This window comes from Phyllostomus discolor, chromosome 9 (genome assembly GCF_004126475.2).
Source record: "Phyllostomus discolor isolate MPI-MPIP mPhyDis1 chromosome 9, mPhyDis1.pri.v3, whole genome shotgun sequence".
NCBI classification, from domain to species: domain Eukaryota; kingdom Metazoa; phylum Chordata; class Mammalia; order Chiroptera; family Phyllostomidae; genus Phyllostomus; species Phyllostomus discolor.
Genome location: NC_040911.2, coordinates 3,922,107 through 3,994,195, shown reverse-complemented (window position 1 = coordinate 3,994,195; position 72,089 = coordinate 3,922,107). Strand labels below are relative to the sequence as shown.

At 45.8% G+C, this 72,089-nt stretch overlaps 1 non-coding gene across 1 annotated transcript; it reads left to right on the top strand.

Moving 5' to 3' along the window:
• Positions 1-26,559: 26,559 nt before the first annotated feature.
• On the top strand, positions 26,560-26,691 carry LOC114507158. Its single transcript, XR_003685429.1, has one exon. It is a non-coding gene; the product is annotated as a small nucleolar RNA SNORA36 family (small nucleolar RNA).
• Positions 26,692-72,089: the final 45,398 nt, after the last annotated feature.

Here is a 72,089-nt window from a genome sequence, read left to right as displayed (position 1 = left end):
CCACCGAGCAGATCCCAGGAGTGGTCCTTACGGCTCTCGGAACCAGATACTTGAAGACAAATGCAAAGTGCTATGTAAGGTCAGTAATTTTACAGTTTTGAAAGTCTCAGACGCAATGCACCCTATTAAGCTTGTAACGATGAGTTAAAATAGTCGGGTAGATAAAGATGGAAACTTTAAGATTCAAACTGGACGATCCAGAGGTCCCAGTTTCCTGCATCTTCTCCTGTGGGTCTCGGGTGGCAGCTGTCCACTTCACGTGCTCGTTGTCTTGATCCAGACGTCTTGCTGAGATGTTATTTCCTCCTCCAAGGCTGTTTCTGGAGGGTTCCTGCAACTTCTCGGCCACAGGTCCCCAATCTGGACAGTTTTCCCAGTCACTCAAGGGTGGCTTGTGTCGCTTTAATGGAGAGAGAGGTGTCTGAGGATCGTCTGATTAACACTGCACTCACGTCAGCAGCGCCTCTGAGGAGCCCTTTTCTTCAAGGCTTGTGATTAGTGTGCAGGGTGAACCAAAGCTGTTTTAGGGTTTACCTTATTTTTAAAACTGAAGCATGTATGACATAACCTGTAAAGGAGAGGTGTACACCATGTTCACGTGATACGTTTGTATAGTGTGATATCATCGCCATTCGAGCGATAGTTAGAACTTTTATCTCATCACAGAATTATTTGTTTTTATGGTGGGTGTAATGAAGACCTAGTCTCTTAGGAAGTTTGATGATTAAAATACATTTTTTTTGTCTCTAGTCACCAAGCTGTGCCTTAGATCTCCAGGACTTCCTCCTCTGCTGGTTGTAAGTTTGTAATGTCTCCTCCGTCCCCCCAGCCCTGGCTCTGGACACCACTGTTGTGCTCTGGCTTTAGGAGTGTGGCTGCTTTAGACTCTACAGATAAGGGGTATTACACAGTGTTTGTTTTCCTCTGTCTGATTTCTCAGCGGCCAAAGTTTTGGAAGCGAGTACTGGTCAACAAGTTGCTAGTCTTGATAAGTGAGCTGTTTTCATTGGCTCACTTATTTATTTATTTTTTCTAGAAGTATTTCCTGGAACAGATAACCTAACGATTTCTGCTTGTTCGGCACTCACACGTGTAAGGGACAGATTTCCTGCTGTCAGTTCTGTTCACTTCAGCCCTAAAAAAGAAACGTTTTACAGGCAGGTACGCTCCTTCGGGTGTGAGAGGAAGCGGAATCGGTGGGCCATCCAAGTAGCGACTTAACACGGACCGAAACCGGGCACAGGAGTTTGAGAATCCTGTGATTTGTACGTAAACACATGTTTATGTGTACTTCATGCTAATGAATGAAACCTGCGGTTTTTAAGTAGCCCGCCTATCGGAGGGTACAGTCCCATCCATCCTTTGCACGTAGTGTCAGGTGAGACCCGTTTAATTAATTCACCGCAGGCTGGTTTTGCACCGTTAGAGCTTGGCATGGTTCAGTGGCCCTGACCCTGAGTTCAACTTACCACCGTGTGTGTAGCTGACACAGTGGCCAGGGAGCTGGTTGTCCCATGAATCAATTTCAGGAGTATGAGAGTCCATGTACGTGTTCATTCTCTCAACTGATGTCCCTGAAACGGAGTCCCTTTGCTGCCGGTGGTGGTAAGTTCTCCGCCCGGCACTTTGCAGTTGCTCTTCGCCCCGTCATGCCCAAAGAAAGCTGTTGCCACCACATTCTGACTCGACCCAGGGTGCCTGACCCTCGAGATGCCGAGAAAATGGGAGCGGAGACTGTGGCTCTCAATGTGGAGGAAAGTGAGTTTCATGAGTGGCATTAGTACTTTACAGGTTAGTCCTAAGAAATTCTTATTTTCAACAGAATTTTATAAGCACCTACCAGAGCTATTTAGTACTAGATCAAAATGGAAAAAAATTTTGATAATCAGTTGCCATGTAATATTTGACATTTAGCTCAGAAGGAAGCCAAAGCATTGTCTATTTTTTTCTTATAAGAAAGACCTTTAAGTTTTTATCTAATTTCCATAAAAAGGTTTCTTAATACTTATAAACGTAGGAATTAGTGTAGATTGATGCTTAAATGTGTCTCATTTTAGCTATAAATAGTGTTCACTAATGGAGTCCTGAACTCTGCAGAAATATACTAAACAAAACAAATTTTAAAAGCCTCAGCCATCAATTGAGATATTCCAATAAAACTTTAATTTTTGCTTAATATTTTTCATAAAATTTTTGATAAGTTACATAAAATTGAAGTGATTAGTAATTATACATGTTGTATAATCATTACAATAATATCATATTAATTATTATAGAACATTATACTTTCTTTTTTTTACTTGAGACACCAATAGCATTTGTAGGTGGTGGGGAAGCTGTGGCATGAAAGACCCCAAATCCACAGTTTTGCTAGAGATGCTGTATGCTAAAAATGTGGGTAGGAGACGAAGAACAGAGTGGATGGACTTCTGGTGAGGATGGTGTGAAGAAGCAGGTGAATCTTCACCTGCCCCAAATAAGCATTAAAGTGGGTGAAGTTGTGACAACAACCATTTCCACCCTTAAGTCAACCAGTGGCAAGCTCTGCATTGAGATGTGTTTCTTCGATAAAAGGTCAGAGAGTCTGCCTCCCTCCCGCCCCAGCCCCGCCCTGCATCTTGCTCACGTTTCAGTCTTTTCCCCAGTGGATTCTGGGAATGTTAGTCTTGCTGACCCGAAGGTGGGATACAGGAGAAATTCCTGTGCCTTAACTCTCCAAAATTTTGAGGTCTTGATGCTTACTCAAGGTACAGAATGTTTTTTTGGGGGGAATATTATCTCCCTCTCTGCTTATTTTTATTCATACAGTGTAGCCTGCAGTGTTAGACACTAAAAATAAAGGGGGGTGATTTGCTTAAGCAAAAATAGCAGTACTTACAACAGTAGGATGTTCTGCAAGTTTTAAGAAGCATCCTGGGAATGCATCCATCTGAGAGATAAATACCTCAGTCTCCAGGCGGACACAGAAATGAGGGAATACAGTACTCGATCATGTGAATTACAGTGCCTGAAGCAGTCTGATGTGGAGTAGATCTCCAATAAATATTAGCTTTTTTTCTCCCTTTTTCTATTTTGACATGAAGGCAATACCACTCTCCCTTTAAAGCAAAAGTCACTAATGTCTAACGAGGTCTTTTTTTTAAATTACGAACTCGGTCCTCTACTTTTGTCTAGCCACTGTGCACTTCACGTCCACTATTGATGGGAATACCCTTGATTGAGACCTCGGGAGCCAGGCCCGTCTCTGCCCGCAGAGCCTCACCTTTCAACACCCGATCTCCCTTCTGCGTTTTAAATATCTTTTCTGAATCCCAGTAGTCTCAGCCCCATATCCACATATATGTATACAACTTATTATAAAGCCAAATATATCACACACAAGATACATATCCTACAGATAAATTCAGCAGCTTTTCAATCTTGTGCCCTAATTTCACCTCTGTTTTTGTCAGGTGATGAATGTTCTCATTTTTTAAATGACACAGAGAAAGGCTTAGTGAATGAACTGCGCAAGGTTATTTACATTTTCTTATTAGTATATCTCTACTTCAGTTTGACTTGCAAAAAGCTTTGAAGTAGGCAATCTGAGGTAAACCACTAAAGGAAAAAAAAGATGATATCATTGCTTAATTATTTCTAACTTCAGAATATTTGATATTCAAGCTCCAAATGTCAAAGACCGTACACTTCATCTTGACTTTTGCTCTAGCACTCTTCAGACATTTTCAACAAAGAAGTAAGTTACAATTTTAATAAGGAAACATACAACAGAGAGCCAGACGTCACAATACTGCTCACGCCAAACTTGCACGGGACGGTTCTATTTTAGTTTCAATTAAGTTAGCTCTCAGTATTCAACAGAACATCATGTCACGTGATTTTAGCAGCCTCAATTTCTGGGAAGCTTCTTCTCTTATGAAACCCAGAGAAAGTTTTTAATGATAAAATATTTTGGGTTCTAGAAATGCAAAACCAGTCATTACAGATAGTTGGAAGGGAGAAAATTGTTAGAAAAATACTATGTTCAGGATCCTTCAGGCTTTATGTAAGATTATTTGAAAAGGTAAAATTGCCCCTGGCTGTATTCCCTTAGAAGAATATAAAGTAGCTGGAAATTGCTTTATAGTCATGGATTCATAGGCAGTAACTCTTCTAAATAATTCTGTGTGATATTGTTCTCGTCGGGCAGACAGAAGATAGTCCCCAGGAGAGCAGGAATGCTGCCTGGACCATCCGACGGCAGGTCAGGGGGGTCACAGTGGGGTTCTTGCACGGGTTACTTGGGCAGCCCTTCCAGACCCGGAAAGGATAAGCTGGAAGAATGATTTGTAATCGTGTTACTTTGTGGCTGAGCTTGATTTACCATTACGTCCTTTTAACAGTTACTCTGGGGGACTGAAGTTACAGCATCTGTACCCGACTGTTTGTTTTGGTGGCAAAGCCACTGAGGATGGTCACCGTTGCCTTAACATCAGAGAACGGAACTAAGTAGCTCCTTATGTCACTTAAAATTCTTAAAAACTGTTCAAAATACAGACTAACGTTGTAATTTCTTATCCTTCTAAACCTTTTATATTTTAATTTTTTCACTTTTTTCCTCTAACAGTTGCAACTTCATAGACTTCTTGTAGCTTATTCGATGAACTAAAATTCCTAGCAATAGTTGTACCACAAAAGGTCTGTGGCGGTTTAAACAAAAAGGTTCACGTTGAATATGGACGGATCAAATATATTGAGTAAATGTTACTGCATTTACTTTCAGTTAAACAAAATATGAAGAATTGATTATTCTCAGAAGCACTGTCTCATTTCTGATTAATATGTTGTGGTATGGCAGTATCGTTGAGGCTGTGTGCCGGGTGGTCACAATGGCACCGTGGCCGGGTAGTTGCTTCAAATGTACAGTTGAAGGTATATGGGAAGCGTTGGGAGAAAGTCCCGGACTGGACTGCATAATATGTAACCTGAAGTATCACTCATTAGCATCGCTTTAGGGGAAATAGGTTTGGCGGCAACTGATTACAAATAATAAACTGATTCCCATTTTAACTTATTAGAAAGATATATTTGCATTTTGGCATTTTAGGGAAAGTATAATATACTCTAGCCTTTTTCCTTTTATTTATATTGTCATTAACAGCCCAATGAAATAGAGCCTTTTAACATCATGCGCTGAAATTTATACATATTTGTATGTTTTATGTTCATAGATTTAAGCGGATATTAATGTTTGCTAAATTGAAACCGAAGGATGCATTGTTTGAAATCCATGAATATGCATAGACTGTCTTGATTTATTCTTTGGGATTTAATGTAATATTTGAGAAAACAATCAACTTTCATTCTTCTACATATTTATATTTGAATTATGGTGAAATATGGAAGATTGCCTACATTGCTTATACTGAAATGTGGGCTTATGAAAAAGAAAATGCAAACTCCCGATCGAAGGGTATCATAGCGTGAGGGAAACATGCAGGTTCCCATCAGTCCTTCCACGGCTTTTCTGCTCTAAAACGAGGGTGGTGCGCGCTTCGGTCCAGGTTCTGGGATATTGCTGCTGATCGAGGGCTAGAATGAAATCAGCGCAAGCAGGAACGTCCGCCTTTATTAGATGGAGAGCTGCCTGCTCTTCTAAAGCACGTGTGTTTATGCCTCCTTCCATCAGGGCGTGGGTCAAGCTGCAAAAATACTTCTCTCTTCAAGATGATCTTAATGAATACTAATGCAGGGACAAGAAGTTAGGCCATGTTCAATCAACACTGTAATGCCCACCAGAAGCCAGAAACCGAACAGAAGTGTATTATTCTCCGGGCTCCATAAACGTGGTGCAGCGGGGCTCACAGCTCGCTCCCCTGGGACTCCAGACGGAGGGCGGGTCTCCTATGTCTCTCCCTGCCTCCCCTAAGTGTGCCAGTGGCGGCAAGAAAGCTTTCTGTCGCACGGTTAACTGTCAGGAGATGTCATTCAAGATGTCAGTCAATAATTTAGCAGTGAGTGACCTAGCTATGTATTTTTTCTATAGGGAGAGTTTTGCGGAAATCTGTTTCATTGCCTTGAAGTTGCATTTTAAATGTAATCCATTTGTTTTAGTGTTTGCTGGAAATCGTAAAGCAGCGTTTTTACTCCTGGTGAATTTGCACACCTGGGGGAGAAAATGTGATGCATGAACACAAAGTGGAAGAAAAAAAATGACTTCCTGAAACTCTGTAGTTTGGGAGCAATTCAGATGAGTGACCTTTGATAGCGGTGGATTCGGCAGCTTCCACAGGGGTCAGCCCAGCAGCAGCACGGACTCGCTCTGTTGCCCAGGCGCGCTCCCCGGACAACCCCACTGGGCTCTCTGGGTGAGGAGCCCGGAGCCCAGGCTGCTCCGGCAGCTACCTGAGGTCACGCAGGCGGGGCAGTGAGGCAGGGACTGGGTCTGGTCCCTGACGCTCAGGCCTGCCTTCCTCAACCAGAGGCACATTTGTTTTGAGTGAAAATCATGTTTTACTTCATTGTTCTAATAATATAGCAAAAAGCCAGGCATCATCTCCATTTAATATACTGACTACGTGATCAAATTGAGTTCGCAGGGTGTTGATAGTTTCTGGACACTGCTCATCCCTTGAACCGAACTCCTCTTGGGGCAGAAGGCAGAATCGGATGTTGGCGTCATCCTTAATAGCTGCTATAATAGAGCTTGACATTTTCATATGACAGGGAGGAAATTAAACACACAGTCCTTTCTCTGATGGATCTCTGATCATTTGAATAACAGACACCACCTAAACTATTATCCTGAAGTCTTTGGCATTTCGAGTCTGGCGTCATTTAAAATCCTCCAAGGAATTGCAGAAGGTGGGCATTTGTTTATCTGCGGAAGGTGGTGTAGCACTTCGTTTAGCTCCGTGTCAGCTGTGACTCTAAAAACCAGAGAAATATGGAGAACCTCTGAAAATGTTCTAGCGTTATCCACGAACACTGAATAGCCTATTAAATAAGATTTCATTGATGAATTAAGAATGCCTCATCTTACAAAGAACTTTTTGCATTGGAAGTTCAAATGTATTCTGTGAGCCCACAAAGACGTGTAAAGTGACAAATCACTTTTGAGTTACTTGAACCTGTCCCCTCCGGAATGCGAGGGGTCAGCTGAGTGAAGGACATGTACACTGAGAGAGAAAACTGATATGCTTTAATGTTTAAGCTTGACCTTCCGTTTTCTGTTATTTTCGACACACATACATGAATCTGCTTAGCCTCCAGCAAATGCATTTTCTTGGGACCACTAGGTGTCATCCTATCTGTGTTTAAGGTTTTCAGCATGCCAGCGGCTCTTAACACATCTTCATTTTTTAAAAGACTTTATCAATGATATCAAGAGTTCAGCCTAGATGAGGAGTATAAGGGAGGGCGGGCCTCTGATACAATGAGAAAGAGCAAGCAGATTCTGGGGAAGAAAGCATCTGGACGATGTTTTTAGGATAAATAAGACGATAAAATAAAAGTTTTGGCATTTTATGTCTGTTCTTGTAGTAAGACACTGATGTTACACAACATTATGCTAGTTCAGGTGTACAGCCCGGCGGCCAGGCGTTATATAACCTGCCAAGTGACCGCTCCGCTGAATCTGGTGCCCGCCTGGCCCCACACACATTATTACAACATTACCGACTATGTCCCCTGTGTTGCGCTTGACATCCCCGTGGCTGTGCTATGACCATCCAATCTGCACTTCTAATCCCTGCACCCCTTTCCCCCTTCCTCCCACAAAAACCGCCTCCCACCTGGGTACCATTAGAATGTTCTCTGTATCCATGAGTCTGCTTCTCTTCCGCTTGTTTATTTTGTTTTTGGATTCCACATACAAGTGAAATCATAGGGCATTTGTCTTACTCTGTCTGGCTTACTTCACTCAGCAGAGCGCCCTCTAGGGCCATCCGTGGTGTTGCAGATGGCAAGATTTTCTGTATGTTTTTCTGTGGCTGAGGCATATTCCATTGTATACCTCTACCACTTTTCCTTCATCCATTCATGTCGTGGCGGACACTAACGGTGCTTCCACAGCCGGGCTATTTTAAAGAATGCTTCAGTGAACATGTAGATGTACATGACTTTTCGATTTCGTGTTTTCGGTTTGTTTGGATAAATACTCAGACGTGGAGTCGTGGGGCCTTTCTTTGCTTTAGTTTCAAAGTCTGTTTTGTCTGGTATAAATATTGCTACCCCAGCTTTTGGTTTGTTTCCATTTCCATGGAATATTGTTTCCTATCCCTCGACTGTCAGTCTGTGTGTGCCTCTCAGTCTGAACCAGTCTCTTGTAGGCGGCATATGTAAGGGTCTTGTTTTCTCGTCCATTCCACCTTCCTATGTCTTTTGATTAGAGCAATTAGCCATTTGCATTTAAAGTCACTGTTGACAGGCATTTACTTACTGCCATTTTATCATTCATACTTTTGATCTTTTTCTTCCTTCTTAAAGAAGACCCTTTAACATTTCCTGTAATACTGGTGTGGTAGTGATGGACTTCTTCAGCTTGTTCTTGTCTGGGAAGCGCTCTATCTGCCCTTCGATACTGAATGGGAGCTTTGCTGGGTGATATAATCTTGGCTGTGGGTCCTTGATCGTTATCGCCGTGACTGTTTCCTTCCAATCCCTCTGGTCTGCGGAGCTTCTGTCGGGGAGTCAGCTGACAGTGCAATGGGAGCTCCGTGCTTCCTTTTCTGATGCAGAACATGCTCAGGGGCCAGAGGCTGGCATTCGGCGGGGAGATGAGAGAAAAGGCCTGGTGGACCGATTTCCCAAACCGAGACGCCTGCTAAAAGTGAGACAGGAGATTAGAGTTTGCAAAATCGGACACATAATTCGAAAATCGTTTCAGAACATCTATCTCAGGATGCGAGGATGCCGTGGAGCTCCCGAAGTTCATAAGCCTCTGGGGGCAGAGAGCGGTGACGGGTTCCGGAGAAACCCGCAGCCGGCACTGAGAGCGCATTGATTCACACCGTCCGGAGCAGTGCGGCACTCAGCCTCCCTGGGGACGGAGACCGGGGGCTGCGGGTGCTAGTAAACCCACGGCCCTCCCCCTCGTCGGTGGAGTAGCTAAGAATCCCTGCAAACTAGTTACACACTAAATGCTTCAACCCGGTATTTAATGATTATACATTTCTATTACATCTTAACACTAGGTCTCTTTGATGGAAAGAATATATAAATATACCTATGAATGTGCATACTCGCATATATACTTAAAATAATTAGAACTCAAATAACTTGCAGTTGTAGTTCAAAGACAAAATAAGTGTGGGAACATGAGAATCAGCTAATGCGTTGGTATAATTTGAAGAGCTAACATTGGCCACTTAAGCCCAAACTGTGCTCTTGTTATCAATAGTAGAGATCATTATATCTATCTATCTATCTATATCTATCTATATAGATAGATATAGATATGTATCAATAATGCAATCCATTCGTTTTCCCAAAATTTTGCATCCATATCTAATTAGCATTTTATAAAAGTTGGTGTCCATATTTATTTGGCATAACCCTCCAGATGGCAGAAAAGGTATGGGACTGGCCTATGGAAAAGATGACTTGGTGAAATTACAGGAGATTCTTGAAACTCCGCATACATTTCGATACATGCCAGGCATTGTCCACAGTGTCTGTGAGGGGCCGAAGAAAGCGCCCCCTCCACACTGGCTCTGTCCTAACCCTGTGATCAGTGAGGAGGCTCCTCAACAAGGCAAAGGGGCTTTCACAGATGCGGTGGAGGAGCCTGAGATGGGACATTATTCTGGGTTCTGGACTGGCCCAGTGTGATCCAAGGCCCCCTCTAAACGGAAGGCCGGCGGATGCGATTCAGAGAGGATGTCAGGAAGGAAGCAGAGGCCGCAGAGGAGAGGAGTCACCCCCCGCTGGCTTTTGGGGAGGGAAGCGGACCGTGAAGCCAGGGGGGTGGCCGCTGGACTCTAAAAGGGGCAGGGGGACAGAGGCCTCCCTGTGGCTTCCGCAAAGAGGTGGCCACATGACACTTTGATTTAGCCCCGGGAAACTGGCTTCAGATTTATGGCCTCCAGACTGCAAGAGAGTAAATTCACGTTGCGTTAAAACTCACATGGAAACAAGTCGATGGTGGATTGATGATAAGTACAAGAACACTATGGCTCTCATGACCACTTTTTGTTTGCGGCGTTGCTAGTCACACAGTCGTAAAGAACAATGTAATGCTCGGCTGTTGTTCTTATTGTTGTTTTAAAGAGTAAAATCTTGCTGTCCTCGGGGTGGGAAGAACTCGGAAGGTGACATTCACTAATGACTCCTCGAAGAAATTGACAAAGATGGATACAGTGCCTTTGCTGATGGCCCCCGGGACATACAGTGCTTTCGAAATGACATTCCAGCTCGGGGGAAAAAAGCTGTTTGCTTTTGTTTAGAGAGAAGAATGTTACGTACCTTAATTGCATAATGCATATTTTATCTTAGTTTATAAAGCCTCACAAGTCTCCTATTTAAATGTAGATAGCTAATTATGCTATTTGCCAAGATCTAATAACTTGGACATTTTGACTTAATATTATGCAGCGCCTTACCTGAGAGAGCATCAGTAAAACTTACACATACTGCACGAGTGAAATTCAGCCTCACTGGTGGGTGGAGTCTGTATAGAAGTCCCTGTGTTGAAATACTTTGCAAAGAAAGACATGTGACTGAAATCTGGATTCAAGTGAGGGTTGCTGGTGCCAAGAGGAGAAATCCCAAATTTCTAATATAATTTGATGGCTTTGGCTAGTCTGTGGACACTTTCTGATTGTGGAATTGTTTCCTCGCAGGAAACGGTTATGATATCATGGCTTCTCTATTCCCCAGAGAGGGTCGTCGGAGACCTGAAGGGACCGCTCTGTCCCCCGGATTGGTTTGGCGTGTCCTCCTTTCCCTGTCTCTAGCTTGGTCACCCCCTTGCCCTTGCCCGATGTTCACTCTGCAGGCACGGGTCACTTCAGGCTCTCCGGCTCCCTCAGAGGTTCATCCTGGGCCACGTGTCTGGGGACCGGGGCAGGATCGGCCGCTCTGTGCTCACTCTTAGTCCCGGAGCAGGAAATGTGCCATGAGGACAGGTCTCAAGGGCCAGTCCCAGCCACGAGGCCCACTGAGGTCCTGACACTCAGGGCTTTGAACTCCAGTATGAAGCGCTTCGCAGCCTAAGTAAATAAACAGGCTAATAGGTGATGGGTTGAGATGGCTGCCCTCCCTTCAGGACTGGGCTAATCATCCCAGGGACGCGCCAAGTATTAGTGATGTGAACTTCATCACAAGAAGCTACAGGTATTTTAAGACAGAATTTGGTATGATCGATGCATTTCCCAAATGATTATGGATGATGCAGCCTATCCATATATATGCATAGCAATGATATTGATTTGATTTTCTTTCTGAACTAAAAGATTCCATAGGAACATACCCTTGGGTTTTCCCTACTGTTAATAGTGCTTTTTTATTCCACCTTTAGTTTTCCAATCTAATGTCTTTTTATATATAATAATAAAATTATTTAAGAAATAATAAGCATTCCAAATGCATGTAAAATAGGTGCTTATTTTTCTACATGCAATAAAAAAATTACACAACACGTCATTATTTAAAGATAACGTTTACTGCATACTCCTTCATCCTCACTCACTAAAATCGTATTAGACGGTCTGTACGCACAGCTAGCTGGCCTCAAGTGTGTCCCCTCCCGTGTCCGCGTAGCTCTGTGATGTGAGAAATCAATTCTCGTGCGGCTGCTCCTCGACTCTCACTCTAGAAAACTGCTTCTCGTATTAGGTTCTGATACCATTTGACAAGGAAGCTTGTGGACCTCAAGACTTGCTCATGCGAGCTGTATTAAATGGGGCATTAGTCCCTACGGCCGGTAGATGGCCGTTTGGTATTCCGCAGCACGGGAGAATTAAGCCCGACCACTCTATCACTACTCCCAAAGACATTCTCTGCAAGTGAAAAAGTGGAAAAGGGGACATTCTGTTCTCACATGAAACAGAAATGGCTTTCAATACCATTTTCCTTGTCTACTTTTCTTTCTTTTTTTTTTCCTTAAGGAAACTTGGACCATTTATGGTAACTGATGTCTATAACTCAATGATAAATTCCAGTATTCTTAACCTGTTTTTGAAAAAAAATTAAAGCCCACGATGCAGTGCGTCAGCGGTAGGGTCTACCTGTGCTGTACGTGGCGGTTAGATTGGTTGTACACATTCCACTGCTCGTGGACCTTTCTCGTTTGTTCGCTTTTGCACACGTGTGTGAAAGCGGCAAGCTGACACAGGGCACACAGTTCATCACGGCTCCCCCCAGCGAGCTTTTCCACCTTGGCCTCGTCAAACAAGATAGGGGAGGAAAGCGACCCAACAAGACACAGTATCCCCCTCACGGTGGAGTATCAGTGAACTTATCTCGTCTGGAGGAGAAGGATTGCTCGTTGGGCGGATCAATAAGACATTTTCCCACATGTCCCTGTGGGCCACAAAGCCTCCAGTTTCCACTTTTGCTATTAATTGAGTCAAATGATATGAAATGGCACTGTTTACAAGGGGATCAGACCGCGGCTCCTTGCAATCCTTTCTAACTCTGAACCGGTCTTGGTGAGTTCTGTTCTGTAGAACCAATTTGGGATTATGTTCACATTTTCTTTCTTCTCTGTCTCTCTTGAGATTGCACCAACCACTTCACAGTTATTTGCAGTATTTGTTACTGAGTCTGCAGCACATCAGGAAATTTTTTAATCTTTTAGTAGAAATTATATTCGAGACATCCGATCATTTTTCCTGATATGTTTTTAGATTCCTGAATGTGTACTTTCTATCACACTGTTTTGCTTATACCCAATAGAATAAGCCTCTGTAAGCTAACAGAATATAGAATAAGCCCCTATAACCCAGCCCTTAGTTGAAATGAACTTTATTTTTCACCCACAACCTTTCGCTGCTTCTTCACACTTACTTTCTAGGACCCGTAGCAGACCTGACCTGGGGCCCGAGCCTATCAAGTGCTTGGAAATGGGAGACGGAGAACTCTGGTCCTGCAGCCGCACCCAGCCGTGCGTGCTCTCACGTCCCCGTGCTGTGGACGGGTGTGTTCACCTGTCTGTGGGGTTGGGGACCCCTCCGAGGGCTGTGCTCATCTTCGCCTGCACCCTGGCCGGCCCGCCCCTGGGTGGGGGACCTCATGCACCATGAGTATGTTCTTCAGGTGGATTGAAATAGCCACGTCCGTGTCTGTGTGTGTGTGGTTTTTCTGTCTCCAACACTTACAGGTTATCGTATGGAATCACACCTTGCCGACCGCTTGGAGACATCAATTTTGAAGTGTGAGCTGGAAAACTGTGTCCTTTAATACTTTATTTTGCATTTCTCAGTTATATGTTTAATTTAAAAGGACATTCAACCCAGTGTGAGTTTATGAAGAATGTACAGTATAAAAATAGACTCCCCAGAAGAAAGGGTGGTAGTTTCACTGCTTTCATGTAGGCTCTAAGTCCCACAGGAGGCCGGGGGCCCACTCTTCCCGCTGAAATCTGGGTGTCTAGACATCCGTGGGCCTCGGATCCAGATGAACCTGTGCAGTCGATGATGGGAAGTGACCTCTGAACTCTCACCTTCACCCTGTCGGTGTATGATGTCTACGTGGCTTTGCGGTGGCGTGGCTGTCATTTTACATTTGTCGCTCACATTCCCCTGTCATTTTGACTTTATGATGACATATCCACAATCCATAGTCGCCACGCCTCGTTGATTTCACGTGGGCGCCTCTGGGCTCTCCCTGGGAGCGCACGGGCGGGTTTCTCAACGCCGCAGCTCTTCTTTGGCCCCGAATAAATCACCATCGGGGTGTGTGTTTGGCAGAGACAAAATCACTTGCAGCAAACGCTCCCCCTACCACGACACATTTGACACATTTTGGATAAATGTGATTTTTTAAAAGGTTTGTAGAATGTACCATTGGCAGGTCACACGTTTTATAGAATTTACTTTTCTATCCAGTATAATGTGCTCTTTTTAGTGTGTAGTTTTATGGGTATTGATAAACACATAAACTAGGACACCTAGTTATAATTAGAGTATTGCTATTCAGGCCCTTTTTTAAAGCAAATAAACAATAATTTCTTGAAACTAAAATTTCAAAGAAGTGTTTTTGTTTCACAAGAAAATATAGTTATTTGCAAAGCAAAGTACTGTCACTGAGTAGATTTCTACACACAGTTGCAATGGCTGATTATTATTGTTTTGAATAAGAATTTCTCAAAACATGTTCATTATTTCAAGATTTCTGAATTAGGAAACTTATTCTTATAGCAATGGAAATGATTATTTGAATTATCATTTTAGTAAAAAATTTTTTAAAGAAGCCAGTCTTCTTTTTTTTAAGATTTTATTTATTTATTTTTAGAGAGGGAAGGAAGAGAGAGAGACAGACAGACAGACATCAATGTGCGGTTGCTGGGGGCAGTGGCCTGCAACCCAGGCATGTGCCCTGACTGGGAATCGAACCTGAGATGCTTTGGTTCGCAGCCCGCGCTCAATCCACTGAGCTATGCCAGCCAGGGCCATTTTAGTAAATTTTATAAAAATTATTGATTTTTACTTATTCTCTATATTCTTCAAAAGTTGATGGAGTAACTACCTGACAATATTACTTGGAAGTTCTTATTGAATAAAGTATTAGCAACTATGGGCATTTTCAGCATTGTATATTTAAGCAATATCTTTAAGAGACACTGTTAGAAAGTTTGGCTACTGAATTCTTTACATAGTAAGCCATTTTCTATGAAATGTGATCTCATGGAAATTTAAAGTTTTCATTCTTAAATCAAAATATCTTTTGCAGTGGCTTGTCACATGCCTGAAAAATTTCACTAGAATTCAGCTGTAATGTGTTTTTGCTGCCTTAATTAAGAATCCCCAATTATGCTATAAATGAAGAAAAACTGCATAGATGAATGAAACTGCTAAAATCTCATTATTTATGTTAAGCAGGGACAATGCATCATTTATACACATAGTTGAAACTCATAAGCCGTGTCAGGTATATGTACTAAATATGTAAATAGCCTACGAGAGATAAACAGAATTCATAAAATGAACTACGTTGATAAACAAATTACTTACCTGTGAGACCTGCCAGATAAGACATAAAATAAGAGTCTATATGCTGAACACAGACAGGAGGCGATGGAAGGGGCCAGCGGTAGCTAGTGACATTCAAGATCTACAAATACACACGATGCACCCGGAACATTCAGCACTCATGAGATTTTAACGTGGCCGCCCATTGGGAACAACCATTAGGATCCCGGACTCCAACCGTCTTCTGCCCAAGAAACTCATGAAATCCGCAGCTCCTCTTCCCATCCCAGCTGGGACTGCAGCTCTCCATTAGAGCGGCCACGCGTTGGTTCCAGGCCTTCCGGTCCACTGTGCCCCCTCGTTCACGCATCAGCTCTGGGTTTCATAGCTGCCGCAGCATCAGCAGCGAAGGCCGATGGGCCCAAGGAGCAGAACACCTGCACTTCCGAGTGCCGGGGGGACCTGGGGTTCAGGTGGTGAGCCCTGCTTCCCTGCCTGCACTCCGTGCTGGCTGTGTTAGCATGGCCCGTAGTTTTCCTCTTCTTTTCACTGTGTGCGATTTAAACAACTTAACGCTGTCAGTGCGCCTTTCTGTTCTGTGACCCCTGGGAAGCAGCTTGCCAGCTGGCACACTCAGAGGCCGGCACGGAAAGACGGCAACTTCCAACCCAACAGCAGTCATCTCTTCTGGTCAGCGGATGGAATGCTCCCTTTAAAAAAAAAAAGAACATGTGTATGTAAACCATTATCGAAGAATACCTTAACTTTAACTGGATTGTCAGGGAAGTTAGCCAATACATGAGCAGAAAACCGTGGGAAGAGCATGAAAATGGTGACGCTGGAAGTTTTCTTTGCTGGAGAAAATGTGTCCCCGAAGCAGGAGGGTGGACGATAGCTGGGTTCCAGAGAAGACTCGGTGCAGGGTAGGTCGGCCTAAATCTTGAAGATGGGCAGAGTAATGTTGGAGCTCATCAAAGTGATGTAAAAGGATGATGTGAAACATCCTAACGTCAGGATTGTACAGCACATTACTGTGTATCTGTCCATCCATCCATCCATCCGTTCATCCGTATAGTACCTAACATTCTGGGTAAGGAGGTAAACTATGAGAACTGAGTCAGATTAGTGCTACAAAATTAATTATCCTCTGAGACTTTTTAAAATAACATTAGGGCTTGATGTAGATTTCTCTATACCTTGTCATGTTGTTCTACCTCTACCCCCTAAGGAACGTATCCTTTATTACGGCTTATGTGTGTGCATCCCACTCCCAATGTTGCCCTCGGGGTATGGAACCTGTGTGTAGCTCCTTCGTGTGTATCTGTGTCTCCATGCCCACAGGAATCTGTACCCGAGATGCCCACACCCAGCACCTTATTTGGTTATTCCTCAGCCTCCAATATTTTTCCTTCCGCATGCTCCAGAGTCACTTCTGTCCCATGTTGCTTTTGTCTGATGAAGATGCCAAAGTTGAGACCCAAAGGGACATCCCAGGTTTCTCTTTTCTTTTATCAATACACCAAATTACATACCATATCCTGCAAACTTCATCAATGTTTCTCAAGTTTCACCCTTTGTGCTGCGTGCCCGTTTGCCTTAACTCAGTATTTTGATAGGATTCCAAACAAATCTTAAACATTTTCCTGGAAGTGGACTCACTGCCTATATTTTCACCAGCTGGGCTTTGGCAGGGGTGGCGCCATTCAGGCAGGGCTGGGGGACACTTTGTGACCTGTGTTTCATCAGGTGAAATGACTAAGGGGGCTTCTCTCCCCTCTGGGAAGCTTTGCTAAAGCCCAACTCGCTGCAGAGCCTGGAGGAAGCGGGCAGCAGTAGACATGAGATTTTGTTACTTTAAAAAAACTTATGATGTGTGGAGGTGGGAGAGAAGAGGACTTACAGTGCAAATTTAAGATGCAGGCACCAGACACGGAGGAGCCGCACAAGAGCGAGGCACCCAAGGGTGGGGAGAGTGGGGGAGAAGATGCTGCAGGTCCTCATGGGTGATGATTTTCCCATCCTGTCAAGATGACTGGGTGGTTTCAAACTGAAACTACTTTCACTCTGAGTTTTGTAAAATCATCTGATTTCCTTAACTGAGCTAACTCCCCTGTTTTGCTCTTGCCTCTTTTCTCTTTTCTTTTCTCCCTTTTCTTTTCTTTTTGCTTTTCTTTGCTTTTCGTCCTTTCCTTTCCTTTCCTTTCCTTTCCTTTCCTTTCCTTTCCTTTCCTTTCCTTTCCTTTCCTTTCCTTTCCTTTCCTTTCCTTTCCTTTCCTTTCCTTTCCTTTCCTTTCCTTTCCTTTCCTCTTTCCCTTTTTTCTCTTCCCTTCTTTTGTCTGCATGGTCCTTCATGATGTTCTGGCTGAGCCCCTCCCTGCCCTGCCTCCTCTTAGACGTCCTGTCCTGGCTCTGTTAAGCCACGCCCTACGTCCAGTCTCCTGTTGACTCCTCACCCAGGTCTGCCCTCCTATCTCACTCTCCGCAAGTGCGTCATCAGACTCAGAATGGGATGTATCTTCCCCAATGCACGGTTCCTCCCCATGCATTGCTGAGCGTGTGGTTTCTGCAGAGAGAGGGTGCCTGAAAGGGCCAGCCCTCCCCTGTCATCTCCTCACTCACTGGGGACTCCCACCTGTGACAGGCCGCAGCCAGGTGAACACAGCCCCTGCACGTGCTCCAGGGGCGAAGGGCCTTGTAGGGGAATGGGGGCTCGCACGCATGCAGGAGGAACTGGAAGAGGGAGGGTCAGGGAAGCCGACACTGAGGGGCCCAGGCCTCGGCCCCGAGCTCTGAAGCAGGCGCCCCTGAGACACGGTGAGCACCCCGAAGAACTGCAGGGACGCCCGTGAGACAGCTCAGGCTGCAGCAGGGAAGCATGTTTCTCCAGAGCCCCCCGGGGACCCACGGGGACACCTCCCATCTGCCACACATCTGGCTGCAGCTCCCTCTAGAGAACGATGGCTCGTCTTCCCGCACTCCGTTCTCATACGGGTGCTGCCTGGCGGCAAACTCGAGCCAAGGTTCATAGGGCCAGTGAGACCTGGAAGGTGCATCTGCTCTTCTTGTCACAAAGAGGAGAGCTTAGGAGGGCCAGGGAGTGCGGCTGCACTGTCCACGCCATCTGGGCTGCCATTCCCCCCCCACCCCCCCCGCCAGCTCTGCAGCTCCCGGGCACCTTGGACCCACGCTGTGACAGTGCATGTGTGTTCGTCTGGACCACGGTGTATATGGGCAGACAAATGAGCCACGGAAGGAAATGAGAAAAAGCCCAAAGCAGAGGCTTTGCTGTCTTTAACCCTTCTGGGTGCCGTCCATGAAGCGAGGGCCATGGTTGAGGGACACAGGGTTGGTGTGAGGGACAGAGGCCTGTATCAGGAGCAGTGTCCCCCACTGAGTGACGAAGGACACTGACATGTAACAAAGGTGCTGAGAGCGTCCTTAGGCAGCTTTGCATGTTTGTATCCATTTCACCTTGAAACATCCCCGCCGCCCCTTCATGAGAACGTGGTGGCGTGTATCGCGTGCTCCCTAGCGATTCCGTCCCCATGGGGTGTGCGGGACGCCAGGGACCATGTGTTGCCCTCTCTAGGTCGTTGTTGGCCGGCAGAGAACTTGCCCCTAGGAGACACTCAGTGAGTGCTGGCTGCTTGATGGATGACCCGTGTTTCTGTAGTGTTTCGACTTCCCTGGTGAGCGTGTGCTGTCAGGATCCACGGACGCCGCAGACGGAGAAGAATGGACGTCATAAAACAGTCTGCAGCAGCCGGGCCGCTGGATTGACGGCGGACACCCTGAAAAATGGGCTGTAAATTTCTCCTCGGAGAACACGCATCAAGTGGGCCGCGTTCTTCTGTGAGACGTGAAAGCAAGGGGTGGTCGTCTTAAAATGCTCCTGCATGTATGCATTCCCAAGCACCCATGGGCGGCAACACCATATCACATGGGTTGAACCAAACACACTGAGATGACGTTTTAAAAGTTCTGACTTTATACTCCTCATAATAATAGAAAACTGAACAGGAGTCACCAAAGGAAAAAATAAATGAGGGGAGTTGAGAACCCAGGACACTCCGTGGTTAGGAGGGGCTAGGGCACACGGTCGCTAAAATAAGGTAACCGCCCAGAAGTGTGTGGTCCAGCCAGAAACAGGGGTTTCTGCCTCTTGAAGTGACTCAGGAAGCCAGACCCCTCCCGTCTTGTGGCTCCGCCATCCTTAGGGTGGGGTGGGGTGGGGTTGGTTTTCTGCCCCACCTGGGTTCCGGGCCGAAGGACCCGTGTGTGACACAGGTGAGCGCTCTCTCCTGAAGCCGGTGGTCGGCAGCCGCACACCGCAGGGCCAGTGGCCATTTCCCCGAGTGTGCGTAGGTCTTGTCCAGTGGACGCAGCCACCGTCTGTAGTTCCTTGAACACTTCGGGGTTGTTTTTCAGAGTGGCGGCTGCTTTATCCATTAGAGGGAGACGCTGGATTCCACAGCTAGGGTGCTGTGGCGTGAATTCTCAGATGTCCTCCGTCTGAGGGGGGAGCCCACAGAGGTACCTTTCACCATATGCTGCCACTTCTTTATTCTCCCCTGGAAGAGAAATAATTTTGCCACTTTTGTAGCCTGTTCTTGTCTTCTTCATCTTTAAGACATTTTGGGCTTTTGACTATGCATTTTAAAGTTAAAGAAATTCTTATTGATATATGTATTGATTTCAGATTTGCTATCCCTAGGACTTCATGCTGGTCAGAAGTGCTGATTGATTGTTGATATGTAATTGCGTTATGTGTGAAGGGGGTAACGATAAATATTTAATAGTTCAGTGACATCTCTGTGAACATGCCTTTGGCTCTGGTATCTGACATGTTTTATAAAATTGTGTCTGGGCTTTTTTTCCTGCTAATGAAATCTGTATTTAAAACTAGAAATGAATTATATAGGTAACGCATCCAAGTTGTATTGCTTCTGTATCTTGAAATATATTTGGTGGGGTAAGTTATCCTACCACGTAAGACTATCGTTAAAATTCTGAGCATTTCGAAGGAGGTGTTTGAAAAGGCAGAGAACACTTAGTGGAACCTGAGAAGTTTGGTGATGGGTCCGCAGAGATCCCAGGGTAAATGTCACATGGCGGCTGATTTAAGGAACTGAAGCAGAAGTCAAGGACAGCCTTGGCCTTCCAGTATATAATGGTTCTTAATTAGACTCTTTCTGTTGCTTCCAGTTAAACAGAAAGACTAACGGAAAAAGTGGGAGAGAGAGACACGTTGGCTCGCAATAAGAAAGTTTCCCCACTGCTTACGTCACTGTCCAGTGAGGTCGTGCGCAGTAGGGCAGGGGCTGACCAGCACTTGGCCAAGAAAACCGTAGAGAGACAGTGGCATGGGAAGTGCCATTAGACCCTGGCACCCCCTCCAACTGTCAGATTCTAGGACAACCAGGCACTGTTGGGTAGTTGTAGAGAGTTTCTCTGTTGTGTTAGGTGGCCACGAAGCAAGCTCAAGGAGTTTGTGAAGAAGAATAATAAGAGGAAAAAGTAAACTTGGGGAAAGATGTGCCCCTTCAGTGGGAGGTCTCCTCCTAGAGTTATTTTTGTGAAAGGTGGGCTGAAGTGAGGCCAAAGGGCAGGAGCCAGGATTTAGTAACATGTCTACAGCATCTCAAACAAAAATCAACGGCAGCCTGATGTAGCCAACGATTCGATCACTGTCTGAACTGAAAGGAACTCTCTAATGCGCGAAGCTCCGCATCCGTTTGGCAGAAGCGTGTTCAGAAACAGACTCTCACACGCCAGAAAAATAAGGTCATCCTCGAACAGCTTCCTGTCTTCTTCATCAGAGGTAGTTTTGTTGCCGATGGAAACAGGATTCTTTCGTGATATCACAGGAAACACATTTCAAGGATACATGCATAGGAGGATGGGGGGGTGTTGAGGCAAGATTTATTGGCGTGAAAACAAAGGACTGCCCCAATGCCCCACCCAGGACCAGGTGGCTTAGCTCCAGCTGTCTGTGGAAGTCCAGCCTCTGGGGTCTCAGACTTGCCTTGGCCCTCACCGCGCCCAGAAGATGGGCCAGGGCCCAGAGATGCTGTGCCGTTAGCCCGGCATGGGCACAGCAGCTGACGCTTCGGCAGTTCGGTCCACGCCAAAGCTTCAGCAGTCCAGCTCAGTCTCGGTCCCTCTCTGGCTAACTTACTCTCTGTCCCCGCTGTGCTCCGGCTGGCACCGCATGGCAGCGCTCAGGCCCACGTTTGGGTGCGCGCAGCGCCTATGGCAAGAGAACGTGCACAAAGGAGCGGACGAGTGAACCAACCCTGCGCCTTTGTTCAGCTTTGAGCGTTTTATTTCAGCCTGGGGAAAGAGCACATTTTTCTTTCAAACGAACCAATCTCTTTCCTGGCTCCTTGTGGGCTTGTGCTGGGCCCTTCCCCTAACCGATCTCTTTCCTGGATCTTCCAGGGTTTCATGCCCTTATCCAATCCCATCTTGTCCCGGGGTTTTGCCAGGCTAGACTCCTCCCCTTTATAGTGGCCGCTTTGGCTGCACTGCGCGGTGCCCCAAAGTTCTGCTCCACCGTCTGAACTCTCCTGCGCAGGCGCTTACCTGCCCCCCCCCCCCCCCCCCCCCCGGCTTCTACCGCGCATGTGCCCAACAGAGGCCCCCTTTCGGATTCTCCCCCTGCCCACCTGAACGAACTGGTCGTCCCCTGGAGGGATTGAAAACCCAGCCGGAGGGGTTTTAGTCCCCTTGTGGGGCGGTGAGGCTATCCCCTGGAGCGCCTGGAGCCGTGGCTTCCAGTTCACTCGGCTTAATGAGAGGTTTGGCTCCCCGTGTTCCCTTTCGTTGTCTGCAGCTAACGAGCTGCCCGGCTCACGAGCCCATCCCCGCGGAAGCCCCAGAGCCCCATCGGCGCAAAGACACACATCTGAGAATGTAACTCTTTTATTTGGAATGCATAATTGCATTCAAAAGTGTCGTTTCTTTAAGCCGAGTTTATGGTCAACTGTGTCTTTTCTCAGAAAGCATTTAGATAATGAGATGAAAGGCTTTAGGGTCCCACGCGCCGGCGCTGGTGAATGGAGGCAGCCTCACCTCCAGCGTGCCTCCCTGGGCGCCCGTCCTCATTTCTACCTCGAAGATGAACAGGTCCTTGAGAGAAGAGCCCGTGTTCACTGGTATCTGTCGAACCGATGGGCAGGGCCGTTTTTCCCTCCTGGGCCCCAGAATTAAATATTTCAGTTACATCTAATTCCCTAAGACATTCGATATGGCATACTTGTTAAGTACATTTTTTCAAAGATTTCACATTTGTTTTCACCTCCTTTTATGAAGACCTATTTGAAATCGCTTCTTCCATTCAATTGGAAAAAAAGATTGTTGAGCATCAACAATACAGTCAATTAAAAAATGACATGGTTTCTGATCTTGTAGCAGATACTGACCGTGCCTTACCCATATCGCTCTAGTGGCCCTACCATTTGGGGGCCCAAAGCGTTGTGGCCCTATGTCCTTTGGCCAGAGGGTTTTTTTTTCTTTTTCATATCCCGATGTTACTCTTCCCTGGAAGACAGCAAGCAGAGCCACCAGAGACAGTATCACACCCCAGGACTCCCACACAGCGGCTGCAGATGGTGGGCGTAGAAATACTTCAGTACGCCCTCTGTGAGGAGGGCAATTCAGGGGTTAAGTTAGTCAGAGGAAACAGTATTTCCCAGGGTCCCCCTGTGTTCCCAGAATTTGCTAGCTTAGGTGCGTGGCTTCCTTTTGCTCTTCTCACTTTCTTACCCCTTTACTGGTGTTTTCTGGCTCCTCCTCCAAACTATTTCCACTTGAATCCCCACGCCAGGGTCCTTCCCAGGGGAGCAGAGGCTGGGACTGTCCTGAGAACAGAGAAAAGGAGACAATCGCAGTTGAGAAGAACTCTGTGTGTCCCTGCCACGATTTGGCAGGTCCTGGGGGGGTAGGAGCCCTGGCCGTCTTTGGTCTGGGCTGTGATGTCAGCTTGTGTGTGTGGCAGACATCTGGGAAGGTGGGGGTCGTGTCTCCCTCTGGAGCAGACGGAGGATTTACTTCCGTCTGCTGTTGTAAAGATGACCTTTCTTGGGGGCGAAGGTCAGGCGTGCTCACTGCGCACTGGGAGAGATTCGGTCCCTGAACGCAGGGTCCCTCCCTGTCAATCAGCCTTCAGGGGGCGCGGGTACCCACTGCCTTGTTCTCCTCTCGTTTCCCGAGGAAGCTGGGCTTGCAGGTCTCGCAGGTGCGGTCCCTCTGGGTCCTCCTGTCGCTGTAATAGAGCCCTCTCCCCCTGCCACAGGTGTCGGTGTCTCCTCTCAGCCCCCCTTGAAAGGGGCAGGTTAACTCGTTACCTAGTAAGCCGGTAAAAGTCTCACAATTCACAGTCCTGACAATACCCGTCGAGGTGAAATCATCACAAATGTGATCGATACTTTTCAGGAATTGAAGAAAATGCTTTCCAGCTCTGACGCGAGAGAGAGAAATTGGGTGAGGTGAGGAAGGAGCCAGGGTTAATAAGATTCATGACAAGATGCGTGAAGTAGTCTTTGGAGGGCACCGGGCGGCCGAGCGTGAGGCTGGTGCTCTTTATTGGAAACCGCTAGAGGAAACACAAGGGGATGGGGCCTTGATGTGACAGGGCGGGAACGAGGAACCATCTGAGGCACTGTCCCAGTCCAGATGATCACGAAGGATGCCTGTGTCCTACCAGAAAAATTGGGCTCTTCCCTGTTCACGCCAATCGATGTGGCATCATTTCTCCTTGAACCCTGAGCACATTTCAGTCCTAACTTTCTCATACGTGGTATCAAAGAGGCAGATAATCTCTCTTATTATTAGAATTGCAGTGTTCTAAAACATGCCATGTTTATAGTCGTATGTCCAAATATTAAGCAAAATTATAAGCCAAACATGAATAAGAAAACACCCAAACAACAACAACAAAACCATAGTCTGAGGCTAAAAGAATCAAGGTGAAAAAAGGATTTCATTTGAAAACATTTTACATTAAGGCTAATCCAGATTTTATTGTTTGTAATAGATTTTGTTTTTAAATCTAGAAGAATTTCCCCCCAATATTCTTATATTTTTAAATCCTTTTTTTATATGATTCAATTTTCTATGAACAAGACTATAGCAAGGTGTGCAAAGTGTTTGTAAGGATCTAGTTGTGCAAACCGTCTTTAAAGTGATGTGAGTGAAATCTTGCACCATGTAGTGCAAGGTAATTTTTAAGGGATTGTTTCAGGGAGAACATTTTGATATTTACTCACATTATAAAGGAAAATAAAAAGTGGTTAGGAAGCTATTTTTTTCTAATAAGACTTTGCAGAAATTTATTAACATTTACTAGTAACTTTGTTTTAAAAGTCATTCATTGAGCCATCCAACCTACAACAAATTTTGAGTGGCACCCATGTGTGGGACAATATAGCAGCTGGAGAGCAGGAAAAAAAAACACATAAGACATTATATCGAAAAGAGAAGGGTCGAAAAACTCCAGCTTGTGGGCCGAATCCAGCTTTCCATCCTGCAGATGCTGCAGTTATTTCTCGTTCGTCCCTCCACTCGCTGCTCCCCATCAACTTCGAGGCTGCAGCCCACACGGGCGCCTTTCTGCCGAGTGGCCGGTAACAGCGGGCCAATTCCCCAGAGGACGCCGATATGGTGGCAGTCACATCCTCTCTGTCCACCCTGAGAGGCAGCAGGAGACAGGAAGCATCTACTTTTCCCTGCAAATCCTTAACCGTACTTTCGGTTGTCATGAAATCTAAAACAAGCCCTTTCTTTGCATGAGCATTTTTACATATAATTTATGTTTCAGTTGCTTTCACCTGGCCTCTTGCCAGCATCAAAGTGTCAATGACTTGCTCAGTCTCATCAAGACGTTCAGCAGCCTCAGGGTTTATGGCTCCTTCTCTGCCAAATTTGCGGTTGAAGACACCAGCCGAGTGTCGGCACAAGGATGTGCTGTCAGCCCGAGGATGCCGCTCAATCAGGTGTAGCTCTGACACTGTCCGGTCCTCGGCTGTTTGTGAACTCACACGGGCGGGCGAGGCTGTTACAGGCTCAGTGTGTGTTCAGCGGACACGAGAGCTCAGCCGCTGCCCTCCTTGCCTTCCCTGTGTGTGTCCTGCAGTCCGCGACAGTCCCGTGTTGCTCGCTCACTGGGTCCGGCCAGTGCCCCGCCAGTGAACGTGAACTCGGTAACTGGCGGTGATGAGCAGCTGATCTTAAACAAACCACGAACGCTGTGGTTCAGCTAAGGAATCCGGCGAGCCAGCAGAGTCCTGAGGTGAAGGACCCATACTGATGGTGCAGGCGATGAGAAAACATGTGGGCGGTGGCAACATGGGACGACTCGGTCTGTCTGGCGTGAGCCGGGAGCCGTGAGAGCGGACTGCCCTCCCAGGGCATCAGACACACGGACGCGAGTCTAGAGGCGCTAGCAATGTGAAGGGAACAAGGGTGTGGGGACAGGGAGCCCCGTTTCACTGCTGTGCCCTCCCGTGAAGGAGCACCCTCCAGTGACCCAGGGTACTCCTAGGGTTACAAGGTTCATGGATGATGCAATTAGTTCTCTCCATTTATGATTCCAGCAATGACACAGGTTAGGGGCTGGAGGAAGAACAGCCCTCGAGTCAGGCTCTGACTCAGGCAGGGCAGCCAGCCGCTGCAGGAGGCGGGAGGAGGGAGGAGGACCGTCCGGCTCTCTTCCCTGAGTCTGGACGCCGAGACGCTTGCAGTTGTGGGAGCAGCGACGTCTCTAGTGGAGTCAAGGCTGAAGGATGAGTGAGAGTCCATGCAGGACTCCTGCCGAGAGTGACTTCAGCAGCGGTCCAGATGTTTGCAAGCGGGCTGGTGGGAACAGGTGCTTTGAGAATGGGTCGTCGGGATCCAGCGTGGTCACATCATCTCACAATGCTCTGAAGTTTCAACCGCCTGCGTCTACGCATCTGTGGGCTTTGGGCTGCTTCTGGCGTTAGTTCCTCCTGCTCGTATGCTGTGTATCCTGTGTAAAGAAATGACTTAGCTCTTTATATTCAATGCATCCAACAACCTTTTACTGTGAGGTGGCCACTCTCCAGGGTTTATTGAGCTTAACATCTACCTTGGCGTTAGGGCTTCCAGCTGGAGCATCCACCTATATCAGGATGACGGATCTGACCGTGCCTGTGTCGTCACGTGACACAGACAGGCGGTTCTCTGTGGCTCACCACGGTGCTGAGGGAAGACTCAGCAATTCTGACACGGAACGATGCACACCGTCAATCTGCAGAATCTGTAGATCTAATTAAAGTGTTAGCTCAGCCATTGTTCTCGAGAGTCAACCGTCTGAAGTATTCTAGGTAAATGCTGCCTTCCACTGTTACCACGATGATGCTCTGTGGCTTTCCGTGTGAAAGTTTCCATTTATTATTTCCATTTCTTATTTGCTCATTAAAAGTTTTTCTTCCAGTGTTGGGTTCAGTTCAGGAGAGCTTCCCTGTTGTGTTAATTAAAACTTGGAGCATGGAAACACAGGCTGGGGGAGATGCTTGGGTAGACAGCAGCACTCTGTTCGCTTACCTTCCAGACTGCAAACATGAAAGAAAAAAATCCAAACGTGCCTCTACTTTTCCCCCTTGGGGCATTTTCTTTTTGAAATATAGCCTTCCCTGAAATTCAGGTTCTTCTGCTAGAAGGTCCTTGGTTCTTGCAGGAGATGAAAGGAAAATCTATCCCTATGTGCAGCTGTCTGTCCTGTATTCATCATTTGCCTTCCTTTTATGCAAATCCTCTTTAGCTTTGAGGATACAATGAAAAATTTTACAACTGTAGACAAATGTGACACTGTGGTTAGCACTGACAAATCTAGAGAAAAATGATGAGATATATATATCAGATGAATAAATCTGAATAATTGCTGTAGGGTCTAGCCAGGGTTATTTAGAGTCACTATTCTTTGTCAATGAAATGGTCTTGGGGGCAGGTTGAGCCTGATGGATCATTTGTCTAATGTGTTGACTCTTCCCTAGCCTCGATTCAGGAAAACCTGGAGTAACCTTAGTGCCACGAACTAGGGCAGATTATGATTGCAGAATGAAATGATGGTCTAGAAACCCACAGGGAACTGCACTGCACAGATGTCAAGAAGCAACTAGCTTCTGTGACTCTTTGTTAAGTAACTTGAGAAACCTCGTCTTTCTTTCTGTCTCTGATGCATCAGGAGAACTCTCTTTGTGTGAATAAAAAAAATCGGTCACTTTACCACCTACATCTCCTAGTGCTAAGTCCTGTGTGAAATGTGAAGGAGCACCCTCCCATGACCAGGGTACTCCTGGGGTTACAAGGTCCATGGATGATGCAATTAGTTCTCTCCATTTACGATTCCAGCAATGACACAGGTTAGGGGCTGGAGGAAGAACGGCCCTCGAGTCAGGCTCTGACTCAGGCAGGGCAGCCAGCCGCTGCGGGGGGCGGGAGGAGGGAGGAGGACCGTCCGGCTCTCTTCCCTGAGTCTGGACGCCGAGACGCTTGCAGTTGTGGGAGCAGCGACGTCTCTAGTGGAGTCAAGGCCGAAGGGCGAGTGAGAGCGTGGAATGGGGTCTAAAACCTCCGGGAGTAAGTCGTGTTTGGATTTATGTTACTCTTGACCTTTATTGCCACAGTAAAGTCTTGTTTAAGGATGTTTGAGTTCTTCCATCTAACACGATGTGGAACATCAAGGGAAGGCCCCTGGGCCGTGGTTTTACAGGCGGGAAGTGCATGGTTTTGTGAGCAATGAGAAGCAAGCTCTCGGGGGGACGGCGAAATTCAGGAGAAAACGTCATGGTTTTGAGGTATGGCTTCACTCCTCCCGTAGAGATTCACTCTTTGTTGCCAGTCTCAGTAAATCTTGCTCTCTTTTATTGCAGCAGAAGTGTTTTTTTCTTTTCAACTCTTAACCTCAGTTGTTTGTAAAGGCGATATACTCTGTTGAGCTGCGGAAACATGCTTTCACTCAATATAGCTTTAAGAAACCCAGCGCATCAGGAATTGGGACTATCAAATCCAAACCACCTGGCTGGGGCCCTGAGGCGCTGTGGTAGACTGGAAAGAAGTTTTTGCAGCTTCTCACGGACTTGTGGGTTCCATGTCCTGATCCCTACACTCAGCCTTGAGACCTGCTTTGACCGACAGAAGCTAGCAAAAATGACGGGGCTGGGGCTTGGGAGGCCTCTGCTTCCGTTCTCGCTTCTGTTCTCGGTGGAATTGGGGACAGCCACGTGAAGGTGGTGGCAGCTGCCTTTTGAAGATGTGTGGCTGAGACCATAACCAGCCTCAAGTGCCAGCAGTGTTAGGAAAGCTACCCGGGTCCTGACAGCCCCACCGACCCCCGGCATCACCAGAGTGTGTGCACTGATACAGGGAATCGTGTTCAGCCTACAGAGGAAGCTGTCTGCAACACCGTGGGTGGGCCTGCAGGATGTCAGGCTAAGGGCAATAAGCCGGAGGGAGGAAGACACATGTTGCGTGACCTCATTCATATGTGGAATCTAAGACGAACTCATAGAACCAGAGAGAGAACGGTGGCAGCCGCCAGGGGCTGGAGGGCGCGGGGCGATGATGGTCAAAGGGCATGGGGGCTTCGCTTGTGCTGACACCCGATGGACAACAGCGTGAAGACAGCTAACAAGGCTCCCGCATACTTGAAACTTGCTGAGAGGGCGCATCTGGGTCACAGGCACACACACAGGTGTGCACACTGAGCACTTACAGGAAAGAGCAGCTTCAAACGAGGCACACAGCTGCACACGGGGGCAATTGTCTTTTGTTGTTTTGTTCTTTGTTACTAAGTTTGGGGATGATTTGTTATAATCAATAAATAACTGACACAGATGATGATCACTTTTCCAAGGGGAAGACGGGCTTGTGAAGCAAGCACATACTTTACAAATTAATGGCATTTTCCTGGGAGCACACAGGATGCCCGGTGCCGGCTGAAGCAGGTGGGCTGGCTGCCTCTCGGAGCCCCTCAGGGCTGGGCCTGTGTCCTCAGGGCGGGTCCGCCCAGTCCGCCTTGTGCTGCCCGCTGCCTGCACCCAGTCTGGGCCCAGCACCCCAGCCACTCCCATCCTCTCTGTGGCTCTTCCTTGCTCTGTCCACCCCTTGAAAACTGTTACCCCCTCCCAAAACTGCATGCTCGCCTGTCGTCTCTTCATTCTGGAAACTTCTAGATTTGTCTATCTGCTTCATCTATTGCTGAAGATGATAAATTCTCTACAGCCAGTTATTTATCCAGTAATAGACATTTCAATTGGATTACTTCCAAGTCATGATAAATTCAAGATGTCTGTAAAATAATATAACCTAATATTTATTTAGTGCTTGCTCTGAGCCTGGGGGTTTCATTAATTTGTAAATCCTCACTCGTTTAGTTCTCATGGCGCCCTGATGAAGCAGGTCAGAATGGTCTCCATTTAGAAGTGAGTTTTAAGGAGTCAGGTGACGTGCGCAAGGTGGGGCTGTCAGTAGGTGACAGAGTGTCCTTTTGAGTCTCTGTGTCATAGGTCTCCCCTGTCAGGGTGCTCTCCCAAGTCAGAAGACGAGGACTAAACAAGTGACACTTAACCAGTGCCCCAGCACTTTCAGAGTCTCCCTCCCAGATGCCTCTCACGTGGTTTGCAACTTCCACTTTCCCACGGCCACCGTCCAACGCCAGGTTCTCCTCTCCTGCTCTGGGCTCTCTCAGCGGTCACCTCGCTGGTCTCTGCCTCTGGTACCAGCCCCGGTAGTACAGCCGTGTGACTGCTAGCGACACAATCTCCCCAGTGCCCGTCTGGTCACACAGCTCCACGGGCGTCTCCCCGTCATCCAACCTGTAGGGTCAAGCCTCGAGTGCCGGTTTGGGCATCTGTCCCAAGGCTTTTGCAAGTTCATCGCTGCCTTAGAGGAGGAGCCGTGCATGTTCGACTCCTTCACCACCTGTGTCCGAGTTCACCTTCCTTCACTGCTTTTCCCACCTGTGAGCCCGACCGCACCCAGTTCATTCTGGTTGGGAACACCCGCCCCTGAGCTCCACCTTTCCCCATCCTTGGAACCCCCTCTCCCTACCACTGTCACCCCACCACGGACACTCTCACCCCCACACCCTGCTCTGCCCGGAGACCCGCCAAAGCTGAGGCAAGGGTTTGCTTTCCCTGGAGTCTCCTCCCCGCGTCTTCAAGCGGCTGCAGGCCTTCCTTCGCTGCTTCCACCGAGTGTCGGTGCACAGCCGCCTGGGTAACACAGCTGGTGGTGCCAGTACACTTTGCTCACCTGAAGGCAGGGATAGCTCCCGGGGCTTGTCATATTTGTATCCGAGACACCAATGACAGCGCCCATCGGAGTGGGCCCTTACGTGTGCGTACAATGACGGAGACGTGAAGACACCCGCTACGGTTCTGCGGCAACAAAGACTTCCTCCATCTTTTCTGCCCTGGCTCGTTGCCGACTCATTCTCCTTCCTGGGTTTCTGTGCCTCCGTAGGAAGTGTGCGTGCGTGTGTGTGTGCGCATGCACACAAGTGCACATGTGCGTGAGGACTGGAACTCACCGAGGACACGGCTGTAACACTTCCATGAGACGGGAGTGTAGCAGTTTGATTCAGGGCCAAGGCAATTTGAGGTCTCCCGGTGATACATTTCCAGCCAAGGCACTGGGATCATTTCCACAGGATGACGAGACGATCTCCTGTGACCCAAGGGTCCGCCACGCGTGATACAATGCAATAAAAGGGCCGACTCTGAAATGATCTCAACTCCGAGATGTGAGGAGATGAATAGCGGGCCGTGGCCGGAACAGGAGGTTAATTGCCGAAACACACAGCGTCCTGCGGGAAAATGCTGCCCGAGATGTGACCTATGACCCCGGGGCGCGAAAATCCCAGCGCTTGTCATCCGATAGTCTAATTACGTGCTCTGCACAAGTACTTCTTTATCACAAAGAATTTGAAATCCTCTAATTAGCCGGGATTTAAAAAGCAAACAGAAAATTGAAATGTCAAAGGTCAACACAAACAAAAAGCAAGGCGACCCGAAGCCTGGGTGGAGAGGACGCAGGGAATCAGAGCATTCCGGAAGAGCTAATTAGCCAAGTCCAGTCTCTGAAAGAACCAGGCAGCAATTATAAATAATTATAGTGACCAGCGCTCCGTGACCGCGAGGGGTTAAAAAAGCATGCCTTTGGTATTTCCGCGAGTAATTTCAACACGCTTGACATTCGTGCTGCAGAAAGAGATCATAAAGCTGAATTGTGGCTTTTTTTTTTTAATCTAGAAGCATGGTTTTTATATTAAAGTTTGATTTGTTTAGATAGTTTTAACTTTTGTGGGTTCGACACTATGGGACAGTGCACACATATATATACATTTTTAATGATCCAAAGCCCCACAGACTCAGGAGTCCCCTCACCCTTTATCAGCTCCTCAGACGGAGCGGCCAGGTTCTTGTGCCATTTCCCCCCCGCAGATGCGTCTGCTTACTCTCCGTCGTGAATACGAATGAATGTTCACTGTCCTTTAGAGGGTTCCTTAAAGGAGAAAACATAGAAAATTTCCAAATCTACGTCCTAAGTTCCTAGCTGGACTCCTGATCAAGCTTAGGTACGCGCTCTCACAACCAGAGTTTTTGTGAAAATCTTCACATAAAATCCTTCAGAAATTTCTTGTCCCTGGGAGCATAGTGTACCACCCTCTGCCCAGGCTGGTCCAGCCCCCAGCACCCACTGCCTGTGCTATTCGGTGAGGCTCCCGACTGGTCTTCCAGCTTCTTCTCACGCCCTGCGACGCCCTGCTGCACCCAGCATCCCGAGGGATGCTCTGGGCAAAGCCCTCCATGGTCCCCATCTCGCTATGACCTGTGACCTCATCTCCCGTTACCCTATTTTTGCTCCAGCTGCTAAGTCCTCTTTGCGTGCCTAGAAATGCCCTGCACCTTGGGGAGTAGGTCGTTCGCACTGACTGTTCGTCTGCCTTGGGGTAGTCGTCACAAGCATCCCTGCGGCTTGTTCCTGTACTTTCTTTCCTGCTTATGCTCCCCTCCTGAGCGACGGCCTCACCTGCCCACCCACACCCTACGTGAAATTATGACGCTGCCTGTCTCCAACTGGCTTTTCCTGCATCCTGGCCGGCTTTAAGGTTCTCTTGTGAATTTATTCCTACCTAATAAACAAAACTACATGTCTATTAACATTTTTCTGCCCCTTCTGTAACAGCAAGAACACCTTGTTCCTGGAAAACAGGTGGGCAGGTGCTCAAGAAAAACTTGTTGAAATCTTTACCCAATGAAAACACCATGCATTCGGTTCCTCCTTTGACTGTTGGCTGTCTTACTCTCAATGATTATCTTCACTCTCCAAGAGCTAGATTTTTCTTTGTTTCCTTTTCTCAGCACTAGGGGAATGCACAGCTCTCTTGCACCTAGAACGAGCATGATGTCCACTCCTCTGCCTTACGGTCCTGGCAGAGCCTGAGCAGGGACCAGAGCAGCCCCGCCCCCTGCCCTATCACCGTGCAGAACACCAAGGCTGGCACGCTGTAGGTCCTCAGTATTTCTTAAGTAAATGACCGGGTTTTACTGAAATACTGTGGAATGATTTATGATGTATTGTTATATAAAGTAAGAAAGTTACAGAATGCTCTGCATGATAGGATAAAACATTTGCAGAGTGAAATTAGAAACCAGAAAACATTCTGAGTATTTACATTTGTTGTATATGTTTGTATAGGGAAAGTAACAATTTATGACTTATTAATTTTCAGTGTTTAACACAAGAAATTTAATTGGATGTGGCAGTGGGGAGAGCATTAATTATATTTTAGACACTTCTGATTTTTCAATTATAAAAAGCAGCCATCTGTAATTTAAATGGCTGTGAACAATCTTAGGTGTAACACTAACAAATAGAGAGCTTGAAAGAACTTATGAAAGCTTATTTATTATCTCATTACTTTCTACAAAGTGTTTAAAAGACACAAACAATAAAATTATGATATCAGTAATATAGATAGTAACAAGAAATGCCAGATGCAAGACTATATTTGCATCTACAGAAAATCAGTAAAAATAAAATTATTTTCTTCATTTCAAATATTAAGTATTTCTTTCCCCCTATAAGTCTAACATGAGAAACTTGCTTAGTTATATAATTCTCACTGCCTTTCTATGACTTTATGTTCTGGCAGACTTTTAATGCTTTCAAGTTGGAGCTTAAGTAATTCTTTTTGGAGAGGTGCTTCTCTTGTTTTATTAGGGATAATTAATTATCTCCAGTCTGTGTGTTTCCATTTAGTCTGTAAATGGCCATTATAATTTTTCCTATATACAGGCATACCTCAGTGAAAACAGTGGCATTTTATATTTGTGTTAATGCCTATTACCGCTGGATTTCCTTCTTGAGGTCAATAGCAATGCCATTTTATTCCTCCATGCCCAACTCTAATACCATGCCCTGCAGCAGCAAACGTTTAGTGTATACTAAATTACCATATGCAGTATGTGGTCTCTCGCCATGGAGGTGAAAAATCGAATAATATTGAGCACATTTAGTTTTTACTTAAGCTACTCGAAGAAACCTAGAACTTTCTACATACAGGATAGGGCAAAAGTAGGTTTACAGTTGTGAGTATGCAGAACAGGGGAGTTTATTCTTGTAGTATTACTTATTGATTATTATTCTCCATGTGAACAACCGTGAGCCTGCCTTGGCCGCATCCTGCATCTTAGTTACAGCGGAAAGTCAGGGCTGAGGAATAGAGTCAGAGGTGGTGGTCCTGCATCCCGGAGCACGTCCTCCTGGCAGTCACACTAAGAGCCCATGGTACGTCCTCATCTTGGGCACCGTGGCTTCTGTCTTGCACGTTCATCCCATTTCTTCCAATTCAGGGCCAAAATCTGCTCTTCAAAAGGCACAGAACTCATCAGTGGTGATTTGACAATGTGCTATCTCATTGACATGAATTTTCTTTGTAAGGATTTCTCACATTATAAAAAGATTTTCTTTCCCACTAAAGAAGTTCAGGCACAAAAAGGGAAGTGATTTTGTGGGTGTGGGAGGTGTGTCCTACATCCTCTCGAGCCTTGGACACATATTCAGTAGGTATCCAAACCTGATGGTGATTTTTTATAAGTCCCCTGCAGCATAATTGTGTAATATATTCACAGGTAAAACATTGGCCTTTGTATGGCATAAAAAGAAAAACACACTATACACACGCATATCCCAAAACAGTGCATAACACTCATGATTCATTCATTCAATCATTTCTGAGTGCTTTTTATATTCCAGACACTATTTTAGTCTCAGATACCATGATAAATAAAACAGAGCAAATCCCTATTCCCATGAAGCTTAAATTCTACTTCGGTAGGAAAGTAAAAATACAGCAATAGCAACGGGTCACATGTAGTAAGTCTAATCAAAGATGAATAAATCAGGATTAGGGGGTAGAGAATGATGAAGTGAGAGAAGATGTTATTGAACGTAAACCCACAACAAACCGTGTCCAGGTTGGGAGGTGCTGTTTTGATAGAACAAGGAGTAAGGTTATTTAGAAAAGATGGAGAGACTGCCCTTTTTTGGTTCAAGAGCCCGAAGAGTTGATGTATATATAACTTGTTTATACCACTAACATCAGTAATTATATTACTGTAATTTACTGTATATTACTGTAACAAATGTAATTATAGCAGACTTTTAGGTGTTAATGTGTTATGCCAACATTCCCAGATATTGGGGCCCAATTTTTGACTTTGATTATTAGGAAAACTTAGAAATCTGTAATTTTAGGTCACAAAGAATCATTCTATCATTTTTTTTTGGCCACATTTATTTTGATGCTCTGTTGTTAGGTCCATATGTGTTTCAGATTCTTATGTCATCTTGGAGAATCAGCACCTTTTTCCTTATGTAGTTTTTATGGGATGAATTGTGTACCCCCAAAATTCAGGTGCTGAAACTCTCACTGTAGTACTTCAGTGGAAGATAGGGCCTTTAAAGAGACAGTTAGCTTAAAAGGAGGCTGTTAGGGTAGACCCTCACCCCATCTGACCAGTGTCCTTATACAAAGAGGACATTCGGACATGCAGAAATCAGGCACACAAACACTCAGGGGAAAGACCACATGAGAACACGTGGAGAACGCAGCCTCTGCAGGCCAGTCACAGAAGCGGCTCAGGAGAGACCAAACCTGTCAACACCTTGATCTTAGGCTCTGGCCACCAGTGTTGTGAGGAAATGAAGTTCTGTGGTTTAAGCGGCCCCTTCGGCGGCATTTTGTTATGGCTCTCTGCTGTGCAGAAAACCATGCTCCCCCAAATTTGTATATTGACACTCTAACCCTCCAGGTGACCGCATGTGGAGACAGAGCTGTAGGGAGATAATTAAGCTTAACCTAAGGCATGAGGGTGGGGCCCTCAATCAGCAGACCCCGTATTCTTTCTAGAGGAGACACCAGCAAGTAAGCCCCCCAGCCCCTCTCCTCCCACCCTGAGAACACAACAGGGAGGTGGCCACCTGTGAACAAGGGGATGCTCTCACCAGAAACCAAACCTGCCGGCACTGTCATTTCGGACTTCCCAGCCTCCAGGATTACTAGAAAACAAATCCCTGTTGTTTAAACCACCTGTCTCTGTTGTTTGGTTATGATGGCCTGAGCAGACAGAAACAGACCTTGCAAACTCATACAACAATGCCCTCTTTCCTTCTGATTGTGTTCCTTGTTCTCAAGATTACTTTGTCTAACCCTGAGGTAGACACTCCAGCTTCTTTTGCTTCGTATTAGAATAGTATATATTTTCCCATCCCTTCACTTCCAATGTGCTGGTATCTTTTTATAAAGGAGGGTTCTTGTAGACAGCATCCAGGTGGGTGTTTTGGTCCATTTTGAATCTTTATTTTTTAATTGGTATGTTTAGACCATTAACATGCAAAGCGATTATTGATATACTTGGTTTAATATCTACCATAGTTGTGATTTTTAAATTCGTTCACTTGTTCTTTGTCTCCTACTTTCCTTCACCCCCATTTTGTGACCTGGTTTTAACTGAATATTTATATCATTCCATTTTATCTCCTCTCTTTCTGTATCAACTATATCTGCTTTTTTTTTAAATTAGTGATTGCCTGAGATTTCATGATAGCATTTATTTTTATTTTTTTCACGATATACACTTTAAACCAATATAAATCTACCTTCAAACACGCTGCTCCATGTGCAGTGCAGCAGCCTTGCAAGAGCACATCCCCACTGCCCCCCTTTCATGCCTGTGACGTCTCTGGTTTTCCTCGGCCACATCGTGCCCACTAAGCTGCCTGCCAAAGCCATTCTCTTGCTGCTGTTACCGTGTTTTGACTGCAGACATTTCCTTGTGATTCTTTTATACGCTTTCTGTCTCTCTGTCTGTGCTGCCTGCCTGTTCTTGCTCACCGTTCACTTTTTCCATTGACCTTTTTCACTCATGATCACCGGTGATTTTAACCCATGTGTCTCATCTGGTTCTGCTTCTGATGATTCTTTGTCTTTTTAGGTTGTGTTTTTACTGGTCGTTAGGTATGGCCTGTCATGTTTTGTTGAAAGCTGGGTATCTTGTATTGGGTAACATGATCTCAGATAAATGTTTTTTTCAATGGCGGAATGATGGATTCTGTGCCACCAATCCCACTAACTTTTATAGCTTCTGGGCCCATAACTAGAGTGCTATCCCAACATATGAATCATAGGCAGTACAAGGCCTGTTCCAAGCCGAGAACACTTGTATAACCAGGAATGATATTGCCAATATGTGTTTCCGGATGATTCTGCCCTGTCTAGTGCAAAGGTTCTGAGAAGTTGATAGAAACCCACGTTGGTTCTCTGACCTCTGGCATATAAGGTGTTACGATAGAAATGGACAAGAAATTGCCCTTGGATATGTTTTCGTGTTCAGGGACAATAGGCCAAAAGTAATAAATACCACATCCCCGAGGAAAAGGTGGAGACCGGTGCCATTGTGGAAGCCTGCAAAGATGCAGGGTGGCACTTCCGACCACATCCTAATTTTAAATCTGTTGTCACAGCAAAAGCCAGATGGACCAGCGAGAATGACAGGCAATTATTGCAAACTTGATCAGATGGTACTGTCAGTTGCAGCTGGGCGTCTGGGGCTCCTGTCTGTATTCTAGCAAATGCACACGGCCTCCGGCACCTGGGATTCAGCTCCTGGTCCAGCGAGTGCTTTTGTTCCACTGTTTACTGGAAAGAAAGCGGCAGCAGTTTGCTTTTGAAAGGGTGAGGGTGTAGCTCCACCACACAGCCTCAGAGCTGTGTCCACCCTTCAGCTCCCAGCCACAATCAAGTCCAGAGATACTTTGAGTATTTTGAAATCCCGCTGTTCATTACATTGTTTTGTATAATGACACTAAGCTAATTGGACCCAGTGAGCAGGAAGTAGAAAGTACCGTGGATGCCTCAAAAAGATAAACGCATCCCAGAAAGTGCAAAATAAAGCCTGAGAAGCTTCAGGGTTCTTGCCTCATTTTGGGGGTTTTTAAGGGTTTGGGGCATGTCTATCTACCCCTCTAGGGCAAGCGACAAATTGCCACCCACTGACGCCCGGCCTGACCTGTTTATGTCCCAGATAGGCCAGTGGGCTAGGCAGGCAGGACTGCAGAGCCTCAAGTGCGTGCTGCCCTCACACCTGGGGCAGTGATACAACATACCTGAAGCTGCAGCATGTGACTGTGATGCAGAAGCAACCCAGAACACGTGGAAAACCCCAGTTTTCTCATAGATGGGTAATAGGTAGAGACCCTGAGGGTTTTGTCTCGAAGGTCATGCCCTCCTGTCTATGTGAGGTGTCTCTCGGCCTTTCACTGAGCACTGGTGGTGACTGAGTGGTGACGATGGGGTACCAGGTACCTACGCTACTTCCATCAGGTAAGGAGGTCCTGTGAGCAGCAGATGCCAAGGCAATTAGGAATGAGGGGTTCCCTGGGGCAGACACATGCAAAGGGCAGAGGCCGGAGGGAGCAGGGTCAGCGCCTTTCAGACCACAGTGGGGGCAGGGCAAGTACAGATGGGTGCTGTCTCCTGCACCTGAGACTCCCAGCAGGGTGTCCAACCTTTTGGCATCTCTGAGCCCCACTGCAAGAACAATTGTCTCGGGCGACACATTAAGTATATTGTGACACATAATCACAACAAATCTCATGTTTGAAGTAAATTTACAATTTCTTGTTGGGCCACATTCACAGCCCTCCCGGACTGCACGCAGCCTGTGGGCCACAGGTTGGACCCCCTGCCCCCCCCGTTACAGTAAAATGAGAAACAGAAAGCCGTGTGTGTCTCCCAGTCTCCCGTTAGAATGGATACCTGCAAAGAAAAATGATGTTTGCAGTTTATATTATAGTCCACTTAATAATAACTTGATATATGAATGATTTTTTTCTGAAGTGCACATCTGTTTCATTTTAAAGAGGTATTGCATTCTTTTACTGTTAACACGATGTCAAACTAAACAAAACTAAAATTTAAGAAGTTCACAATTTTAACATGTTTCTGAACATCCACTTCCTTAACCCTTTGCAAGCACAGTAGTTAAACAGCTGCTGGTGGTTCTGTTCTCTGGAGGCGCTGACACTATATGGCGAATCAGCTTATTTGTCCCTGAGAAATTATGAAAACAGTAGCCTTGGAATAAAGCATCAGGAGAATCATATTTAATAAATGACATTGACTTATAAAAATGTAGTTACAGAGATATAAATCATTAATTAAATGTGTCATAATTCATTTTATCTCTTTTAAAATGCAAGTACTTGTTCCAAAGATATCCTATACCCTACACACTCATTTGGACAGAAAGCTTTATAGATCAGTTGACTACGGAGTGGCTTTATTTAAAGTCAGGGAAACATGAATTATTTTAGAAAATAACTTTAAATGTAAATAATTAAGTCTATGTTAAATAACCTTTGAAATTACAGTATTAGGTTTCCTACATGAGAGAGGTCTTTATTTTTTCATTAGCAATTGCTTATCTCAAATGAGGTTTAAAAGTATGGTAAACCAGAAAATTATGATGATATAGTAATTAGCTTTATATATGCTAGTACAGTTCTTGGGCTGTAGATAGCATTCAATGGAAGATAATTTTCTGACGATACATAATTCCAGTGTGATATAACACAGTAGGTGTATAAATCTCAGAAGATCTTATGCATGATAATGGTTTGGCATTGCTTAGCATATTTCCAGTGAGAAACATTCAGACAAGCTTATGGATGTATTTTCAATGTATTTACATATAGTCAATAGGATCTGACTCTATTCCAGATTATGGGCCCTAATCTTCTTATACAGAATATTATTCTATTTACAGGAATATTATTCTAAAACATGTACTTCTAAGATATCTGAATTTATCTTTATTTGTTCCCTCTAGACACAACTTTTAAAATTATACAGCTGCACCTAAAATGTAAAAGTTATGCTTATTCCGGTATTCTTACATTCAGAAAACTCAAAGTTTTAAGAGTGCTAGATATTGGCAGGACCATGTTACCATAGTAACCCACATCCGTGGCCAACCTCTCTGAATATTTAACTCAGACACTTAACAATTAGGCTGCTGCAATGAGATGCAAAAATTAAGTGAAAAATATTTGTACAGAATGTTGAATGCAAGTGCATTTATTGTTCCTCTTATTTAGAACTCGAATTGTTTGATATTCACTTAAATTAAACTTAATTAAACTAATGCTTAAAAAGCATTTACCTTGCATTAAGTTATGTTAAATGATTGGAGAAAAAAATGAAACACAATCCTCAAACACTCCCAGTCCAGTTAGAGAACTGGCTACACATTCCAGCCACTGTAACCTCAGACAAGATGGGGCAGCTGTCAGCTCTTTTGTGCTGTGGCATCGCATGCCTTTGGAGGCAAGAGAAAAGGCTCCATGTGGAAGGGGCCAGGGGCTTCTGGGAGAAAGAACAAGACAAACACGGGCATGTTTGTCGTGAACAAGCACCAGGTGTATTGGGAGTGAGGGGAAGGTACGGAGTAGGAGGAACCGGGGATGCGATGAGAACCCATTCTGGGATGATGCTCTGCACTAGTATTTGTTACGTTCCATGTAAACTGGTTTTGCTCTTACGGCATGGAGCATCTGGAAGTGGGAAGGGAACACTGTAAGAACCTGGAAAATGCCAGATAATAAGATCGTCATTAGTGAATTTCAAATTAAAGAAATCCCCTTTGCTGGCAACCGTGCAGCACTGTTCGTCAGTGGAGTTCATATGGTACATGTTATCCTCGCTCTGTCAGACTGCTAAGATTAAAAACGTGGGAAAGGGCTCCATCCTTATGACCTCTTTTAACCTTGGTGACCTCCTAAAAGTCCCATCTCCAAGTACAGTCACATTGGGGGACAGGGGTTCGACACCTGACCTTGGGCAGACACATTTCAGACGACGGCAGTGGGGAAGATACTGCCCTTAGAGACGGAGGTTCTGGAACGGCGAGTTTGATGCATAAAGTGCCCACTGTCACAGGCCTAAGTGACCACTGAATATGATAACAGAGGGAATAAGGTCTCATATTTTAGTGCTCATAGATATGACTTGTCGACGTGCACAATGGAAATATACCCTTAAGTGATTTCTATTTTAATATTGTCAGTAGGAAGTGTCAACATTTTTTTTAAACGTGTACTTTTGAATAAGCACAAGATGTGGGCTTAAGTGCAACTAAATAGGGTGGCTTGGGACTTGCAAATGTAAAAATAAACATCATAGATAATTTCATTCAGACAGCATCCAGGGTCTTATTTATCAAGTTTAATGTTAGTGCAGCCTATTACAAATAGGAGATGTATGGAAGGTAAAAGGCAAGTCAAGGTGGTTTATCCTGGATTTTTAACCAATACATTTTTTATGACATAGAGAGAAAGCTCTTTAGCATCTTATATGCAGGAATCCAAAAATTCTCATGCACTCATGGCGACATAGTTTAGAATACTGTGTCCAAATCAAGTGATGTAGAATGAAGTCTGGATGAGGCAAAGTAGTATATTTTTTGAAGTTGGCCTTATATTCTTGCAATCTGTTCTTTATCAAATAAGGTTTTTCCCCTTTTTATTGAATTTATTGGGATGCCATTGATAAAATAATATAGGTTTCGGGTGTACAATTCTATAGAGCATCATCTGTATATTGTATGTTCACCACTCTGAGTCAAATCCCCTTCCATCACCATTTATCCCCCTTTCCATTCTGTAGTCACTATACCATTGTTTGAATCTGTGAGTTTTGTTCTTTGCTTAATCCCTTCACCTTTTTCACCCAGCCCACAACCCCCCTCCCTCTGACAGGTGTTAGTCTGTTCTCTAGACAAATCTTGAGCTGTATTATAAATTCTTTCCTAGGCTTACTAGGAGGAGGCCAGGCATATGTGATATTCAAAGTATGACTCAGGCATGAATCCACTAGCACTGATTTTATTCAAATAGTAAATGGCAAGTTGTCATTGCTGATGCCTTAAGTGTTTCTTTCTCTTCGTGTTGACTCAGGAGAGGAAAATATACTGTAAATCAGGAGGCTGATGTAGGCTGTCTTCTGAGTCACATTCTATTAGCCACCATTTACATCCACCAGAAAGGGTGCTGGTGCTCAAAAGCAGGAATTGCATTTTGAATTCTTCAAAGAACAATGAAAACATAAATTTAAAATGTAGAGTCATAAATGTAGAGTCATCATTATGACCATAATGATGGTCATAATGTAGTGGTCATCATTATGGTCATAATGATGACCATAAATGTAGTGGTCATCATTAGCTGTCATGGAGAACATTGCTTATAAAAATAGAATATCAATACTATTGATATATCTATCTCTGTCAGCATTTGATGGAGAACAGAGAGAAAGGCAAATAATGATAGATGTCATGTGAACCAAAGTTAAAGTTCAAGGAAAGAACAAAACCGAATCAACTGTCATCTCTCTCCATCCTTTCAGGTATCTAATAAGAATATCTCCCCTAATGGTTATTTAATACATTGCTTCCAAAGCACTGAAGTGACCTTGCTTATTCTGTGGGGAGTCTTAGATTGTGACTCAGTCAATTCACAATTACTGAGAAGCTGATACTTTCCAGATGTAATTACCACATATTGCTGATACTCGCTTGTTTCTCTTTGGCCTGCATTTGGTTCGTTAGTTCTCCTTTCCCCCAACTACTCAGTAGAAAAGGAGAAGCAAAGGAAACAGCTCCTAGCATGGGGTAGAGAATATTCTCTAGAATAACACTTAGTATGTTTGCTTAGGTGTGAGCGAATCTCTGACTGGTGTCTCGGGGGGGGAGATGTTTTATACTTCAGACAAATATGAGGTTCTTAAATTACATATATAAATAAAATGATCATTTTTTTTCTACCATATGCTAGACCTGTGTTATCGATCGCGGTAGCCAATAACTACATGGGGATATTGGAATTCAAATTTGTTGAATAAGATAAACATTTTCTTCCTTAGCTTCATTCATCCCATGTCAAGTGCTGGAGAGCTTTTTCAGCACCACGGACAGCTCCAAGGGCAGTAAGGAGGACAAAAGGTGATTTGCATACAAGAAGGCCTTGTGCGTCTGTGTGATGTGAAGTGTCTGTACCCACAGGTGACAAGCAAACCGACACAGCACAGACAGTTCTGCAGTTTCACCATTTACTACAAACATTCGTTCTGTGACTTTACCTTTATTGCATCGGTTAAGCCTTGGAGCCAGTCTAGACCGGCTGACCCTCCGGGTCCCGCCATTAGTTAGGAATAGACGTGATGAGGTGGCTAGCGCCCCAAGTCAGGGAAGGTGCAACAGGACAACTCAATCTCTGCGTCACTCCTTCAGAGAACTGAGAACACTTTGTGACACGCTTGTTTGGAGATAAATGGGGTAGGAGCTCCCATGAGAATGTCATTCCAGTTCCAGATAACGACAGCGGACAGTGACACCGGGCACACTTCCGTCGCTCAGCGGCGAGGCAGGCAAGCCCTGGTTCCGCAGTCCCGTCGCTGGCAGGTGCTGCGCGTTGCCGGGGGGCAGGCAGGTGGGGGTCCGCTCTCTGTGCAGGCCGCAGGGTGACTGCTGATGGAGCCGGAACTCTGGTGTGTCTTGTAGCGGGGGTGTGACAGTCTAGTTGGGCATCGGCACTGGGGCGCTGCGTTCTGCTTTGTCAAAGTCACCAGGAAACACTGTGTTTCTGGGGCCCCAGGGTGTTCCTGCACCTCCAGAACTAACGCGCGTTCTACCTTCTGTCTGGGCCCGCCGCTTCCCACAGTGTGGGGGCAGGAGACTGCAAGATGGAGTGGGGGGCGAGCTCCTCTCAACCCCAGGGCCTGGTCCACGGCTGTCTTCCCCCACCAGCCCTGAGCCCCTTGCTGTATTTCTTCTTCTTTTTTTTTTTTGGTATCAGGCTTTATTTCTTATCTTATATTCCTCCTCTGGATTTCCCCAGGATCATCTGGAAATCCAAATTACTGTTCTGACTCTAAAGAAGGTTCCTTCAGTCTCTGCCTCCCGCCCTCACATCCAGGGGGCTGAGCAGACATGAATAATCAGCAAGCTAGGGGTGTTCGTCTGTGCCCAAGTAACTATCCCAGTGGAGAGCCCCACTTTTTAAAAAATTCCAACTTTCACTATCGTGGGGGCAGACTTGCCTCAATCCTGCTCAGTCCTCTCTCTGGGGCCACATGATTTTTTTCCAGGATTTCCAGTTTTGGAAACACTATTTTTGTATAAATGGCACTCTTTCCATCTCAGTCTTCCATAATCAGCCAGCTTTTGTTAACTGTTCCAAGTGACCCCTGAACAATCTGACAACAAATGATCAAATTACACTTTTATTTCCAGTGTGGAAAGAAGCATTGCGAATACTTGCAAGTTAGAGAATTTCCTTTCATGTTGGGACTTAAATGTAATTGAACCCAGCCGCTGGACTTCAAGTCTTAGGAAATGGATTAAACCGAAAGTTAAAGGATAGTTGATACAAACCTGGGACTTTAATACAATATTTGCCATTAGCAGAATATAAATAAGACAAAAGGCTTCACAGAGCCATTCGGAGCAGTTCTGAGTGTTTGGATGTCTCTCACAAACAAATGTCACGTAAGCCAGGTAACAGACATGGTTCTTTTTAGCTTCTTTGACCCAAACATACAACTGATACCGAAAGTTAAATATTTTGCGTTTTTATTTTTAGCTCTTATCACTTAAATTACATGTATAGCTAACACAGACCAAGATGCTTTTCGGTACTTTTCAGCAACCGTGACCACCTGAAGTCTGAACTTGCCTTAGGAAGGGGCCCTTGGGGGCCGATTTGAGCAGACCCTTAGGAGCAGACAAGGACCATTTAAATGGTCGTGTCTCTGTTGGCAGGTGTTTCCCACTATTTCCCTAATCTCTAAAAAAATAATCTAGAGAAGTTACGAGAACGAGAACCAAGGGACTAGGAAAATGACTTAACAAACTGTATAGCTCTTTCAGCTGCACGATGTCTCCTTGGGAACTGTTTCCTTCCTTTCTGTTAGCAGCAGGACGAAAACACACGTTTCAAGTAGTTCCTTCGAGTTCCACGACTGCACTGCATCTACTCCTGTCACCGTATGCATTTTTTTCATGGACATCAAAGGGCCTGTATATTTTCTTTTAGTTTTTAAAACTTTTAAATTTCAGAGAAAAGCCAGGAAGGTAGTGCAGAGGGTTCCCCTGTCCTCTGCACCCAGGTCCCCCCGTTAGTAACGTCTCACGTTAACACGGCGTGTTTCTCACTCAGTCACGAGCTGGTGTTGCTGTGTTATTCACTGCATTCTGTAGTTCATTCCGATTGTCTTAGTTTCTTGCCTCACATTCCTTTTCTGTCCCCGGATCCCATCCTTGCCACCACATGACAATTTTCCATGACTCTGGCACGGGCAGAGTACGGTGAGAAAGCCTGATCTTCCATTGAATGTCTACATTATAATCCACTCAATATTTTCCATTTGGCCAGTTAGATTTTTTTCCATTTTTGGGAGAAAAAGAAAAGCCAGCTTACCATGTGGCCCCTCCTGTTAGCCTCCAGCCATAGCTTCACCAGGCCGGCTCTCAAAGGCTAGCCCCGTAATCAAAGTGCTCTGGGAGGGACACCAGAGACCAGTCCCCTTCCACGTCATGGCTCGCCTCCTCCGCCGTTCGTGGCTCCTGTTCTCTGTGGGAGCCGGGCCCTGCTCCCGGCAGGCCCGCCATCGTCGGAGGTCAGAGATGCTCTCTCACGTCTACGCAGCTGGTGCCTCCCTGTGGCATTGCAAAGTGCTTTCCGCAGCGTCAGCGCTCAGGGGTGTCATTAAGGGGAGTGTTAGAGCGAGCCGGAGCCATGTCCTTGTTTGAACAATGTCTGGAAAAGCCTGGGTCAGTCTTTTCTCCTTTAAGAAGCTTCCGCCGAATCCTCCAGGCCGCACGGCCCTCCCCCTGTCAAGGTTACATGCTCTGGAACTTCAGTGATACCTAGCAGCTTCATGGGTGGTGGACTGCAGGCCCCTCTAGGCACGGTCTCTGCCATGCTGCCCTCCCCGCCTCAGAAGAGTGCTTTTCTCGAAGTGGCACATCAGCAGAGCTCACACATTGACTATCGCCCTGGAATTCAGCAGGTTTTTACTGAGTCAAAATAACATCAGATTTTTCACATGGAATAACAACAACAACAACAACAACAAAAAACCCAAAACAAAAAAATACTAATAGATGAGAAGAATAAGAAGAAGTGTATTCCAGTTGGTTTTTGCTCATTATACTGGCCATCAACTTTGAAACCTTTGGGAAAAAATCATTTATAATTTCAGCAAAGTAAGGAGTATTAATTTTGTTTCAATAATAAAGCATAATATATATTATATATATCAGAGAATATATCAGAATATGTATCAACATATATATATACATACACACACACACACACACACACACATATATATATATATCCTCACCTGAAGACATTTTTTCATTGCTTTTGGAGAGAGAGGAAGGGAGGGAGGGAGACGGAGACAGACGGACAGGCAGACGTTGATATGAAAGAGAAACATCGATTGGTTCCCTTCTCGCATGCACCCTGGCCTGGGATCAAACCTGAGTACGTGCCCCAACGGGGAACTGAACCCACAACCATTCAGTCTGCAGGACAACACTCCAGCCAATGGAGCCGCACCCACCAGGGCCAGAACGAATACTGTTAATGAAGAGAAAATCATTTGGACTGACACAGAAAGCTCTCTGATTCTACAGAGCACTGGAACAATGCACTAGAAGCCTTCGGCTAGGGCAGGCAACAGTTCTGAGGTGCCGTTTCTTTCCTTTACTCGACAGACCACCCCCAGAGAGAGCTGGTTCTTCGTCAGCCGGGACGGAGGGCGGTTACGAGTACGGCAGGCACCCTGATTGCTTTAACATTATTTTTATACAGACTTTAGGTCGGCATTATTATCTGTTTTACTGCTTGAGGAAATAATTGACTTACACTGAGTGATTTATTGTCATTGGTGCCTTAATCCTTTTTGAAGAAGATTAAAATTAAATTACTGGGCAGCTAGGTTTAGGGGCCTAGCCAAGTGGCAGACTTTCTGCTCGGACCGGGCCGAGCGAGGGCTGCGAAGACTGAAAAAGTGGGGTCTGGAGTTTGCAGCCAAGTTTATGATTAAGTTTCTTTCAACAGGCGTGTTTGGTTGAAAGAAGCATGAACTCAATCAAGCGGATTCACATAATTCACATGAAGTTAATGACAGGGGAGTGGTGAAACCCAGCAGGACTCCCAGAACCCAGACAGGGGACCCAGGGGTATCAGGGCTTTTGGCTGCTTCCAGTGAGAATGTCTCATCGAACCCAAACTTGGGTGGTTGCAAACAGCAAAATCCTTTGAAGTCAGGTTGAAAAGAAGAACATGAAACATTGTTCTTCACCTATGTACACCTATATCCTTGGGTTCTCCCATGCAGTCCCCTAAATATCTCTGCTAATGACTTCTTTTTTTTATTTTATTTATTTTTAGGTTTTTTTTTTTTTTTTTTTTTTTTTTTTTTTTTTTTTTTAGAGAGAGAGAGAGGGGAAGGGAAGGAGAGAGGGGGAGAAACATCAATGTGTGGCTGTGTCTCACACATCCCCTACTGGGGACCTGGCCCACAACTCGGGCATGTGCCCTGACTAGGAATCAAACCAGCAACCTTTTGGTTCGCAGGCCCGTGCTCAATCCACTGAGCTACACCAGCCAGGGCTGCCAATGACTTCTTAATTCCTCCCTTTAGCAGTGAGCCTTTCTCTGATCACTCTTTATGAAACGCCAGTCAGATCCAATGCCGAGCTTTCTCTGTTCCTGTTGGCCCACTTGACGTCCTGGCATTTAATACATCTACTTTGTTGTTGACTCATTTATGCATCTCCCCGCTCTTTCCCATTTGAATGTAAGTCCCGAGTGCACAGATTTGGTTTGTCATTGCTTTGCTTCTGGCAGACAGAATGGTGTATGACAGGACATCAGAGCTCAGTGTTTGTTTGTAAAATGAATACGTTGAAAGCATCAAGAGGTCTATCATAATAGTGTTTAAATAATTAAAAAGAGTCTGTTAGCATCCAATGGCTCTAATGCCAACAGCTTACGCAGCCGACCAAAATCGAAGCCTGTGACTGTCTCAAGGTCACGGAGTTAAAGCTCAGGACTGCCAGTCACACCTGGGTGCTCCGCTGCAGCCAGCCAGCGGTCCCTTTGCTCTGTTCCTGCCCTCTCTCTGGGACAGTCCCCCCTGAGCCCCGAGGGTTGCACTGGAGTTGGAAAGTTGGAGAGGACAGGGACCTCCCTTCACTGCCTGTCCTGGCCGGGTGCCCTGCTCTGGTCCGGACCATCATTTCTTGTGCCTAATCGCTGTCTGTGTGGGGAAGCGCCAGCACTGAATCTAAATGAACTTTTGGGTGAGGGTCTCCACCCCTCCCCTCCACCTCCACTATCCAGCGGTAGGCTCTGGGGCCTGTGCGTCAAGCTGATCTGGAAACAGAAACAGGTCAATCCCTTCTGGACAATGCAATGACGTCTTTCCGGTCAGAAGTCCAAACCGCAGCTGTCCATCATATCCAGAGCCGCGTGACATACGTCTGACGTTAGCCCCAGGGCTGGCTTTGGCAGGTGTGACCTGCGGGACGCTGGCCACAGGAGGCGGCTGGGGCTGGGCTGCCTTTCTTGACTGGTTCCAAAGTGTGTTTCCAAAACACTGGCACTCTCTGCCTTCCAGGGAATCCTCTGTCACTCACTCATTTAGGGTGTTGCTCCAGCATCTGCTGTGCTTGGCGGCCGCTCTGCACGCTGGAGACACAGCAGAAACGGGACGAGGGCGGGCGTTCATGCCTCTGTGGCGTCCCTCCAGGGAACGTGCCACCGCACCCAAGCCCCCTTGCCCCTCTCAGCAGGCTTCCTGAGCACGGGCCCTCGTTTTAGACTTTTCTGTACCAATTACTTGCCTCCATGTCTTTTTGTCTTTCTCATCAGAGGATGTGAAGTGTCAGGCACCCGTCCAGTTTTCTGCAACGATGCAAGTCTTCTAACTTAATTAGTGCGTGTGGGTGACACCTCAGCGTGGTGCGTGAATGGGTTGCTCCCAGATAGGGAGAAGTGTAATAAATTCCAGGGGGTACCTGCCTGCCTGCCCATCTGACATAAAAAAACACGTGCAGGCTGTTACAGGCGGCACGTGGGGCTGGGCGTTCTCATTCAGATCACCGTCTGCATCTCCCGGCGACAGGCTTTGTTTACCTGTTCTATTTCGGTGCTTTGTAAGGGCCCCGGTGCCTAATGATCGCTCATTATTCAGAGACCACTTTTATTTTACTTTTTAAAATTCCCCACTCATCCCTCACTGCTGTTAATTAATGCCAGGGGACCATGAACTGCGGTTGCTGGAGGACAGGGATGCTCCGCGATATTCACCCTCTCTGTTGGGAGTTTTCTAAACAAAGCCTCAGTTATTGCGCATGTTGATACTAGACGCGGTGTGTGTGGGTTTGGCATGCATACAGCGCTCACAGCTCTCAAGGGGGAGTCACAAGTGAAATTGGGATGACTTCTGGACGAATGAAGGGATAAATTCCTAGAAATTTTCTCCAGGTTAAGAATTTCCAGAGCTTTACTGGGTTTGGCAATTATTTATTATTTGTGTACCTGGCACCAATTTACGTTAAAATATTTCAAACGTATGTAAAGAGATGAACTGAAGCATGTCAGGAATGTTGAGTTTATTTCAGCCAAAATCCATTCCGCTCGGTCAGTGACGGCTGCAAGGGCCTGGGGGCTGCAGTCACTGATGGGGCCCGGGGACAGACCTCTACAGAGGAGAGGTGGAAGCCAGGAAGGATGCTATTGATTACCTCCACTTCTCATCGGTGATCCGTCAGTTGCTTCTCCACTGTGGATGTGCAGAAATGGACGCTCTGGAAGAGCAGATGGGTTTCACCGATGCTGGGTTTGCCTCCTGCATCCCAGTCGCTGAAGACTCTGCACCAGCTCGGCCTTACATCACGGAAATCACAGCCCGTAAGACCCCTGTGAGATGCGGCTTTTACAAGAGGCTTCTACACGGCCAAGCGTGACAACAGAGTGCCACCAGGAGATCAATACATTATGCACGTTTTCCTGTGGAGGGAAGGTAGGGCTGCTTTTTAGTAATTTTTTCAGACGTCCGATTGGAGCCCCTGGCAACCTTGAGGACATCGGATGACTTAGCAGCCTGTGATGCCTACTCCAGCCATTAGACTCTCTCCCCCTAAAAGCATCCTGGCTCCCCAGCAGCCCCCCTTCCGATGCTGGCCCTGAAAAATATCCAGCGTTAATGATGAGGAAGTTTCTACAAAGAAGACCTTGATGGTTACAAGCCTGAGCTTCATCGCCGTATGCTTCTTAGCTGCTAATTAGCAGGAGGAAGATTATAGCATGTATTTTGAGTGAAAAAATGACAAATTTAGGACAGTTTAAATGGCGGTTTTCCAGTTACACAAAAACCATAACATGGACAGACTGGCAACATCAGAGGAGCCCCTGCAGTGGCCGAGGGAGGAGCAGCAGAGCAAAAAGTGCCCTCGCAGCGACGGCTCGCCTCCTCGGCGCACTCACGTCGTTAGGTGCCGGGTCCACGCTCAGCTCCGTGAGAGGGGCCGCTTGACATGACCATCGCAGAATCCACAGACTGTACTTGACCTTCACTAGTAGCATTGTGTTATTCTCATGGCTGATCACGGTGTAACTTTGATTTAATTAGCAGGGAGGTAGGGACGATAGCATCAAGATGAGACATTGAAACAGAAATTACATCCTGAAAATATCTCAGGTTTGTAAGTTCAGAGTGGATAACTGACAACTTAAGGCACATTGGGAAGCTAGGAGCCTCTCTGGGGCAACTTTAATGGATACTCTTATTTCTTGTGCTGAAAACCAAATCCAGGTCGTATTTCATTGGTGGTCCAGTTACAGAGGGCTCCGCTGCAAACTTTCCATGTTCCCTGTGTCAGACTCAGGGTTCATGAAGGGAGAACGGTGCCCCAAGACTTAGGTTGGAATATTGGAAACCCCTAAATATTCACCTTCCCTCAAATAGGTTCAAGGTCTTCTTGATGGCAGAGTAGCTCCCCGCCAACACCCCCCCTCCCCCCGAGCTGGGTGATGATCCCAGGAAGCAGTGTCATGCGGGTCCCTGGTCCTCATTGTCCCAGGCCTTAGAGCTAAGTCCCAGCCGCACCCAGGAAAGGCCTGTGGGTCTGGCTGGCACTTTCCGGCAGGAGCTGGGGGACACAGCGGGGAGTGGCCCTGGAGGATTTGGGCGGAGGGAGGGGAAAGAGAGCTGTGAGGCTAAATAAGTATGTTGGCTTAAATCTGGCTGCTTTGACCCCTCACCACGACAGAGCACCTCAGACAACGCAAACTCGTCATCTCACTGCCCTGTCGGCCAGAGGTCGACGGTGGCTCACCCAGGCAGCTCCGGGAGGAGCCCACTCCCTTGCCTTGCCTTGCCTTGCCTTGCCTTGCCGGCTTCTAGAAGCTGTCCCCTCTCCTGGGCTGGTGGTTCCTTCCTGGGGTGACACCAGCCTCCGCTGCTCTGAATCTGACTCTCCTGTCCCCTTCTTAAAGGACCGTCTGATACCGTCGGGGCCCCTGCCTAAGCTCCCCGTTGCCCACTCCTGTGACTTAGTCACATCTGCAAAGTCCCTTTTCCAGGTGGGGTGACCTGTTCTCAGGCTTCAGGGGTTAGGACGCGGGCATCTTGGGGGAAGGCCTTCCTCTGGCCACAACAGGAGAGGGTTACTGACCCGGGAATACTGACCCGTGATTCAGACCTGTGGTCTTGTGAGGGCCCTCGGGACCCCTCCTGATGGTGTTCTGGGACAGCCCCCCAAACCTGGACGTGGCTGTGCCTTTAGTGAGCAAAGTGAAAATGCCAGAATGTCCTTCTTGTGGCGTTAAAGGAAGAGGAGACCCGAGCTGTATTTAAATGTCACTGGCGATATTAACAGCAGCCAAAGGAAGCGCCACCTGACTTCCCTCCATGTGGCCGTGACTCCACGTCACAGTCGGACACTCAGAGGCGGAGGGACACAGTGTCCGGAGGGAGACGGTGCCTGGTGGCTAAGTCACTCTTTACACTGTTCTAAAAACAGAGGGAAAAATCTGGAACGGCCTAAGCCCTAAGGATTTTTAACCTTGTATTAAACTTCAAAGTTTCCAGTATCTTAAGGGTTTTCCTTGGAATAGAAATGAAAATCAATGTTTACTTAAACAATTGTCGATAATAGCCATAGTTCATGGTAAATACACTGGCACGCCTGTGCATTTTTATTGCTATCAGACTTACTCAGAAACCCATGTGTTTTGCCACATTTATTATAGATCGTAGTTGCATAATTCATGTCGAGTGAAGAAACATTGTCTTTTATCCCAAATGCCTATCTGTCCCGCTGCTGGGGGCTGTTGAAATGCGAGTCGAGGCAAGTCACCTCTCTGTGCAACACCCTCACGTGGCATCGCACCTCGTTTTAAGTTAACACCAAAGTCCCGGCAATTACCCGCGCCGGGAAAGGTCATTCAAACCAGGATGTCCCGAGCATCCCCTGTGAATGCCTGACATCCCAGCACAGTTGTCGGTAGGACTCCTTGCATCCTCTACCGCGTCCGTTCACACAGTGAGCAATGGCCCCCCCGTCTCTCGAATCTTGTATCCCCTACTCCACCCTTGCTGCTGCTGCTCCAGAAACGCAGGCTTTCTCGCTCTTCCTCAAGTCCCAGGGCCAAGCCCGCCCCAGGGCCTTTGCACGTGCCGCTCACTCTGTCCAGGCGCCCTTCCCTCTACCTTGGCTGGCTCACCCCTCCCTTCCCTCAGGCCTTCACTCACTGTGAAGCCTTCGCTGCCCATTGCACCAGCACACTGTTCGGGAGGGGAAACTCACACCAGGTTTTCAAAGGGAAAATTTAATGGACACACGGTTAAGCAGGAAGGTTGGTTGACTAGGTCCCTGAGAGGGGCGCATGGGCACTACGGTGTCACCGAGGTGGCAGGTGTAGGCAGTGTCGCCATCCCTGGGGTTGGAGAATACAGGGGTGGGGTTATCAAAGTGTAGCAGCTTGGAGGGTGAGCCTTGCGAGGCTGGTCCCACGCGGCTAAGGGGAGGGTGCAATTTCACTGGCTGTGTCTCTGAGCTGGAGGGAGGGATCCATGGAGCAAGGGCTAGGGCACCTCTGGGGAGCAGCCACCTGCCCCTTGGTGCAGGTGCATCTCCGGGGTTGTGGTAAGACTGGCTCCCCAAGCGCTGGGGGGAAAATAAAAGCCAAGCTCAGCTGGAATGCTGTACTTCCATCGGAGTAAAGTGAGGCTGGAGGATCCTGGGGGAACCAGGAAGCAGGCAGCAGGTGAACAGGAGGTAGAAATCCCTTCGCCCTCCTCCTACCTGAGTTTCCTGCTAGCACCCCCTAGTGGCAGGGTCTTGCAAGGAGACCGCTAACCAGAGATATGGTTTGCCAAGTTCAGCCCCAAGATTTTTACCAAGTACCTTGCTTGAGGGCGACGTTGAAATGGAGAAATAATGCTTAGCACTTGACACAGCTCTCCTTTCTAAAATTTCAGCCTTTCCTGTTTCCCGTCCTGCTTCGTCTTCCCCCGTCTTGGTTCTCACTACACACTACCTTACGTTGTGTGTTTATTGTTTACTTTGCCCCATTAAAAAAAGAAACTCCACAGGGATAGGAATTTATGTATATTCTATTTAATGACTTATACAACCAGGAAAAAATCCTGGTAGAAAGGAGGTCCTCAATAGATATTAGGAATATTAATACCATTAACATAGTAGTTATTATGTACTGGGTTCTGTTCTGTGCTCTTAACATATATTTAGCCTCAGAATAGACTTATGCACTAATCTATTATCAGCCTAGTCTTATAGGTAAGGAAATGAATGTATACAAGTGATAAGCATCTTGTCCTAGGTCACATAACTAGTAGGCTGGGGAGCCAGAGACTGAATCAAGGCAGCCGGCTCTAGTTAAAGTGAACATACGAATGAGAACAATAAATGTACCCTTTCAATTATCCACACTTTACAAAGTCTCACTGTAACATGCAAAAGCACTGCCTTCTGTCAACTATCTGAACAGGCCTAATGATTCAGAAGAAACATTGCTATTATGCTTATTCTTAACACTCGAGCCTTAAAGGCTAAGTATAATTGGCAATAATAGCATGCCCTCTGAAAGGCATTGCTAACATTCATGGAAACAAATTTCTCTGGGCTTCAGTAGGCCTGCCGGAGTCCCAATTTCTTTGGACCTACGCCCTCGCTCCGTGCCGGAAAACAAGGATTCAGCTCACCACAGTCGTGCATTTGTTAGCGTGATGTCGGATTGTTTGCATTATCAGCCCGGCCTGCTCGGCATGGTGCACGGACACTTCTGACCCGGACCTCGATTTTCCCTGTGATTAATATTTCATTAAGCATTCATAAATGCAAAAAGAGCGCCTAAAAGGAATACAATACCATTCATCTGCACAGTCACAGAGGGTGATAATCTTCCTTGATAGAACAGCACCTACACACTACTGTAATATTTATCTGAGTTTTTCCCTCAGACCGTAGCTCTGTCTCAGGACAATGGATTCATTTCAAAAGGGAAGATATCTTATTAAGGAAGTGGAGAAAATAAGTCAGTTTCAAATGGCCTGGAATACTTTATTTTTTATATTTTTATTTTTTATTGTTCTATTACAATGGTCCCAATTTTTCCCCTGTTGCTCTCCCCTGCCCCTGCCCCCACCCCACCCCAGTCAATGCCCACACTGTTGTCCATGTCCGAGGGTCATTTGGACCTGTTCCTTGATCAGTCCCTCCCCCCTCTTTTCCCCCTTATCCCCCTCCCCCCACCCCTCTGGTCCCCATCAGTCTGTTCCATATTTCCGTGCCTCTGGCTCTATTTTGATCATTTGCTTTGTTCATTAGGTTCCTTTTACAGGCGAGACCATATGCTTTTTAAAACTCAGTGAGGACATGGTTGTCCCCAGGGCCCCATCTGCACTCACAGGAACTAACGCAAGGTGACCGGAAGCCCCTGGGATGCATCAGGGCCGAGGAGCAGAGCTCAGAGTTCCCCCACTGTGGCTTCGGGTGTCTTCCTGGGGGCACACAATCGCTGTGTTTTTCCAGAACCTTTATTCACATGTGTCCATCTTCCTGGAATTTTTTCAGACCATGGAAATTTGTGTGATTCTTCAATTTGAAGAATTACAGATTCACAGGTTACTCTGGCCATTTGAGGAATAACAGCCCCCCTTTACTGAGAAAAGGGCATGTGCTTCGTGTGCGTATTTTACACTGAAACTTCCCGACACATCTGTGAGGTGATGGAGGAAAACTAAGGTATAGGTTGATGGGGTTGAAATAAAGGACCGAGGCCACCTGGGTAGTCATTGGTGGAGGGTGTGAAGAGGGTGTGGCTGGCCTCATGGCCTTGCTCCTCACTTCTGTGCTTCAGTCTGAAGGCCAAGGGCATCTGGCCAGAGAAGTGGAACGAAGGTTTCTCATTTAGAATTCAGTGGCATTGATGGTATCTCCCTCTCTTTCTACAAAGATGCTCAGTATCACTAATGTAAAAACTTCTGTCTGTGGATTGGGAATATTCTCTAGTATACTCCAAGATTATCAAACTCAAGGGCAGAGGAAGCAGATGGGGCAGTTCTGTGGCCTCTGCTGTGCTACTTCTGAGTGGGGGGCCACACAAGTGTCCCCTGCTAGTGCTCCCAAAATGTGGGGTGAACCTTACCACCCACTTTCAAGAAGGTACCACCCCCCAAAATTCCTCTACTCTGGCTTTACTAATAGGACTCCTGGAGTAGCAGTACACCCCTGGCAGTGTGGCAGCCAGAAGATGTAAGTCCCATGGAGGAAGCCCTTATGACCTTTGGACATTCTGACCAACAAAATCTGGGCTGAAATCATTGGTATGTGGTCTTGGATACAACAGGTGGAAGGGAGAAACAGAGGGAGAAAGGCATTAAAACTCAAGTTCTAAGGGTGAAATGATTTCCTCTGCAGAACTGAACTCACTGAAATGCATATTTTTTCAAAATTTAGTTTGCAGTTGACTGGGCTTAAACGTCATCAGTCATTGGCTTTCTGTGCCCACAGCTGGCTCTGGCCCACCCTCCCCGAGCAGCTGGGGCCAGCCCATCGTCGTCCATGACCGGTCTGTCTGTGTCGTAGGGTCAGCCAGCGGCCGTCCGCTCTGAGAACTAGCCCCATGGTTGTGTCAGTCCTCCAGTGTTCACTCTGGGGCGCTCGAGGCTGGGATGGAATGATTTTTTATCTGTGTCCGAATGCTCTGTTGGGTTCTCAGTCACTGGAACTGCTCCAGGCTCCCTTTGCACTGGACTTGATTCTGTCTGAAACGCTGAGTGACAGGCTGGGGGCTTGTTTAACTTCTTCCGTGGGGAACAGTGTGCCTCTACTCCCAGCTTGCGCTCTGTCCCCATTCTTCCTTCTGTGGGGGTGTGTGATGTGCTCTCCACCCAGGTGGAGATGGTCTATTTTGCCTCCCTCCTTTGTTAGGGTGACTTGTGAGTATTGAGCCTGGGCTGAAAAGCGTCTCCCTATTGTGCAAAGTCATGACTGTCCTGTAAAAGCTCATGACCACCCTTCACCATCGGTGTTTGGGTAAGAAAACCCAAAAACATTTAATAAAAATTTTCAATGACTGCATTTCATTCCATTTCCATTATTTGTAGAGTAGTCCCTGATATCTGTGAAATCATTGTAAGTGCTGTGAACTTCTTTTTTGCCCACAGAAAGTTCGTGTTTGGGAATAGTGACTTTGCGACTTCTCTATTGGACTCGACAGCCCTCGGCGGGCGGGGCTTGGCCCTCTGCCTGGGGCGCCACCCCTGAGCAGCGAGGGGGTAAGTCAGAAAACGTCTGTGACTCAATTCTCATCTGCTACACGTGCTCTTTAAGAACAGAACTGGGGGAGGGTGCAGAAGTCACAATGCCTTCCTGAGTTTTCATCCGCGTGAGTTTGCTGGGACGTACTTGTTTTATAACTTGCTCCGAGGGGACTGAAAGAAGAACAGGTAGGTAGGTGTCCTTCACGACTCTGGTTTTTGTATCCAGTGGCTGTTTTCTTAGTGGCCTTCCCTTGGCTGTGTCATGTCTCAAGTCTGGCAGTGGACCACCCTCATGGCATCTCTCGTGGTTTTGAAGTTGGGAGGGTCCAACCTCCCCCGTAAAATAGCGGGTCCGTTTTCATCACCAGGATGTACGTGAAAGCAGTAAGAATGTGAAGTAGTCTCGCAAGTGTGTGTGCCTAGCTTTTTGTAGAAAGGTGAACCTCGGCTTTCAAGAAGGGTCATCTCCAACTCTGTTTACAAACCTCGTTCGCGTTGTCTGGTGGCAAACGTCTAAAGCAAAAACGAAAGAGCCCAAATTTCTGACTGTGTTCATTCGAATGTCTATCCTGATGTATTTAGTGTGTTGGAGCCTCAGATACAATCTTTTGCCACACGAACTGCAGAGTCTCCTTGGTGCATATACTGGCATCCCCTGGAAGGCTGCATTTATGGGCCTTTCATGCACATCACAGAACAGACTCCAGTTTTATGTTAAAAGTGTAAAGCTAAAGTCTCCATTTATCCATAATTGATGCCCCCTTAGCCGAACATTTTGTTAACATTTTACAAATCCGATGAGCTTGAACATTCCAATGAATATTTCAGTGAATTTCGATCTCGGATTTTAAATTCTGTTTTGTACATTTCATATTCACTGAGACTGACAACGCATCTCTACTGTGTTTAAGTGAGGAGCTGCAAAAAAAAATTGGGGGGGGGCTCCATACCATGTCCAATTAGATTGAAGACTTCCTCCTTAATTGGATATCTTTTGGTAGACAAACATGTACTTTCAAACAGCGTGATGCCTATTATTTATTTTCATAATTCTTGGGGTAATTTCCATGTGTAAACACATATTTGGACAAGTCCATAAAAGAAAAAAAATAAACATCTGTTGAGAGACTGCTAATGCCGTGTAACCCTTGTAAACATTCCCGCAAGTCTTTCTGATGTTTTGGAAATAATCTCGCCCATTGTAAGTTTATGATGAAAGGTATCAGTAAAAATCTCTGTCATGATGAAATACAGCCTGTTTTTCAGTAGCTTATTGGCTTCTTTATGTTGCCAGGGCTGATTCACGAACTCCCTTCTGACGCTCTTTGGATAGACAGTTTCTTCAATGAACCAGGAAGTGCAAATTGGAAATATATTGAGCAAATTGTTCAAGGTGTCTTGTTCCAAAGAAAGAATAATTCCTCTGTTAATATTTTATAGCTTCATGCTAATGAGGAAACTCTTCAGCTGGCAGGAGAGCAATTGAGACCACAAAGTAAGAAGTAACTTTGTAACGAGCAGAAAAAATGAACAGGGAAATCTTTGCCGGGGTGTTGTGGGCTTTTTTTTTTTTTTTCATGTCTCCAGCCTGTGCTAATAAGGCGTCCCGCTTGGTTATCCACCTACTTGGCCCTCACTAGCTCAAGGCTTGGTTTTCAAACCTGGGAATCTTCCTTAGTTAAAGGGGAGACGGATGAGGCCGAGGAACTTTAAAGGAAACAGTACAAATGAGGCATGCTAGCCATGATCAAAAGCGAAGTGAGGAGGGATGTGAGCAGGAGGAGGAGGGCTCTCCTTTTCCAACTCAAGCTAATGATTTTTTTCCTTTGTATTCAGCTAAGGATCTCACCTCAAAGCCCCTGTGTGGGAGGTTTTTGTTCTTGTTTTGGTGTTACATTTTATCCTCAAAATCAAGTTTCTAACATATATTAGCCATGTGGAAAGAAGAACGAATCCAAATTTGAAAGGCCGAGCATCTTTTCTGAGCTGCGCCCCTAACCAGCTGTGCGACTTTGGGAAGGGACCTGGTATCACCTACACACATCCATAGAACAAGGGTGTGGCCCCCAGGTTTCTTCTCTAGAACATGACTTCAGGTTTCTTTGGGATCCTGTCTCTCTATTGACTGTTACAGTGTTGTCTTTGCTGTCTGCAGGGTTTCCTTACTCATGCTTGCCTGGCTTAGCAATGTGATAGGGGATCATGGTGCATTCCTTTTCAGTGAGTCTTCCTCCCTCCCTCCCTCCCTCTCCCTCTCCCTCTCTCTCCCTCTCCCTCTCTCTCTCTCTCTCGTCCAATGGGTTGTACCTCTTTATCAGTCCTTACTAGTCTTACGAGCCATGTAACAGACGCACCTGCCATCGGTCACACTCCACATGCAATGCTAGTGTTGCTATTTTTCAAAGGACTTTTATGTTCTAATCATGATCTCGAGGAGAACTAATGTCATATTTTCACATGCTGGATTTTGGCCTTGAGAGAAACAAACATGCAAAGGATGTATGTTACCTTTCTCCAGGCTGCTTTGCATATTCCCCCCCAAGTCATGTTGGGAGATCTGTTACTCATTAGGTTGCACAGGGATTCATACAAACACAGTTGAATGTTTGAGGAAGGCGTGCTAATCTTAACATCTGTCATGGGATGGGAAGATACGGGAACGGCTAGCACAGTGTAATGTGTGAAACAGAATAGGGATACTATGTTATCGATGAATTAAATTTGTTCAGACTTGGAAATTCTAGTATATTGGATATTGTTATTTTAGGATACTGACAAATGTACATAAAAGGGATTTTTAAACACTGAGCTCCCTGTGGCTCTGAAGACAGATCTAGATTTTTCAAAGAACACGTGAATGAGGGTGTTTTAAGGGAACGCTTTCTTAGATCAGCTTGACAGTTGATGTCGAACCTGCACACACATCCCTCAGTCCAATTTCTTATGAATAGTGAGTCTTTTATGTCATCTCTGCTCCCAGGAACTGAAGGCAGTGGCAGCTCCTTCATTGCTATTGCTCTCGAAGATACCATTAAGGGCAAGGCATATGAAAATAGACAGGGAAGGTATAAGACAGCCAGCAAGGGTGCATAATTACTATTAATTTATTATCTAGCTCTTTCTTGGCAATCAGGTCATTTCAATCGCTGTGCCTGCTATTTTAGGGCAGTCATGCTCAGGAGACTTGTTCAGCTTTGTATGTGGCTGGAAGCAATGTTGACCGCATCATTGCCAAGGCTGGAATCTTTGGCTTCCCTTTCTCCCCACTGCTATTATCCTGAGTGAAAGATACATGAGGACAGAGAGAAGTTTTGGTACCGCCTTGGTTTGCTGCTCCAGGGGAAGCGTCATCTTAACAGTGAGCATCATCGGGTCCCTTTCTTGGTGGGGGAGGCCAGGCAGGTATGTCCTTTGGCTGGAGCAGGTGACAGGTTGGCCACGCTGGCTCACGGAGCCAGAGGAGTGTATGAAGGTGCCGATGTCAGCATGCGGGCACCTGCAGACAGACCCGGGCAGGAGATCTGGCCGGAACCGGGGCCAGAGACGGAAGACCCGAGGGGCTGACAAGGAGCAGGAGAAGCCACGGCCGCAGGAGCTGCTCGCTGCTTGCAGTGGACAAGAAGGACAGAGTTCTGGGTGAATGTCCCACGTAGCTGCTCACCTCCTGGTACTGCAGGCACTAAGGGACCTGTGGGATCAGGGACCTGCATCCACTGGCTGGGTCCTGAGTGGGATAAGCCTTTGTCCTTGGGAAATTATCTTTCAAGGACCCCAAAGCCCAGAGCTTAGTCTGGTGCTTCTTTGTGATGGAGGGGCTCGTCAGTGGGGGTGGCGTGCCTTCGAGAGGCTGTGGGGTCTTTGGGTGTTCGTGATGGAAAGCTGAAACTAAGGTTCACGGTGCTTACGTTCTGTGCGAACGATAGCACGGAAATAATGTTCATTGTTGTTTGCATTGAATGTGAGCTAGTCTCTCACCTGGAACACCGTCTCACCGAAACTAGGTCGACGGTTAGTGCAGGCGCCTGAGAGTGGTGCGCTGATGCTGCCCGAGCGTCCATCCAGCATCGCGACAGCCACTCCTGCTGAGGCGTTGGTCATGCCTCTCAACAGTGTCCCCGAACCTCCCCCTCTCCCCCAAGGGGGCTTGGAAATCGTTCCTGAATTCAGCTTGGCTGTGTCCTCGGAAGACCGAGATCTCCCACAAACGTCCAGTCCCGTTTCCTTCTTGTTAAACAGCGGAACTATCAATTGTTTAGCCGGTCTCTTTCCCTTTCCACTGTGTCACAAGCAGCAAGGAAAAAGCCAGTGTGGCACCTTCCGTACCGGCTGAGTCATGACTGCTATTAAAGGAAGTGAAGGTTCGACCTTTGTCATGTAAGAATGTGTGGGTGTGCATGTCTTCCAAAATCAATCATGCTGAATTACTGTAAGTGGTGATCAGTTATAAATTAATACAGAATCATGTTGCCATTATATGGTTAAATTAACATGTTATTCACATAGTAAATAATCAGTGTTTTCATGGGGTGGTACCCTCCCTCCCTCCAGTGGAACGGCTGCTTTTCCCCTTGTTAGCAGGTCTGCTTCATGACACGGCCTCCCTCTTGGCTGTCACAGGAACATGGGTAACGTGCTGACCTTGCCTTTTGGATAGGACCGTGGGGCGATGAGCGTTAAGGACTCTGGCTCTCGACACGGTTTAGTGACTTGCTCCTGCTTTGTTTACAGCTCGATGATAAAATCATTGCCACCAGGAGTTTATTTATTTGTTTTTATGATTTGGCTTTCCCGCTCCTTACCGTTGTATCATTTCTTTCCCAGCCTTCTGGCTCTGGCATTTGAAAACAACACCTTTATTAAACAGTATTTAGCTTTGGGTGATGATTGGTTCTTCGTATATTCTTCAGAACCTCTGAAAAAGTTTTCTTTGTTTGCATAGAATCTAATTACCTTACTCATACACCCCCATTAAATCAAAATTCTTTTCTTTATGTATTCATTTAATTGTCAAGGATGTCAGTAATATTTTGTAAAAAGTTCACTGCATGTAACAAATGAATTTTTCTTTATTTTTCACTGCCGTGTGCTTATTTCAATGACTGCAACTCACAACTGAAATGATTTAAAAATATTAGCACATGCTGTGTGTTTATTTATAAATAGTTAAACAAAATTAGTCCAGGATGCCATAAAAATGGAATATTTTAATGAATGTTTTTTTCTCATCCTCATGTGTTCAATTACATTTCATAGTAGAAAGTCCTTATGTGCCATCCTGGGAAAACAGAATCTATAAAACTTATAAGAAGTGATGGATAATAGAAAGTAAACATTATCTGAAAGATATAAAGGAACTAGCAAAAAACCACGGGAAGTCCCCCCGGGCCAGCGGTGACGATGAAGGGCACGGCCCGAGTGGGGAGAGGACCAGTGACGTCAGCCGTCCTGGCTCACTGTCAGCGTCCGCACCACAGAGGCTGTCTTTGTCGCGTGTGGGGGCAGGGGGGCAAGAGACAGACAGGCTTTGAACTTGTGTGAAGCAGCAAGGTTTTGCTGAAACTCTCTCAAACCGCCAGTCCTGAAGGGCTCCCACATCAGGGACAAAAACAGAGTTGAAAATAACTCTGGCCATCGCCAAGGACAGACCGTGTGAAACCTCTCCCGTCTTCTCCTCGACCGCGGAACGAGACAAAAATCACACCTAGGAATTGGCAACAACAGACCTGCTTTCAATGCAATGTTGGAAGTATATAGTTTTATTGTGTTGCAGGAAACCTGAAGCTAAAAGAAAATTACTAGGAGTGGTGCTGAGTTTAAAAGAACTGACACCTGGCGAAAGAAATGCAAATTTTGTAGAGAAACACACAGTAAGGGGCTTCCATGGTCTAATGCCAACCACGTGCGAAGAAGGCCTCCGGGACCAGGGTCAGCAACACAGCGAGCAGCAAAAACAACTCAAGTTCTCGGTCATTGGATCGGCACCTGTAGGTATCCGCTCAGATGTTTAAGTTGTCAGAGGAATCACAGTGGAACTGGGCACCTAGGATCTACCACATCAAAAACAGACGAGGCGGGTGTAAACAGAAAAATAAAAGAATGTTAACATAAAATAACATGTAATATAATTAAATTAATAATTATATAATTGTGTGATTACGATCTATATGTTTATATTCTGTGAAAGATATATGTTTCTAATGCAGTGGCATTAGATCAGGCAGCAGATTGGATGGTGTACACAGCTGAAAAGTGAACCGGTCAACTGGAAGGTAGATGAAGTCCTGATAAATAGACAAATGAGATTAAAGACGAGTGCAGATTTAAGAGAGCTGCAGACAGGGGGCTATGATTCAGAGAGGTAATGTGTGAGATTTTCTAGGAGTGATGAAAGATGTGAATAGCACTCAGTTTTTAAAGTCTACAAGTGAAACTCTCAAAGACATGCACAAATATTATGGGCAAGATGCCAAAATGCACACAGGTAATTATTTGTGTATAACGTACATATATACATACATTAATGTATATAAATGTGCACATACATATATTCGTGTATATGTGTTAAATGCCCTTTAACAGAAAACAACCAATTACATGCATTATATTCATAAAGTGAACATACTAGAAAGTGCATTTTTAATTGGATTTATAGGAGCTGTGGGAGTGCATGTATCAACACAGTTCAAGTTCAAAACATTGTTGAAACAGCAAATTGCAGAATGGTCTTTTTAGCAGGACACTATGAAAATTTCCCAAATCTTAGAAACCTATTATCTTGTTTTGGGATCATGCACATTGAGTAGCAGTAGAAACACGGCCACCAGCAGGATGAATGCCGGATTTGGTCCTGGACACGTAGTCTAGTTGGTTAGAACATCGTCCTGGTATGTCAAGGTTGCAGGTTCAATCTTTGATCAGGGCACATACAAGAATCAGCCAATGAATGCATAAGTAAGTGGAACAACAAATCGATGTTTCTCTCTCTCAAAATCAGTCAATACATTTTTTTTTAAAGCCGAATTCAGCCTCATTCCTAGTGTAGCATGTGGGAGGGGACGGTTCCTGTTTACTGAAATGATCACAGCATTTTTAACATTGTCTTTCTTTTCCTGGAAAATGGGGTACATGTTTTGTTTTGTTTTTAAATCTACATTATCCTGCACGCCTTTCGGTGTGACAGAGCTCACCACCTCATACCAGAGGAGGCGGTGGTCCGTACTGCCCGCCATGGGAGCTGTAGACAGCACCTTTCAGAAGGTCCGCTCTAAGAGGGGGACTTCGAAGTGAGGTAGTAAGTAAAAAGTCACAGAGCGTTCTTCTTTTTTTTTTTTTTTTTGCATGTTCGAATGCCTTAAGGGAATGACGCACTTTACAATTGAACTCCTGGGCACGGGGAGGAGTCCGGAGTGTAAGTCCCCTCCTCCTTCAGGCAGGAGCTCCCCATCCTGCACTAATGGTCAAGGCAGCGGCCATCTTGGCCACCCGTAGTCTCTCTGCTTCACCCAGGACACCGCTGCCCTCCCTCCTCTGGGCAGTCCCGGTGGGATGGCCAATACATGTGACTTCTTTTGACACTCCAAGCTGCGGGCCTCTAACCCGAGCTAGCTAGAGTTGTTAGGCTAAGGCTGGTCCTACAACAATTCCACTGTTGAAAAATGGTTAAGGTCTAGTTCCCTCACACACAGTAACCCAGGCTGGTCTGCTTTGTGAGGTCGTTCCCAGGCCTGGGGTATTTGCCTCTGGTCCACCTGCCACCCATGAGGGCCTTGTCTTTTTGGAGGAGCCAAGTTTCGGGCACACATGTGTCCCAGCTAAAGAGAGGGTGATGGGAGCGGGTGCTTGAGCACTGAAACAAGGCTGGGACTGGTGCCCATCACTCACAGCGGAGGGCAAACCTAGCAGGTGGCCACGTGTGGCAGGTGGAAGAAGCTGGGAAAGGTCGCCGTGAGCTCAGGAAGCTGATTTTTGTAACATAATTTATATGCCTGATCTCACTAAGTCAATTCTGCTTTCTTCCTGGGTTATAAATAAGTTTTTTAAAAATGAATGGTCTTATAAATTCTTACTGTGTTGTTTTTCTTTATTTGTAACTTAATTTAACCTTTTAACTTAAATGTACATATGGCTTAAGTGTATACACGTGCATATTCTTAAAAAGCAACTTTACTAAAAATTGAAATCGACTTTTGGTTAGCTTAATGTAGCTGAATTGTAGCTCTTTGTATTTTGGGTCTATGGGAAAAGAATCGTTCTTTCTAGAAAACTTATTTATGTATTCTTGGATTGGGCATTTATATTGCTAGCTATGATAACATACAAGGTTCAGTGCAAATAACACCTCTTTTATATTACATACAAATCTTTTATTACAAAATCATAAGCATGTGATCCTGTCACATGACAACATCACACTCAAGCTCACCAGATGACAGTTTCGGTGAAGTGTTCAGATTGCTGTCCATGTCGTGGGAGACATTCACGGACCCCACCAGCCACACTCAATGGCATTACTTCTGCTGGACCCGGTAGAAGTCTACTTATTTCTGGAGATATAGAAACTTATACTTGGATTTTCAGAATTCAAAACATAGGTCCCTTGGGACTTTTGTGTGTTTTGAAATACACACATTTTACTTATCCCCTCTAAAAGTGAACATCTTTTTGTCACTGGGAGTCAGGTACTAGTAATTCATCTATAATTTTTGCTTAATTATCAGATGTAGAATGATGCTACTTCATGGGAATTGATCTAATTTGACAGATATTTGGATATTAAGTGATATTTTAATAATTTGCAAATGATCTGTACCACAAAGAATAGTAATAGAGGTTTACTGAGTTCTGTAATTTATGATTTACAGGTTTTGCTGGGGAATCTGCCATTACGTAGACAAACAAAATTTCACAGACTAGATAAATGCTAAACATGTTTGAGTATTTAGACATCGAGTAAGTCAGGATCACATTTCCTGTTTCCCTAAAATAATACAGTTCTACTGAATTGTGGAAGATATGTTTTATTAAGAAAAACTGGTTATTTATTTTCTGTGCAATTCTTCTCTAACTTGGAAAAATAATTTCTGAATTCTGACTAAAGTGGCCACAAATAAAAGTACCAATAGAAATATCTTTAAAATTAATTAGCAATAATTTTTCTCCTCTCTTCAAATTACCATAGTGAACTAAATTATGAAACTGTCATAGGTCTGTACAAAGGATGTTTTTAATTAAAACCTAAAAGTCATTGAAGCAACCACACACAAAAGACAATTACAAACATTTTTGTTTTCAATAAAATTTTTTTAAGATTTAATTTATTTATTTTTAGAGAGGGAAGGGAGGGAGAAAGAGAGAGGGAAACATCAATGTGCAGTTGCTGGGGGTCATGGCCTGCAACCCAGGCATGTGCCCTGACTGGGAATCGAACCTGTGATGCTTTGGTTCACAGCCCGCGCTCAATCCACTGAGGCTATGCCAGCCGGGGCTTCACTATAAATTTTTATTAGTTGATTGGATAACCTTATAATTTTAGTAAATGAAACCACTTTAAATGCAGAGATGCAAATTCAAATGACTATATGCTATTATTAATATGTTTTCATCACTAGTCCTGCTTCTAAAAATATTTTTCTGTCTCTAACACTTAAAAAATGTGACCCATTAATTTAACCCATGGTTTGTGGAGGGAAAATAATGTGGCCATATCCCACTTGCTCAAGTTTGGAATTATACTGAGCAAAATCAAATCTAATACTTACATGAACATACTTTACATAGAGACACTGGTCATTCGGAGGGCATTTGGCTGAACAAAATTGACAAATGAACTTGTTAGATGTACTGTCAACAGTGACTTTGGCATTCACTCAAATACAAAGCCCTTCCAGGAGTTTCCTAAGAAAAGTCAAATGCATTTTGGGTGGATGGGCTCATCCAAGATTTTAATTTTAACTTTTATTCAGAGTTTCAATATTGTAAGAAATTGTAAGCATCTTATGAACTTTGTATCTTTCATATTTTGGCTCCTATTTAACCTGAATCTTAGCTACTCCCCATTTCTGACTCCATATATTAACAAGTTATGTAGAATTCATATTTAGTAGGTATCCCCCCAAAGTCATGAATGTTAACGGCGGCACACTTCCGGCTGCCTTCCTGCCCTCTTCTGGGAAGCACACACGGAAGAATGTCAGAAATATGAGAAGCTTGAAAAGTTCAACGGTGTCTTAAACTCACTGTACCAAAACCGATCGCTGCTGGCGAACCAGGGACTTCTGCAGTTAATATCACGAGTCTGGTGTAAAATTCAGCTCCTGTTAATAACGGAAAAAATGTCTTCATTGAACCGAAAGCCATTTAGTAGAGTGTGATTTATGTGCCTGGCATTCGGAGACCACTTCAGTGAAGAGAGTTGGTATCACAATCGTGGAGAACAGGCTCTGCTTATTTCTCAGAGATAACAAACACGTTCTAAATTCTCCTTCAGAAATTCCTCGTGGAGGCTCAGACCCGACCTTCTAAGTGAGAACACAGCAATAATGAAGCTCAGGGTGGGTAGTCACACTGATGACCATCCGGTGTTGGGTGGGAATAAAGGAAACCCCAGTGTCGTCTCTGGGAATAAAGGACACATCGTGGTGTCTGATGGCTCACTGAAGGCTGTTTAGCAGGAACTTGATTCACCAAAAATGTTTGCAGGGATTTCTGTATATCGAGGGCTAGGGATATCAAACAATGTTCCATCTATCCAAAATAATGTTTCCATCCTATCCTTCAGAAATCTCAACCTGCTACCCCGAAGGTGACCGCCTATTCTCCGCTCCTCCAGATTCTATCTTAGCAGGTGACACCGAAGGAGACGAGGCCGCTGGGACACATTAGACCAAACGCCATCGCTGGTGGTTTTGAAGTTCTGGGTAGAAAACAGAAGCCTGGAAATGGATGGTCCTTCCTTACCACCATCTAGAGGAAAATTAAATTGTGGGAAAACCAAGCAAAGACTTGGTTTTGTCAATGATATATAACAGTACTTGGTTTTCAGGAGCAAGCTTAGTTTGTTTTAAGTCGAGAGAGAGGAAACATGTCTTTTTTTCTTAAAGGAGGAACTTTTTTTTTAAGATTTTATTTTTATTTATTTTTAGAGAGGGAAGCGGGGGTGGAGAGAGAGAGAGAGAGAAACATCAATGTGTGGTTGCTGGGGGCCATGGCCTGCAACCTAGGCATGTGCCCTGACTAGGAATCAAACCTGCGATGCCTGGTTCGCAGCCCGTGCTCAATCCACTGAGCTACGCCAGCCAGGACAAAAAGTGTCTTATGATATAGTCTCAAATGCTCAGGCCGATATCCAGATGTAGTCACTAACTACTTAACAAGGCATTTTGCCGTGTTAAGAAAAAAGGGGAAGATACAAATTCTCTGTGGATGTCCCCTAATACATATATAACATAGACGGTTGTACTTCAATCTGAAAAGTATGTGAGAAATGGTGCTTCACCGGCATAATTAGAGTGTGTCCTTTATTTGTGGTTATACAGGTGTGGTCCTGCCATATATTTATGGGGATTTAAAACTATCTGGGTCGAGCATTTAGAAAGCAAGACATCGCACTGTTACTTGGGGATTACTTGGGAATGAGAGTGCTCTGTATGCAGTGGCAGCGTTTAAGGCTTTTTATCTTGCCTTTCATTGCAGCTAATCTTCCCTTCACTTTCCACGAGGAATAAGTTTTTTCAGCTTTAAAAATTACACAGCGGCAGACCAAATGTATGATGACATGTTTTGCCCAATTATCTCTAGGGTGTTGCTTACAGTTTCAAGACAGAGACACACACACAAGGAACGAATTCTTTGGACTAACTGTCCTGCGAGCTTTTCTTTCGAGCGTTTCTTTTCTGGCACAAACAACTAATTATTGCTTCTCTTCAGACCGATTCTTTTAAGCTCATAAAGGTGACCTCGTGGCCTTTACATATAATCCCTGACATAAATTTGACTCATTTAATTGCAAAAATAGTCTTTTCACTTTTTCTTAGAGTGTTTTCTTTTTAATATTTGCATGTTTATAACTTCAAGGATTTCAAAAGCAAGCTGGAGCTAGCTCGGCAGGACGGGGGTGGGGGTGGGGTGCACCGGTGCAGCCGGGCTGAAGATTCTGCACAAACATCCTGACAGCGTCAGTAACAGAGCAGGCAGAGAGCCGCTCCGCAGCCACTGGTGGAGTCCTCGCTGTTTCCAACAGCGAAGCAGCCAGAAATACTTTCCTAAACGCAGTCGGGTTGAACTGCACTGACCTCCCCTTGGGGTTCTGCTTCCCGGTCAACATGTCCAATGGCTGCTGCGCTGAATGTATTCTGTCCAGGACGGGTCCAGTCCGTGCTGAAGCGGTGGCTAAAATCAGACTTACCATTTGTGAACCTTACCTCTCTTTTCACAAACTCTTCTCTCTTCTGAAAATAGTCTGAATCTACAAGATCATTTTCAAATATGCTTCTTAGTGTTCCTTTGAAGTCTCCATACTTTTATTTTCATCCGTTGCATTTTAATGCTTTGCTCATTCATCACAGTGCCTGGGTAAGCTGCAGTGTATTCAACCTCCAGAGAGAGCCGCAGGGTTCAAGGCTGTTCATGCGCTCCGTCCCACCTCGAAGAAACACTCCTGTAGGGAGGAACAGGGCTAGAGGAGAACGTTTAAATTCCAGTCGGTGGTTCCTGCTGACAGATTCCTTGTGATACTGCAGGTCACTGAATGTGTTAGCCTCAGTTTCCCTGCCTGCCTCAGTTTCCCCTTCTCACCCAGGGTTTTGTTCTCAGTAAGAAAACATAACGAATTTTAGATATGGAAAATTATTTATTAAGGTTTTTGACATCAGGTAGGTGACACAAATATAATAAATGGGCCCATTTATTAGATGGGCCCATCTATAATAATAGATGGTGCGGCTCAGTGGATTGAGCGCAGGCCTGCAAACCAAAGGGTCAGAGGTTCGATTCCCAGTCAGGGCACCCGTCTGGGTTGTGGGTCAGGTCCCCAGTGGGGGGCACACAAGAGGCAACCACACATTAATGTTTCTCTCTGTCTCCCCTTCTCTTCTCCTCTCTTTAATAAGTAAATAAATAAAATCTTTTAAAAAAATAAGTAAGTGGATAGAGGGGGTCAAATATATGCCGATGGACGGAAACTAGAAGTTTGGGGATAAGCATGGGGTAGCGTATACACATACTGAATTATAATGTCGTACGCCTGATATTTGTGTGATGGTATTACATCATTGTCTTGTCACTTATAAAAAGGAAAAAACAAAACAGAAAACAACAACAATGAAGGTTTAAGAAATGAAGTGTGATGATGTCATGTTTGGGGGGAGGAAGGCAGGGCCCCGGTCCCCCTACCACTATGCAGGGGCGGGTCCTCCGGAGCCCGCGGTCAGCGCATTGAAACCCACCCACCCTGCTGTCTTCTCGCCCGTGGCAGCTTGCTCTGTGCTCTTTCGTGGACCTGTGTCTCGCACGTGTCTGTCCAGCACCGTCTGCATCCCCTGGCGTGTGCTACCCCCTCGCATGCCCCAGCTTCCTGCCTCATCTCCTCCGTGCCCTGCTCTTCACCGTGTGACTCTCTGTCCCTGACGCCATTGTTCAGGAGAAAGACCAGGGGGCCCGCGCTAATGCCATGCAGCCACCGTCTGCCTCCACGGCCTCGGCTGGTGGCTTCTCGGGGGACACTGGGGCTGCACAGCAGCCAGGGTTTGCAGTGTTTGGACACAGCTTGCTGCTCTACTTACGACCTGCCGTGCATTATCTGTTTAACCATTCAGAACCAGGTCCGACGCTTCATCCCTTAATCAAGTTGGATGAATGTCATCGGTGGATTCATTCACTGACCCACGTACGAAACACACGCACCCAGAGCACATAGCCAGCTAGGCACGGCACTGGGTGCTGGAGACAGAAGGAGTGTAGGTGTCCAGCCTCACAGGGTTTTGCAAGTGCTGGGGGCGGGGTGAGGATAGCAGACAGATACCAGCTCCTACATGTCCTATCACTCCTGCACCTTTCACACACCATTCGGTATCTCTGGAAGCATTTTTCAGAGAAAAACTCCCAGGGAAACTATGTCCTTTGCTTTGCATGGGGTCCCCTCCACTTCCAGGGGAACTGCGTTCGCAGCAGGTTTAGTCTGATACGTAAGTGACGCGGGAGAGGCACACCTGGGCTTCCGTGGGGCTCCACAGTGGGTGTCTGCTTCGGACTGAGTGGTTTTCGTGCGGACCTAAGGAGGGTTGTTTGGGCTAAGATTTCTAGCGCTGGGTAAAGTCTAGGGCAGCGGCAGGAAGGTCAGCCTTGTCCATGAGGAGAAGCTGTCGTTTGGAAATGGGGGTATCAACTCACAGATGCAGCTGATACTTTAAAATCACGTGTGCAGATAAGCGCGGTGGATCTGGGTTATGTTGAACTTGAGAACGGTGGTGGCAGCTCTCCTGTAAGACAGTGCTTGTCGCTTGTCTGCATTTAGTTTCCGGATTGGAAGTTTTTTTGTTTTGTTTTGTTTCTTTCATCTGTCCTGGGTTCTAGTTCTGTGATCCGGGTATTGGTTCTGGCCCCTTACCCCGTGAAGCTCCGGCCGTCCTCTGCTAATGCTTGTTCTCCAGAGACTGAAAGCTCTGTTCATCCGCCCCTCCGATGTCTGTGAAACACACAGAGTCTTACGTCACCACGGAGCGTTCTTCCTCCGCACGGGGCTCACCTTCGTGCGTGTGTTCTCAGCAGCTCTTTTGAGGTCCCCAAATGGTCTGCTTGTGCAGAGGCAAACACAGACCTGACTGAGTATATCAAAGAGGACCTAGACACAGGTGAGTGGAGGAGACAGAGAAAAGAACAGCAAGTACGCTAAAGTCCTATCTTTTCTCTCCTCCTAAATTTTCTTTTGGGTGCCTCAGGGCCTGAAGCCTATTCCCATCGCCCTTTCCCTGTGAGGAGTCCAGATGGATGCTTTCTCACCACTTCCTCCAGGAAGTCCCCCTTGATTCCAGTATGCTAATAATTCTTCATACTTGCTTGCAGAATAGCGCCCCCTCTCCCCTGAAGCTGGTGTGCTGGCTTGATGCTCTGGCTTTCATAAACACAGCTTTCACTGGACGCTGGAATTAAGAGATTGTCTCAGAAACAATGAATTCTGGCACATAAGCCACCTGTAGGGGTACTTTTTCAGCTTTGACTCTTACCTCATATTCAGTTTTTCTCCAAGCTCTCCCACATGGCCTTGATAGTACTTAAAAAGATACAGGATGGAACTGGTTGAGCAAATACGTCCTGCATGAAGATGAGGATCTTATTTCAACATCCCTGGAACATGGGCTTTGGGCTGTTTTTGTTGTGATTGCAATAGGATGGGGAAACCATAAAAATGACAAAGAATTGAACTTGCATTATTTAATAGTATCATATTCACTTATATTTTGTCAATATTAAAATGTCACTTTAATGATCGAATAACTTAAAAGGACCTTTGCCCTGTAACCACCAAGATCACG